Raw genomic sequence first — 70,911 nt, forward strand, 5'->3', positions numbered from 1 at the left:
AATGGGTGAAGGAGTGGGAGGTACAGGCTTCCAGTTATAGAATGAATAAGTCACGGGGATGAAAGTACGGCTTAGGGAATATAGTCGATGATACTGTAATAGTGTCCTTTGGTGACAGGTGGTGACTACCCTCGTGGTGAGCATAGCGCTTACTTATTAACTTGCTGAACCACTATGTTGTACACCTGAAACTAAGACAACATTGTGTGTCAACTATACGTGTGTGTATGCATATATGTGTATGTATATATGTAAATACAAAATATTGGTTCTTTGAACCAATAGCAGACAATGATTCCAAAATCATTAGCCCTGTAGCGAAGGCAGAGTCCAGTTATCTTGCCGGATTTCTCTTTCACTTTCTCCAAGCCCACCCTCCATTCACAAGTTTTATCTCAGGAAACATATGTAACTTATTTCTTCCTATTGGGAAGGATGATGAATAATTTGGTTTGGGAGTAGGCAGAAAAATTGAGGAAGGCCTTTTATTTTCTAGTGGCTTTGCCTTCTTTCCTTTCCCTAGTGCTGGTACAGTTTCCTGGCACTGATTTTTGAGAACTGTAATTACTGGACCACAGAAATTATCTTATTGAGGGCTTACCAAAAAACATCAGTCCTCATGCCTCACTGAGGCGTTCAGTAGAGTCTCTTCCAATTCTTGTAGCCTGTTTATCTAGTATTGACTTTATATTTCTAGGTGATATGTTTCTTCTTTCCATTCTTAATTTAGAAATAGTAGACATAGCGTTGACTTTTTTGTTATAGTAATTGAAATGTCAGCTTTCACATCATGTTGTATACCTGCCTTCTCTTTCCTTTCACCTCATCCTCCTAATATGTATATCACAGTTTTGGCTGTATCAACAGCCAGTGTTTACATTATTGCCTCTGCGTAAATAATATCCTCTGTGGACCCAGGTAGTATATTTTCATTGTTTCATGTCTTGAACAACCCTTTGTTGAAAACTTATAATCATTTATTTAAACAATTTATTGATTTAACTGTGTACCTATCTTCAGTTTATTCCTGAGATTCCTGAAATGCCTATTGTGTCAAATGTTTATTAGAATTTTTTCTCAAATGACCAACATACCTAATAATCTAAGAAATCCATTTTTCTTTCTCAGGGAGACTTGCCCCCGCCCCACCGAGTAATTCTTTCTAGTCACCACCGCCACCTGCTGACTGTTGTTGGAAGAGAAAGATGGAATTCTGAGGGGCAGGGCTGATGTTTTTAAGCCAGAAAATGGCCTTTTCTAAAGGTAGCTGACCTTTAGAATGACTTCATCTGAGGAAGGAATGAAATCATGAAATATTCTCTTTTCCTTGATCCATTATCCTCCTCTTTTCCTTTTCTAGAAGAAGAAAAGTCTGTTCTAATCTTCCTTAGGTTTTCTTTTTTGTTGTTTTGTTTTCTAATCTTTCTTTTGATACTGGGATCATTCTGAGCCTTTGTCTGATCCAACAAAGGAAAAGGGGAAGATGGGGTACCTGTTTTTAAAAAAAACTACAGCTTGGGGTGCCTGGGTGGCTCCGTGGGTTAAGTGTCTGACTCTTGATTCTTTGGTTCAGGTCATGATCTCACAGTTTGTGGGTTCAAGCCCCGCATTGGGCTCTGTGCTGATGGTGCAGAGCCTGCTTAGGATTCTCTCTCTCCCCTTCTCTCTGCCCCTCCCCTGCTCTCTCTCTCTTTCTTTCTCTCAAAAAATAAAATAAAATAATTTTTTTAATTACAGCTTTATTGGGTATACTTGATGTATAATAAACTACACATATTTAAAGTATATAACTTCATGGGTTTTGACATACATATACTCATGAGATTGCTGCCACAATCAGGTTAATGAACATGTGACTCTCAAAATTTCCTCTTGCCCCTTTGTAAACCATCCCTTCCCCCTTCCCCCTTTTCACCCATTTCCAAACTATGTATTAGTTTGCATTTTCTAAAATTTTATAAAAATGGAAGCACACAGTATACACTCTTCTTTTGTTTGGCTTCTTTGCTTGCATGATTATCTTGAGATTCATCATGTTGTTATATGTACTAGTTTATTTCATTTTATCGCTGACTGATATTCTGTTGTATGAGTTAATACAACTGGTGTATCCATTCATCTGTGAATGGACATTTGGGTTGTCTCCAGTTTCTAATTTTGTTGGTTATTACAGAGAAAACTGTAACGAACATTTGTATCCAAGTCTTTGTGCTGACATGTTATCCTCATTTCTCTTGGGTCAATACCTAGGAGCGGAATGTTTAGATCATATGGTAGCTGTATGCTTGGCTTTAAAGAAATTGCCAAACTGTTTTTACGAAGTGGTTGTACCATTTTACATTCGCACCAGCAGCTTGTGAGAGCTCCACTTCTTGCCAACACTTGATATGGTCAATCTTGTCAATTTTAGCCATTCTAGTGGTTGAGTAGTGTTTTCTCATTGTGACTAATTTGATTTGCATTCCCTTCGTGACTAATGATGTTGTTGTAAGCATCTTTTCATGTGCTTATTCCAAGCTACCCATTTTTAAATACTCCCTTGTAATAGGGCTAACCTTAAGTTTGGGCAAAGGAAACAGTGTTACATGACAGGTACCATGAAAGAATCTCATTTACCATTTGGCTATGAAATTCTTGACTGACTTGAAATTCCCACACCTGAGAGATAAAGTTACTCTTTTGAGTTAAGAGAACCAATATAAGGAGCACTTTAAAAAAAAAAAATGTTTATTCATTTTTGAGAGACAGAGACAGAGCGCAAGCAGGGAGGGACAGAGGGAAAGAGAGAGACACAGAACCTGAAGCACACGGGGCTCAAACCCACGAACCAGGAGATCATGGCCTGAACCGAAGTCGGACACTTAACCCACTGAGCCACCCAGGCACCCCAGGAGCACTTTCTAAAAAAAGAGTTTTTGAGGGAAAATGCCTGTGTGAAGGGACAGCCTTGGACACCACCATCTCCCCCATTCTCTTCCATTAGAACAGATGGTTTTCTAGATCCCCTACAGGTTTCAGAAAGTGTGAAGACTGTGATTTGAGGGAGTGGCAGAGTGGCTGTAGTGCTTAGAGGATACAGAGAGGAGGGAAGAGGGGATAAAGACATGCAAAAAGATTTGAACTGGCAAGCCAGATAACACACCCTGCCTGGTAAGCCCTGGGGGTATCCAGGGGGTTTATGGTCAGGTGGGTGATACTGAGAGAAGAGAAGTGTGAACAATGAAGTCAATAGAACAACTTCTATTCTCAGTTTTCTCTTCTACAAACTAGATCCCTTCAACTTTGGGCTTTTGTTCCTCCTCTCCCCAGCTCTCCCTTTGGGCTTCTGATGACAAAAGGAAAAAGTCGTCTGTGCCCTGTTGGCAGCCACAGCTCCACTTCCTTGCCCACCTCCACACCCAGAATCTTTAATGGCCCTCTGTTTCCTTGACAACACAGCATAGTGGTTAAGAGTTAAGGCTCTGGAGCCCAACGCCTGGGTTTGACAATTATTGTCAATTAATTAATTACTGCTATACCCTTTATTAGCTGTATGATTGTGGGCAAGTTGCTTAATCTTGTTATACCTCAGTTTCCCTATATAAAAGTAAAGGTGAGACTATTAACCTTCCTTAGAGAGTTGTGAGAATTAAATGAATTTATGTTTTTAAAATGTTTAGAACATTGCCTGGTAGGTTTTAAGCTCTAATAAATGTTAGCTATTAATTTAAACTCCTTGGACCCACTTTCAAGATGCCTGCTAATTTGGCCTCTGTCCATCTACTGTTCTATGCCTTTACTTCCTATCTATTTCATTTGAGTTTTGCTGGTTTCCTCACTGAATCATGAATCTATGCATAACTCCAGGTGGTTTCCATTGCCCCGGCAGGTCCTTAACAATTCAAATCCTACCCAGTCATCAAAGATCACTTCAAATCCCATCTCTTCTATTACCTCTTCTTTATTATTTCCTTAGTTCGAATCAACTACCTTCCCATCTGAATTCATTGTACCACAGAATGTAGGGGATAACTGCACACTCATCACTCCTTCATGTGAATCAGTTGTGTCTCCCTAATAGCCTGTGAGCATCCTGGGGGCAGAAATAATATCGGATACTGCTGAGCTGTCTTTCAATGGAGTGAATACATTGCTTGTACTCCATTTCAAGCATGTGTAAAGAGATTCAGCATAGGCCACCGAAGAGGGTGTGAAGAATTCATCGCTTTAGTAACAGATCATTTAGGGGCGGGATGCGGGCTTCTTTCCTATCTGTGCCATCCTCCAAAGGGTCCAGACGATCCTCCTAAGATCCCGACGACCCCCACTTCACTTCTGAACCGAGAAAGCAGGACACATCTTACCCACTTATATTTGTCAAATAAATTCCATCTTTAATCATTTCCTCCTCTTTCCATTTTCCAAGAGAAAATATCATTAGATCTTTGAATCTCTCATAGGTAGTGATCGCGTGTTCCTCTCTCAATTCTTTCCTCTGAAAAGTCTAAATCCTTAAGTTTTCTACTGATCATCAGGACCCCTATAACGTCGACAGTTGTTGGGGTGATTTCAGGAGTAGGTGGAGTACAACAGTTTGCGGATCATAACTGGGACTGGAAAAATGGACAAAGAGCCCCCACAGAGGTCTAGATTGCAGAAGCTTTGCCCAGAACCCTTATTCCGTGATCATTTCAGTCCAGGACTGCAGCCTTATCTGACTCTGTTTAAATGGCATTATTTCACATGTCTGCTGGTGACCACTGTTTCCTTCCATGATTCTTTATGTTCTTCTCTGCCAGCCTCTATGCCCACATCATTTCCAACCCAATCATGGGGTTGCTGGCCACGTTATTGAATGCAAAGCCACAGAACAAAGAGCCCACTCCAAATGAGTGGGGCTAGGAGGGTTCCCGAGGAAAGAGGAACCCCAGCATCCGAGGGGAAGAGGTGCAGCTTTTCTAAGTCCGGCAGGAAGGCTCGGGCATCCTCCAAAGCCGCCTGAGCTGCCACAGTGAAGTTCGGGTCACCAGAGATCAAAACATCAAAGACACAGGAGTGGAAATAAGCATCTTCAACTGGCAGCCCTTCCTTACACAGCCGTCTGGCGGTGTCAATGGTCAGAGCTCCCCGGCGGCTGCGCTCTGAGCGAGAGAGTCGCTGACTTGGGGGGCACCCCCCAACACAGAGCTGCAGGTCTTGCTCAGCTGAGAAGGCCCGGGCCACGTCCTCTGCTACCTTGATGGAGAAGGAGAGCTGCCCAGCTGTCTGCCGGATGATTATAGTTGTGCCAATATAGGCGGCTCGGATCTCCACGTGGTTCCCAGGGTTAGCAGTTCCAATGGACAGACTGGACCCCCCGGGTCGGTCACCTCCATTGATAGAGCCATCTTCAAAGGCTGCTGGAAGATTGTCCACCTCAGCCTGGTAGACCTTCTGATCAATGCATTCCTGCATGTTCTTAAATATAATGGTGAGCTGTGAGGGCAAGAGGGAAAACAGTTCATTTTGGGCTGAGTGCTCCCATCCCTCGGCAGTCAGGCCTCACCCACAGTCAGGGACTTGATCTCGGCAGAGACTCGAGGCTTGTCGTAGCCCTCGCTCACTCTGATCCCTTCTCTGGTACTCCAGTATTGCCCCATCCCTGCTCAACCCCTCCCCCTCCTTTTTGGCCTCAATCTCAGCAACTCAGAAGACAAGGTTTCCCTTCTGTAACTTCTCAACCTAGGGCTCCTCAGCTCTCCTCTCAACGTTCTCTTGTGTCTTCTGCATTTGAGTGAAACTCCCAGCGAAGGAAAGTGACTTAAGGAAAGAGTGCTTGGGGCGGGGGGGGGGGGGGGGGGGGGGGGGGGGGGGGCAGGAGATGCAGGGGAGGTGGAGGAGGAAAGGGAATAGCGAGCATTGCTGTGCCACAGTTGGGGGTGGGAGGGAGTGGTACCGTGGGCGACCATGAGAGGGTCTGGAGTTGCTGCTGAGTCCCTGACCTTCCGGGTGGCGGTGGCGTTGGCCCCCGATGCCACGGGGGAGCTGGTGGCCTGGACAAAAAGGAAGTCATTATCCAGCAGGGGCCAAGCTCCTTGGACACGGCACGTGTGAAAGTGGTGGTGAAAGCTGCGCACGTGGGGGTCCCCGAAGGAGGCGCAATGCAAGAAGCCCGGGGGACGCCCGTGCAGCCGGGAAAACTGGCCTTCATAGTCACAGGGGTCCGGGGCTGGGGGGCCGGAGGAGCGGGCGGGGCCTGCGCCTGGAAGGGCGGGGCCGCGGGCCGGGGGCGGGGCCGTGGGGCCCTGGCGGGAGCAGTTGTGCTGGATCATCAGGTCTTCGATCCCGTGCACCGCCGAATGGAAGGCCAGGTCCCCGCGGCAGGTGCGGGCGGTGCGCCGGGTGCAGAGAGCGTAGGAGCGGAGGGCTCGACAGAGGCCGCCGGAGCCCACCCCTCCACCTCGGCCCCCTCCTCCTGCTCCTCCTCGCAGGGCTCCCGGTGACCTCCCACCTCTAAGGCTCAGGGTGGACGATACATACTCAGCATTGCAGCGGAGGATCTTGCATTGAGAATGAGCTGAGGACAAAGGCAGAGGACTGTGAGACGGCCCCCGGATCCCCCCGTAACTCTCCCCAAACTGGTGAAGGGGATTCCAGCTGTTTCTAAAACCCAACTGATCTCCAGCCCCCAGCCCCCTAGTCCTGTGTTCACTCAGTCTTGCTAAAAACGTGTGAGCCCGTCAGATCTCTTCTCCCTGTGGATTAAGCGCTTTTCCAGGGCTCTTCCCCAAGGCGAATGGGAAATAAAAAAAATATCTGCTTGAGAGTCCGGCGAGTGACTGGAACCCCCCAGCGCCGGTCCTTTCTCCTCACACGGGGTCACCTGCCCACCCTTGCACAGCAGCGGACCCTCCAGGTTCCCCAGCCCTTCCCTAGCCCTTCCTTACCATGTCCACAGAGGAGCAGCAGGAGGGTGAGAGTGCTTAGAGTTGGGGGGCTGCCATGGGGGGACCGGCCTGGATCCCCCATACCTATCCGGCCAGGTCCCCCAGGCTCCGGCTCTTTCCAGCTGATGACCCTCCTACCTAGTGAATTTTGACCGGACTTCCTGTAAGGGACTGAAAAAAGAAATTTGGTCGGGCATGGGAAGAGAGAAGAGTTGAAGGTCATTCAGGATGATGTGCAGAGAATCTGGGAAGATCAGGTAAAGGACTAGCGGCTGGAGTTTGGGGAGAATGGGGCTCCCCAAACGGTATGTGTGGCTGTGAAGCCTCTGTGCCCTGCTCTTGTGGCCACTTTCAGGTCCCTTATGCAATACCCTGAGGTGGGGGTGGAAGGAAGGTTGACTAGACTGCTGGGGCGGGGGGGGGGGGGGGGGGGGGGGGCGGGTAGAGCAGAGTCCACTGTATTGCCCCACGCTAAGCTATCAAACAGCAGAAGTGTCAAAAATAGAGGGATCGTGAGGATGGAACAGACTCCAGTCGTCCCAGTGGGCTCCTCAATAAAATTAGGATCTGGAAATACTTCAGAAACATACCTCTTATTTGCCCCTCCCCATCTGGGGAGGGGGAGCAACCTCCAGGGGTCATTCATTTCTCTTCCTCCTTTGTGTCAGAAGTTTTTGCAAGGAGTGAGGGTGGTATACGCACATCTCTCTCTCTGGAACATCAGTATTCGGATGAAAAGGGACCGATCTCTTTCATCAACTGAGAGAGCTGAGACTATATAAAATCCTCTCTCATGGAATAGTGGGATGCAAACCAAGCATGCAAATCAATATTTGTTTGTGCTGAGTCCACAGTTCTTGTATATATATATATATTTTTTTTTACTTTTCCAAACCTGACTGAAGAACCACTCTTTTCATTAATCTTCTCCCTGCAGAAGTTCTCAGGCCTCTGATGAGGACAGGCCTTGGGGAGGGGCTGAGTTTCTCCTGCCAAACTCCCCTTTCTCGGGGTAAGGATGTGGACTGAGGTAGGAGTCATGCAGGAGGGAGAAGAGGATGGTGAGACTACAGTGTGGGCATAAATAATTTACAAGAATAGCCCCAGCCTCGGAAGGCCGATGTGAAGGGCACTGTGGAGTAGAAGCAGGGTAGAAGGGTATCAGTGACTAATCATCTGAGGCTAAATTTGGCTTTGGTGAGAAAACCACAGAATAGGGGATATGGGAAACTCCTAAAACTTCATCAGAAGTCTGAGGCAACAGGGTAAGGAAGGAGCTAAAACAGGCAGAGGAGAGGTGGAAGACTAAACTTCAAGAGGCCAGTGGGCAGCAGCCAGAAAGAAATAAGACAGGAGGAGAAATGGAGACAGGCACCTTGGTATGAAAGAGATCCTAGCTTCTGGCCCAGAGACATTCAAGTAGGTGTTGCAATTTTATGAAAGCCTAACTTCATTCCAAAAGCTTATTAAAGGAATTGCAATTTCATTTTGACTTACTGTTTCCAGGGGTCAAACATTACTCTGATATCCAATCCTCCAGCCATGACTGCCTACTCTGTCCGTCAGCTCCGGCCAGGGGTTCCCCCGTCTCTTTCTCCATGTCTCCCCCAGGTCCCCAGACCGGCTGCAATCTCACTGAGGTCAGGGAACCAGAGAAGGTTTGGTGTGGGGGGAAGGTGGAGTAAATGGCTGGCCAGAGTACTGGACAGCTGAGCGGGGGAGGGAGGTGGCTACTGAGTTGACTGTTTTAAAAATAGCTAAGTCCAAAATCCCAGGAACGTTAGTGGGGGTAGGGTATGGGGTGGGGGGGAGAGTAGGAGGATTAGAAAGAATATGGAGTATAGGGTGCCAAGTGGGGAAGGGGGGGAGAGAAATATCATAGGCAAGTCAGATATCCACTTGCAGGTTATGTGACTCTAGTCACTGCCTACTCCAGGCAGCCCTCCAGCATTCTCAGTAACGAGTTCCCGGCCTTTAAAAACTAGAGTGAGAAATTACATACCTTTCTTTCACCACCCTCATCTCTGCTATATTGAATATTGCATTTAGTTTCTACAGAACATATCTAGGAGGTAGCCTTTAAATGAGGTCGATAGCAGAGGCAGTTCACAGCCCCTCCCCCTCTGCGCAGAGTATTTCAGAAGGACGAAAAAAGCCAGCTGTCCAGAGAAGAAATCTGAGCTCTGAGTTGCTTAGGACGAGGGTTTGTTTCAGTCGACTGGTCCAGATCCTTGCAGCTGTCTATCCCCCCGACCTCCTCCATTTCATTCCCTTAGTTTATATAGCAATGCCGCTTAGGGAAGCGGCCTCTCACTGATACAAGCACAAAACGTAAGCTCCTAAGTTGTTAGGGGAGGAGGCTAACATAGGCAAAGAGGGCAAGAAGGAATAGGGATAGAATTTTTTGAGGATTACTGATCCACAGGGGAGGGGGACTTGGACAGAGAAACTGAGAGAAAAAGAGATTCAGAAAGATACTTTTGTGGAGTAACATAATCTTGTGACCTTTTAAGATATTGCAACCAAGGATTTAGCCATGTCATATTTTTGCAGCCCTAGGCATCTGGGGTCACCATCTCTTATACTTGCCAAGCGAAGTGAACACAAAGGCCGTCCAAATAGTGCTACTAAGGCATTTGATTAATTCATTTTGCATCTAATTCAGCATCTAGAGATCTACACAGTATTCTCTTTTTTATGCAGATATTTCTTTATTAATATTATTTTAAGTTTATTTTTGAGAGAGACAGACAGTGTGAGCAGGGGAGGGGCAAAGAGAGAGAAAGAGAGAGAGAGGGAGAGAATCCCAAGCAGGCTTCACGATGCCAGCACAGAGCCCAATGTGGGGCTTGAACTCATGAAACCATGAGCTCATGACCCAGGCTGAAAACAAGAGTCCGATGCTTAACCAACTGAACCACCCAGGTGCCCCTTTGCATATATTTCTGAAAAATTTAGATTTCTCTCAACTACATGAGTCCCTAGCACAAGGATTGCATTACAAAAATGTAAAATGTCCCAACCAAACTATTCAAGTGATTTTAAAACACAATCATTTGTGACATCCCAAGTGGGATCCACTCTAAGGACAAAAAGAAATGCAAAAAGATTTTCAAGTAGTGATATTGTTGGTGGCAGTGTTGATATTGTTATTCTGCAACTATCACGGGTGAACTGTGGAATAAAACAAACAAGTATTAATGACAGTGTCTTTGTGAACCAGGAGTTTTGGTGTAGGATAAAGAGATACAGATTTATCATTGATGAAGTTAAATAAGAATTCTGTAATTCTGAATTTAAATTGGAAATATAACTGTGAGCTCAAGGCATATTCTATCCTAAAACATTTCCTAGCTTTATGGTGAAAAGGCCTAGAAACAGTAACCCAGTAGCAATGACACCCCTACATTTGAACTGAGCTTTCTAAACACCATTTCGCACTGAAAGGAACTCCTTAGGGAAATGGATGATTTCAGGTATCGTCCAAGATAAGCAAGGAAGCCTTCAAAAACTATTAGGATTGGGGGCGCCTGGGTGGCTCAGTCGGCCAAGTGTCTGACTTCAGCTCAGGTCATGATCTCATGGTTCATGGGCCTGAGCCCCATGTCGGGCTCTGTGCAGACAGCCCAGAGCCTGAAGCCTGCTTCTGATTCTGTGTCTCCCTCTCTCTCTGGCCCTCCCCTGCTCATGCTCTGTCTCACTCTCTCTCAAAAATAAATAAACATTAAAAAATTTTTTTTCTTTAACTATTAGGATTGTATCAAAAGGACTCAGAAGCAACTAGAGTAGGTCCCACTGGCCAAAGATGGGACAATTTGAGAGTCAAAATGGATACTATTTGCATATTTGATATGTTCAACCATCATATTTGTAGCAAATATGTTTAAATCAATGAGTTCCCAATGATACTTAAAAACACAAACTCATTATCGGAGAATGCTAGGGCTCAACTCAGTATTTTGAAAACTGCTAGTAACTGGAAAGAACCAAGAATTCATCCTGTTTTTCCCGTGGGAATTCAAGATGAGGGGGAAATTTCTCTTTGTAGAAGTTTTCCAGCGAATAAATGAAGAAGGAATGGCATAATTACAAAATCACCATTTGGAATGAATGTATCTAGGCAATGATCAACAATTCAGCATGAAAGGAGAGACAAACATTATGTCCTCCAGAGCATGGGTGGAGTACAAAATGCCACCTATTGAAGCAGCCTTGCAAAAAAAAAAAAAGCCCTTTCAGTCTGAATCTGATCTAGTGTAAAGATAACTACTAATTCACAGGGAATACAGGAGATATAAATGATACCTCTGAGGCGCAAATCCAGATTGTGGGAATACTCTGAAGGAAAATTACTTCGGCTTTCTAACAAGTTGAAGAAGAACGAAAAAGAAAAGGAGAGAGAACTCATGTATTAAAAGAGACTTAAGAGGCATCAAACAGTTGCAGAGTGTAGATTTTATTGGATTCTAATTCAAGAAAGCAAATAAACAAAAATTATGAGACAATTGGGGAAATTTGAAGGCTAATGAACAGTTAATGGATACTTGATTTATAAAGTCGTCTGTGTGATAAGCAGTACTTTTAAAAAAGCAAGTGCTTATCTTTTATAGTTACATCTTGAAATATTTGCGGATGAAATGATAAGATAGCTGGAATGCTTATAGGTCGGGAGAAGTGATAAAATGAGATTGAAACATGAATTGATAATTGTTCAAAGTGGGTGGTGGATACTCAGGTATTCATTATACCAGACTCTTTCTTTTTGTAAATGTTTGAAAATTTCCATAATAAAGCTTTAAAAAATTTTTTTTTAATGTTTATTCATTTTTGAGAGACAGCCAGCAGAGGAGGGGCAGAGAGAGAGGGGGACACAGAATCTGAAGCAGAATCTGATCTGACAGCTCAGAGTCTTGACTCAGGGCTAGAACTCACCGACCAGACCACGAGATCATGACCTGAGCTGAAGTCAGATGTTTAACCGACTGAGCCACCCATGTGCCTCCATAATAGAACTTTAAAGTCAGAAATTATCTGTAAGCCCATTGAGTGTGTGTGTGTGTGTGTGTGTGTGTACTCAGTTGGTACTGGAGCAATTTGACCATCATCCTTGTCAAAGCCTATTGACCAAACACCACCCAGAACAAACCTGTAGTCAAAAAAGTTGGGCTTACATGGCTTGCTGCAGCAAGGTAAGAGTGCTGCTGTTATTATGGGATGGGCCTCTTCTAGAGTTCCAGCCTCTGTTGGATAACCTTTTTTTTTTTTTTTTTAAACGCTTATTTTTCGAGAGACGGAGAGAGACAGCGAATGGGGAAGGGGCAGAGAAAGAGAGGGAGACACAGAATCCCGAAGCAAGCTTCAGGCTCTGAGCATAGAGCCCGACGTGGGGCTAGAACTCACGGAGCAGACCGTGAGATCATGACTTGAGCCAAAGTCAGATGTTTAACCAACTGAGCCACGCAGGCACCCCGGGCTAATTCTTAACTACAGTTTAGCCTAGTGAGGGCCAATTTGGGATTGAATATTGTCAAGACACAGAGGCATTTCAGTAATTGGGTATCTAAATTTTTACACTTCAATTAATATCCAAGTCTGTATTGCACGATCCTTGTGTGTTAGGAAGTAACTGCAACCAGAAAGGAAGTAGAACCAGTTGGATAACAGCTACTAATTTGCATATTGTATGTACTGGGATGAAAAACCCACCTGTGGCCAAGAGGTGAGCACCCTTTTGAAAGCACAGACAAGGTTAAATGACAGGAGAAACACAGCAAGAAGCTGTGGGTTTTAAAATAAAGGAGAAGACTTGGAAATGGGTACAGAGTATTGTCACGAGACACATTAAAATGGACCTACCTGGACAAATGTACCCATCATAGTAGAAATGGTTTAAATATTTTTGAACATCTGCTGGTGCCACATGCTATGCTGAGTGATCTGATGATAGTATTTCGAATCCTTACAACAACGCTGAAAGGCAAATTTTATCCCTGTTTTATAGAAGACGAAGCTCAGAGAGACCATCTTGTCCAAAGTTGCCTAATTCAAGTCCAGATTTTTCTGACTCAGAAGTCAATATTCTTTGCATGATAGCGTCTTCTGTGGGTTCACAGGTGGCTGAACTTAGATGGAGAAAAGGAAAAAAAGAAAAGATACAGATTGAGACAAGATGCAAGAAATAGTTGACCAGAGAAAACAGTCCTAGATCTTCAAAGTTGAGTGGGGGCCAAGAGAATGAGCCCCTCACTGAGTGGTAAGAAGAGAGACAGGCTGGCCTCCAGCTTTTATATACCTAAGGAGTTAAACAAAATTCTAGTGTGTTTAAACACATTGAAACTTCTTAACTTCTAGCAGTGTGCTGAAAACATAGAAGTTAATCATTTGACAGCCTCTTTTATTTTGTGTCAAAATGAAAGAAACAACTAGGAAACAAGTTTTTTGTTGTTGTTGTTTTTTTTGCGTAACAAGATACTGTTTCAAAATTCATTTCAAATAATCTCAGGGATGGTCACTAGGTATTCAGTTATAGTATAAGGGCCTACTTGAGGAAAGGGCCTTCACCGTAGAGGAAAAGTTTGCCTTTTTTGTCAGCTTGATGCTTTTCTTTCTTTCTTTCTTTCTTTCTTTCTTTCTTTCTTTCTTTCTTCATAAGTTTTCTTTTAAGAGGCAGTGAGAATTATATAACTTGTTTTCTTTCTGTTTCTCTTTTTGTTTTAACTGTTTAGAGAAGTTCAGAGGAAAATATAATGCTCATAGTATTTATATAAATTTGGGGTTTTGTTATATAGTTTGTCTTTTTTTATAGCTTTTGAATTTTCTATTTTTATGTTACTTGTTGTTTGTTATGTTTGTTTTTGGTTACATGTGAGGCACTGTTTACCTTTTTGCAAGTCTCTTTAAATCTCTTTTGGATAAATTAAGTTAGAATAAAAGCAAATCAAATATTTTTGGAAGTGGGAATTTAAATTTAAGTTAAATAAAAAAGCATTCATTTTTCATAGCTTGGAATTCTGCCGTGTTACTCATTTGGAACTATTATGTAAAGACATACTCTTTACTTTGTAAAGAATACTTTATCTACACATTTGGTGTTTTCATCAATTCCTGGAAAGGTGAAGAAAGCAGAGCTTGTGTTTCCCTGCATTAAGAACAGAGCTCCAAAAATAAAATGCTTCTCAAATCAACGATTGCAGGCTGATGCAGCAAAAGATGGGTTTCTTTCGGATGAGTTTGTTAAGATGCTGGCAAGTGTGAGATTATTTTTGGATTGAGAGTTTATAAATTGGTGGCTCCTCCTTTGAAGGGATCACAAACTCCTTTTGAAATCTAATGAGACATATAAGCCCCATCCCCAGAAAAATGCTCCAATGTGTGCTTTGACATATTAACTACAATTTCTTAGGGGTACATAAGCCTCCTACTAGGGGGCTGGGACAGACCTGACTCCTCTTTACTGTGAAAGCACTGAAGCCGGGCCACCAGGCTTCACGGAGGAGCTACCCCTTTCCTGTGGACAGTGGTGAGAGCAAGGTGGGCACTTGAGTGAGGCTGTCAATAGCCAGCTCAAAACAGTAATAAAACCATCGGCAAACAGATCCTGCTCTTCTGACTCTAAGAGAGTGATTCACGGCGGCCTTGAAGCAGTTCTGTTCTGGCCATCAAGTAGTTCTGAAAAATACTTGAGACTATCTATTACAGTATAGGCCCTTCCAGACTTAGTTTGGTTTATTTGGTTTATATTAATTTGTATCTTGAGGTCTTGTAGAGGGGGAAATGCTCTATTAACTATTTGGATAAGAACTGAATTCTGTCACCATAAAGCGTTTTTATGCTTTGTGTTTCCTTATCTTCAGGTGAAGAATTAGACACATTATTAAGAAACATTTTTTTTTACAGTGGCCTCGATGTTTGTGGAGCCTGCCATCAGTGGCTCCTGGCCTCCTGGGAGCTGCAGATCTTCTAGCATCTGAAAAAAGGAATATTCTCCTGATTGTGAAGGTGCATGTGAGTAACTGGCAAGGGTAGAACAGAGGGTGAAAATAATGAGAGAGGGGCGCCTGGCTGGTTCAGTTGGTTAAGCATCCAGCTCTTGATTTCAGCTCAGGTCATGATGTCACCGTCCATGAGATCATGAGATCATGAGATCCAGCCCCATGTCTGCGCTGACAGCACTGAGCCGCTGTTTCCTCTCTCTCTGCCTCTCCCCCCACTTGCTACCTTTCTCTGTCTCAAAATAAATAAACATTAAAAAACGTTGTAAGAGGGGCACCTGGGTGGCTCAGTCAGTCGGCTCAGGTCATGATCTCACAGTCTGTGAGTTCCAGCCCCGCGGTCGGGCTCTGTGCTGACAGCTCAGAGCCTGGAGCCTGCTTCGGATTCTGTGTCTCCTCTCTCTCTGTCCCTCCTGTGCTCACCCTCTGTCTCTCAAAAAATGAATAAACATTAAAAAAAAAAAAATACTGATGCTGAAACTATACCCCAGACCAATTAAGACAGCATTTCTCGAGGTGGAACCCAACCACCAGGATTTTTGTTGTTAATACTCCCTATGTGATTTTATGTGTGACTAAAGTTGAGAACCACCAGTCTAAAGGGATGATGAAGACAGGAAAGTCCATTTAAACAGGAATTTCTGTGGACAGTAGGAAGAGTTGAGCTTGATGCCATCTGGCATTATGTGGGAAAATCTGAGTCATAAAAGGGTTAGGAGCTCATATGGATCTTAAAAGCTCTAAGTAAAAGAGAATCTCAAATAATTTGGTGAGGAGCTATGACTTCTAATGCTGGCCTTGCTCCTGATGTGGGGCAGTGTTTCCAGCGTTTCTTCACTCCCCTCTGGTGGAATTAATTATACTTTGTCCCATTCAATTCTAGTTTCTGTTTGTTTGTAAAATCTTTCTCCTTTTTTTAAAACTTAAATTAAACTTTTTTGTTTCTTTATAAAAATTTAATTGTGGTAAAATACACATAATATAAAATTTACTATGTTAACCATTTTTAAATATACAGTTCGGTAGTGTTAAGTACGTTCACATTGTGCAACTAAATCACCAGAACTTTGTATCTTGCAAAACTGAAACTCTGTACTCATTAAACATAAACTTAATTCTTTTGAGATAATTATAGCTTTATAGTGCAATTGTAAAAAATAATACAGAGAGATCCCACGTACCCTCTGCCCAGTTTTTCCCAATGGTAACACCTTGGGAAACTATAGTACAATATTACAATCAAGATGCTGACATTGATACAATCAAGATAAAGGACATCACAAGGATCCCTCATGTTGCCATACCTACTGCCCTCCCATTTCCATCCCTACCTTAACATTAGTAAAACCCAGTCCGTTCTCCATTCCTGTAATCTTGTCATTTTAAGAATATTATATAAACAGTCATAATAGGTATGGCTTTGAGGATTGTCTTTTTTCTTTTCTTTTTTTATAAGAGGGCTTTTTAAAAAAATGTTTATTTACTTTTGAGAGACAGAGCATGAGCAGGGGAGGGGGAGAGACAGGGACACAGAATCCAAAGGAGGTTCCAGGCTCTCAGCTGTCAGCACAGAGCCCAATGCTTGATGTGGGCCTCCAACTCACGAGCCATGAGATCATGACCTGAGCCAAAGTCAGATGCTTAACCAACCGAGCCACTCAGGTGCCCCAGGATTGGCTTTTTTCACTCAGCATAATTCTCTGGAAAGTCATCCAAGTCATGTGTGTATCAGTAGTTTATTCCTTTTTTATTGCTGAGTAGTATTCCATGCTGTAGATATACTGTGGTCTGTACCACTCATTTGTTGAATGACATTGGCTTTGTTTCAAGTTTTTGGATCTTATTAATAAATCTGTTCTAAACATTTGCGTACAGGTTTTTGTGTGAACATTAGTTTTAATTTCTCTGGAATAAATTCCCAGGAGAGCAAACGCTGGGTCATATAAAAGTTGCATATTGAGGGGTTTTTTTGTTTGCTCATTTAATAAACGGCCAAACTATTTTCCAGAGTGGCTGTACCATTTTCCATTCCCAGAAGCAATGGATGAATGATCCAGTTCCTCTGCCTTCTCATCAGCATTTGATGTTATCATTTTTTTGAATTTTAGCCATTCTGAGAGGTATGTAGTGATATCTAATTGTGGTCTTAACTTGTATTTCATAATGGCTAATAATGTGGGACATCTTTTCATGTACTTATCTGCTATCTGCATATTCCCTTTGGTGAAATGTCCTTTCATGTCTTTTGACCATATTCTCATTGGTTGGGTTTATTTTTATTGTTAGGTTTGAGAGTTCTTTATATATTCTAGGTAATAGTCCTCTGTCGTGTATGTGGTTTACAAATATTTTCTCCCAATCACTGACTTGTCTTTTCATCCTCATAACAGGGTCTTTTGCAAAGCAAATATGTTTAATTTTGATAAAGTCTAATTTATCAGTTTTTCCTTTTATGGATCATGCTTTTGGTGTCAAATCTTTGACTAGCCCTAGCTCAGGAAGAGCTTTTTTTTTTTTTTTTTTTTCCTTTTCCTAAAAGTTTTACACTTCACATTTAAGTTGGTAATCCACTTTGAGTTAGTTCTTATATAAGGTATAAAGCTAAAGTTGAGAGATTGGTCTGTTTTTTGCCTATGGATGTCCACTTTCTTCAGCAATGTATATTAAAAAAGCTCTTACTTCTTCTGCACCTTTGTAAAAAACAATCCGTTGGGCATATTTGTGTGAGTCTGTTGCTGAGTTCTCTGTTTCATTAATCTGTATCTTTCTGCCAATACCACACCACCTGGACTACTGTAGTCTTAGATGTCTTGAAAATGGGTAAGGTGACTCTTCCCACTGAATTCTTCTTCAAAATTTGTTTTAGCCACTCTAGTTCCTTTGCCTTCCCATTTAACTTTTAGAATAATTTAGTCTACATCTGCAAAAAATCTTGCTAGGATTTCTCTTTCACTGTCTTTTTTTTATTGTGGTAATATACACAAAACAAAGTTCACAATTTTAACCATTTTAAAGTGTACAATTCAGTGGCATTTAATACGTTTAAAGTGTTGTGCAGCAATCACCACTAGTCCAGAACATTTTCATCACCCCAAAAGGAAGCTCTGTACTCTTACCCAGTCATTCCCCAACCTCTGGCAACGACCAGTCTGCTTTCTGTTTCTATGAATCTGCCCATTCTGGACATTTCATATAAATGGAATCATACAATATACGACTTTTGTGTCTGGCTTCTTTCTTTTAGCATAATGTTTTCAAGGTTCCTCCAAACTGCAGCGTGTGTCAGTATCTCTTTCCTTCTTATATCCAAAGAATATGCCATTGTATTTATATACCATAGTTGTTTCTCAACATTTGGGTTGTTTCCACTTTTGGCGACTGTGAGCAGCATGCTGCTATGAATGTGCATGGATAGGTATTTCTTTTGAGTACGTGTTTTCAGTTCTTTGGGGTATAATTACTTTGGAGTGGAATTACTGGGTCATATACTATGTTTAACTTATTGAGGAACTGCCAAGCTATTTTCCACAGCAGCTGAAACATTTTACATTCCCACCAGCTCCAATTTCTCCTCATCCTCACCGACACTTGCTATTTTCCAGAGTTATAGCCACCCCCAAAGTGTGAAATGGTATCTTATTATGGTATTGACTTGCACTTCCCTAATGATCAATGACATTGAGCATCTTTTCATGTGCTTGCTGGTCGTTTTGAATATCTTCTTTGGGAGAAATCCCAGTCATTTGCTCATTTTTCAGTTAGGCTGTTTGTCTTTTTGTTGTTCCGTTGTATTCCCTTTACTCTCGAAGGATATTGTCACTGGATATAGGAATCTGGGTTGATCGTCTTTTCTCTCAGTGCTTGGAAAATTTTGTGCCACTTCTTCTGGCCTCCATGGTTTCTGATGAGAAATCTGTCACAGTTCTTCCCCTAGCAGTAAGATGTCATTTTTCGTTGCTTTCAAGATTTTTTCTTTGATTTTAGCTTTCAGCAGTTTGACTATAATGTGTCAAATTAATGACATGAATTTGTTTAGGTTTATCCTCTTTGAGGTGTGCTTGGCTCCTTGAATGTGTAGGTTTTATCCCTCTGCCATATTTAGGGAGTTTCAACCATTATTTCTTTCAGTGCTTTTCTCAGTCCTGTTCTTTTTTTTTTTTTCTCCTTCCGGAAATCTGATGACATAACAGACTTATTGCTATAATCCCACAAGTCCCCAAGACTCTGCCTTTTTTTTTTTTTTTTTTTCATTTTATTTCTCTGTTGTCTAAGTTGAGTAATTTTTATTGTCCTATCTTCTAGTTCACTGATTCTTTCCACTGCCCCCTCCATTCTGCTGTTCAACCCATCCATTGAGTTGTTTTGTTTTGGTTATTGTATCTTGTAAAAACGTTTACTTATTTATTCTGAGCCAAAGAGAGAGAGTGTGCAAGTGAGTGAGCGTGAGGGAGGACAGAGAGTGAAGGAGAGACAGAATCCCAAGCAGGCTCCATACTGTCAGTACAGAACCTGACTCGGGGCTAGAGCTCATGAGCTCATGAACATTTAACTGACTGAGCCACCCAGGTGCCCCAAGGTTATCGTATTTTTTAGTCTTAAAATTTCCATTTAGTTTTTCTTTAAATCTTCTATTTCTTTGCTGAAAGTTTTCCTTTCTCTACTAGGACTTTCTTTTTTTCTTTTTCTTTTTTTTCCATTTTTTTCACGCATGTTTGTAATTGCTTGTTGAAACATTTTTATGCTGGCTGCTTTAAAATCTTGTCAGATAATTCTAATATCCGTCATCTAGGTATGGTCTGTTTTCATTCAGTTGAAGATATTTCTCATTGGTATGATGAGTGCTATTTTATTAAAACCTGGACATTTAGAACTCTGGATCTTATTTACACCTTGTTTAAACCTTTCTCTGACACTACTCAGGCAGTGTAAGTAGGGGTGAGTGTCTTGTTACAGCCAGGTGAGTATATGTTTCCAGTTTCCCCACTCAGCCTACATTGACACCTGAGGGGAGGGGCTTCTCCTTACTGCTTAGGTGAGGGCAGGAATTTTTCAGCTGCCCGTTGGCTTCCACTGACACCAACCTGGCTGGGAGAGATAGGAAAGCCTTCTTAACCCTCCCCGCATGGCCTCCACTGACAGTGGGGGGTGGAGGTGGCCTTGTTGTCACTGGGTGTTGGTGAAAATACTGACTCTCTACCATGTCTCCTCTGGAACCAATCCAGCAAAGAAGGCAAGGAAAACCTCCTAAAAGGCCTGGGAAGGTAGAAGTCTAGGCATCCCATTCAGCCTTTACTAGTGTGGGCAGGAGTGAGCCACAGTTCTTTCTGCGGTGTTTGGCTGGAGTAGAGCAGTTATTATCTAGAAGTTTTCTATTTTGCTAGGCTGCCTTCCTGGCCCTTTGGCTAGAAAGAACAGGCTTTTGTTGGTTTTGTTTGGTTTTGTTTTCCTTTGTACCTCCTGGCATTGCCAGGTTGCTGGCTTCTTCAGCACCACATCTGGAATACATGAGACAAAAAGAAAACCCAGGGAAATCACCAGTGTGTAGTTCCTTCGGTTCTGAGGCTCCTAGCTGGTATGCCTCCTTTTCTTCACCTTTCAAGTCTTTTATGTTTTGTTTTACGTGTAATGTCCAAGGTTTTTAGATGTATTAGCAAGAGGAGGAATTGGGAAAAGCACATCTAACTCAGTCTTCTTTGATCCTTTTATTCACTTGTTTATTTCATTTTCCATTTGATTGTGAACTTTTTTTTTCAAGTTTATTTATTTAAGTAATCTCTACACCCAACGTGGAGCTCAAACTCACGACCCCAAGATCAAGAGTTGCATGCTCTTCTGACTGAGCCAGCCAGGTGCCCTTTGATTATGAGCTCTTTATTTATTTTTTAAATGTTTATTTAATTCTGAGAGAGACAGAGCAGGAGTGGGGAGGGGCAGAGAGAGAGGGAGACACAGCATCTGAAGCAGGCTCCACGTACCCATGAACTGGGAGCTCATGACCTAAGTCGAAGTCCCCTGCTTAACCGACTGAGCCACCCAGGCGCCCCTGATTATGAGCTCTTTCGGTATAGTTTTGTAACTTCAGTAACAAGTGTGGCACACGATCTGTAAATGTTTGAAAAAAGGAAAAAAAGAAATAGAACATGAAGTGAAGTGAATAAATTACACTCCTCCCCCATCTGCCCTTAGGCGTGTGGTGCCAGGAAGAGGAGGTGGCCTAATCCTGTTCTGAATGATGAGGCCTCTTGGGGTGTTTTGATATTGAGAAAGGTGACCAGCTTCCAGAGTTGATACTCTTTCGTAGGTTCTCATGTGTTACCAAAAATAACCAGCAGGCGGCAGAATAATCAATGAAAACGGACTGTTGCCCAAAACAAAACGAGGTTGATTTCCTCCGACGTAGAGAAATTCTACAAGCTTACCCTCCCACCCCCGCCCCCAGGTACGCTTGCAAAATGTTGCTCTGAAAGTGAGATACTTTTTTTTCACCCTTGGAGCACAGGTTGCTGTACAGTGGGAACAGAGCTGGAGTAAAAAGAAGTGGGTTCTGTTAGGCTTCACGGTGGCATGTGACAACAGGATTACTGGTTTTTGTGAAAATAAATATCTACCATTTAGTAAATCTTCTCGCTATTTCTGGCATTTAAACCCACAGGAAGTTAGGGATTGGATGACCAGAGAATGATTGCTTTTCTTAAACAATATTTTAATGTTGATACTTTAAAAGCAAAGCCAAACAACATAAAACCCCCACAAACACCCCATGTCCTACCACCCTTTTTTTCTGTCGGGCCCTGCTGATATGGACACATCATTGGTGACTCAATATTTGAATTTACTTGTTTATTCACATTATCAAATGTATTTTCTGAGTTAGCGTGGAGGGGGACTGATTTTAAAAATTTCTGTTTGAACTCACGTGCAGAGTTAATTACATTGTAGTCATCTGACCAAAAAAGGCCTGAGGGAGGCTTTCATTTGTCTCATTCTTGTTTTTCTCAACTTTTTATTTTTAAAAATTTCAAACCCGCAGAAACCTTGAAAGAATAAAATAAAGAGCCTTCACTTACCCCTCACCTAGAGTCATTGTCAACATTTTGTTGCATTTGCTTTCTTTTTTCACTCTCATATAAAGTTAATTTGCATACATTGATGGGTATCGTTTTAAAAGTTCCCTCAAGTGGAGGCTGCACCCCAGTTTTCTTTTTTTCCTCCTTACTCCCGCTCTCCTTTCTTCATATTAAAATTTTTTTTAACTCCAAACCCATGCCCTTCTTTTAGTCTCCCACCAGAGTTAAGTTCACGTCCTGCTGACCACCAAGGACCAGTAGGTCCAGTGGCTCTCAATTGTCTGTAATATTTGTTTTGGCCAACAGAGTTTGGCCTAAGTTCACAGAAGAAAAAAAGGTGCAGTAGGACCAGAATCTTCTGGAGTTAATCACACGACAACCTTTACATTTCTTAAGGAAAAGTTCCTGGTCAATTGGGGCAAAATTCCAACTGGAGCTCTTTACTTTTCTCCTCATCACAATTCAGGAAATCTCTGCAACTACGTGAAGCTGAGAGGTTCTTTTGTGTCTCTGTGTCTCTTCCCTGATATTTGTCTCTGGTCTTAAGAGAGGATTGTGATCCCGTGTATAAGATCATCCATCCCTCAGCTCTGGGAGACAGTCTTCGGAGTTCTCTCACAGGTTTTCTACTTCAAAAAATAAGTGGGAAGAAGAAGAAATTTAGACCTGAGGAAGGTCCAATTTTGGGGAATATTAAAACCAAAAGCGGCTAGAATAATATGCCAAAGAACAAGGAGAAACATATACACAGAACCATATACTTTCTATCAAAAATAGGTGCCAGGGTCCCTGGTGGTCTAGTGGTTAGGATTCGGCGCTCTCACCGCCGCGGCCCGGGTTCGATTCCCGGTCAGGGAAGAATGTTTTTATTGCCTTTTAAAAAGTAACATTGTTTCTCCTAGTCAGTTCCCCCAACCCTCCAAAGCTGAAATACAGGAAATGCAGAAATATACATAGTAAAAATTGCTCACAAGTCTACCACCTAGTAAGTGTTGACATCAAACTTTCAAAACAGAAGTGGAATTATGCTAGTCATAAAGTTCTTTTTAAAATTATATTTCCAACACTTGCCAGTGGAAATATTCTTTACTAATGTGATATTTTCTTTCAATTTAACTTAGTTTTTGAAAAGGTAATATATTTACATGGTTTAGGATTCAAATATGTAAAGGATATAACTGATAAACCTGATTTTTACTTCTGCCATCTAATAAGGTAACCAATGTTGTGTTTCATAATTATAATGACAAATATTTTATGGAAATGCAAGTACATACATAGCTGCCTATATATTTAAATATGCTCCCCACCTTGCACAAATGATAGCACTCTACACATGCTTTTCTGCACTTTGTCTTTTTCACTTAATAATATATTTTAGAAATAGTTCCAGATTAGACATGAAGAGTTTCCTCATTCTTTCTTATGGCACATAGTATTCCATTATATTGATGATATTCCACAATTAACTGAACCAACCTCCTTTTGATGGACACTTAGGTTATTTCCAATCCTTTGCTATTACAAACAATGCTACCATAAATAATCTTGTAAATTTGTCATTTTGCATGTATGTGGAATGAATGCCTAGGAATTGAAATGCTGGCTCAAAGGTATATGCACTTATAGATAGATATTGCCAGTATACCTTCCAGAGAGTTCGTGCAAATTTACACTGCCACCAGCAGTGTACAATGCATATAGAATTAAAAAAAAACAAAACAAAACATGTGAGTTTTCATCAAAGGATTTAATCTATCCTATTTCTGGAATTTTAGGATTCCCCCTCCCCCGCCCCTAAAATTTTGACTTTACAGATAACACTTTGATGAACAGGTGTGTAGACACACCTTTGTGTTTATGCCTAGATATTTCCTTAGGATAAATCCTTGGAAGTAGAATTACTACCTCGTACCATATACTAAATGAATTAAAGAATTAAATTCGAGAAGTGAAGCAATAAAAAGCTAAGAAAAATACGTTAGTGGATAATTATGTTGCTATTGGGCAGAAGTCTTTTCCAAGATAAAAGCAAAGACAGAAATCATAAAGAATAAAACTGATAGATTAGACTAGATAACAACAGGAAACTTCTGCTCACCTAAAGATCCTATAAATAATATTAAAAGACAAATGACAAACTGGTATAAATCAGTAACATCAATATAATATAAATAATAGAAAAATATGGCACAAAAACAGACACATAGACCAATGGAATAGAATAGAAACCCCAGAACTAGACCCACAAACGTATGGCCAACTAATCTTTGACAAAGCAGGAAAGAACATCCAATGGAAAAAAGACAGTCTCTTTAACAAATGGTGCTGGGAGAACTGGACAGCAACATGCAGAAGGTTGAAACTAGACCACTTTCTCACACCATTCACAAAAATAAACTCAAAATGGATAAAGGACCTGAATGTGAGACAGGAAACCATCAAAACCCTAGAGGAGAAAGCAGGAAACGACCTCTCTGACCTCAGCCGTAGCAATTTCTTACTCGACACATCCCCAAAGGCAAGGGAATTAAAAGCAAAAATGAACTACTGGGACCTTATGAAGATAAAAAGCTTCTGCACAGCAAAGGAAACAACCAACAAAACTAAAAGGCAACCAATGGAATGGGAAAAGATATTTGCAAATGACATATCGGACAAAGGGCTAGTATCCAAAATCTATAAAGAGCTCACCAAACTCCACACCCAAAAAACAAATAACCCAGTGAAGAAATGGGCAGAAAACATGAATAGACACTTCTCTAAAGAAGACATCCAGATGGCCAACAGGCACATGAAAAGATGCTCAACGTCGCTCCTCATCAGGGAAATACAAATCAAAACCACATTCAGATATCACCTCACGCCAGTCAGAGTGGCCAAAATGAACAAATCAGGAGACTATAGATGCTGGAGAGGATGTGGAGAAACGGGAACCCTCTTGCACTGTTGGTGGGAATGCAAATTGGTGCAGCCACTCTGGAAAGCAGTGTGGAGGTTCCTCAGAAAATTAAAAATAGACCTACCCTATGACCCAGCAATAGCACTGCTAGGAATTTACCCAAGGGATACAGGAGTACTGATGCATAGGGGCACTTGTACCCCAATGTTTATAGCAGCACTCTCAACAATAGCCAAATTATGGAAAGAGCCTAAATGTCCATCAACTGATGAATGGATAAAGAAATTGTGGTTTATATACACAATGGAGTACTACATGGCAATGAGAAAGAACGAAATATGGCCCTTTGTAGCAACGTGGATGGAACTGGAGAGTGTGATGCTAAGTGAAATAAGCCATACAGAGAAAGACAGATACCATATGTTTTCACTCTTATGTGGATCCTGAGAAACTTAACAGAAACCCATGGAGGAGGGGAAGAAAAAAAAAAAAAAAAAGAGGTTAGAGTGGGAGAGAGCCAAGGTATAAGAGACTCTTAAAAACTGAGAACAAACTGAGGGTTGATGGGGGGTGGGAGGGAGGGGAGGGTGGGTGATGCGTATTGAGGAGGGCACCTTTTGGGATGAGCACTGGGTGTTGTACGGAAACCAATTTGACAATAAATTTCATATATTGAAAAAAAATAATAGAAAAATAAACTAATAAAAATAATTGTTAAGTATGAAAAATTTTCAACCTCAATAGTAATAGAATAAATGCAAATTAAGACAAGACTTTTTATCTGGCGATTTCGTTAAGATGAAAAGAATGCCATCCTGTTGACAGGTGTAATATGATAGTATTCATTGAATAGCGAAATTGGTGTTCTCGCTCCACACAGCAATTTGGCAATATGTATTCAAAGCTTTAAAATGCGTATTTTCCTTTGGAGTTTTATCTTAATGCATTTGCCCTATGAAAATACTCTGAAATTCATAACGACCTGTATATGGAGATAACTCCATCAGGGGAGCCTTAACTCCTTCACTGGATTTCAGACGCCCCCTTCAAACCACAACAGAAAAAAACAAGAATTGACTTTTTAAAAACCTGTGAATCAGTAAGAAACCACCACAGAATTTTTAATGTAACCAGAGGAGAAATCCTAGAGAACTTCTCTTCCAAGTCCTTCTCTGGCTTTGTATTGGGAATATCTTTTACTATGAATCTCAAGATACTGAACTATGTAACAAAAACTGGACGAGATACTCCTCATAAGGAAGTCGACCAGCCCTCCCTCCCGTGTGCGTTGGTGGTATAGTGGTGAGCATAGCTGCCTTCCAAGCAGTTGACCCGGGTTCGATTCCCGGCCAACGCATTTTTCAACACCTCCCCCCGCCCCCCCCCCCCCAACTTTTAAGTAGTTCAAATCAGTAAAGCACGCATTTTTCAACACCTCCCCCCCCCTCTAACTTTTAAGTAGTTCAAATCAGTAAAGCACGAAAGAAGGAAAGACTTTTGACCACCCTTGAGTTCTGAGACTGTTAGTTCTGGGGGATTCTCTTGCAAAACAGAGCCTCCGGGGGTTTTGTAGCTGCAACCAAGAGCCAAGCCCGTCTGCTGGGTTCGGCAGCTGGCGTCGCACCAGTTCACAGTAATTATCTTTTGGGGGCCTTTAAGGGAAGTGTCTGAAATAGAGGCTTCTCAGATTTGTTTTTCTAAATCCTCGGATGCGCTCTGGTTTACTGAAGAGTACGAATAAGGAAGTCAGTCCAAGAGCCCGCAGCTCCCGAGACAGCACCAGTTTACTTGGAACCGGGAAGGAAGCCAAGAACAAGCGAAGAGGAGGGCCTCCGAATAGCAGCGCGTCTCTTCAGGTTCCACCATTCCGGAGACAGAAACCTCAATTCCAGGGTACAATCTGGAGGCGTAAACAGGAAAATCCTCCAGGGCGGCCTCTTGCTCGCCTGGGAGGGGCGGCTTGATTCTTTGGAAGGCAAGGAAATGGCTCGCGGGGGGCGACTGGGGATGGTCCGTGGCAGCAACCGCGGAGAAGCAGAGGGGCGATGCTGGCGCTCGCAGCGCGGGATTTGGGAATTCAGAACAGGACTCAAGGGTCACGGCTTCCAGGTTATGGAATAGAAACGTTTGTTTGGTATTTTGACTGGTGTAGATCACTTGAACTGGAACAGTAAGATGGCAGCACAGGGTAGGTATGGCTGTTCCAAAGGGCATAAAATAAGTCCGCACTGCGCCGCCTGGCAGGTGGCGCGCCGTGATCGTATAGTGGTTAGTACTCTGCGTTGTGGCCGCAGCAACCTCGGTTCGAATCCGAGTCACGGCATACCAGATACTGGTGGCGGCCTTACTTTTTCAACTCTTTTTCAAGAGTTGCAAAGAGTTTGTAACCTTTTCGTTTCCAGCAGCATCGCAGAAATGCTCTCGACAAATTGGGTGAATTGTTTCTGTTCAACTCGTTCCGTGGCTCGCCCACTCAAGGCAAACTTAGTCCTGGCGGGGCCGCCTTTCAGGGAGGTTTGGGGATCCTTGGAGCTGCCACCAGGAGTGCGGAGGTGAGACCCCTTTGCTTCTGACTCGGGAACTCAGCGCCCACCAGGTGTTGGAAAATGAAAAGTTGGGCGAGTGGAGTGAAATCGCTTCAGGCTGACTTCCATCTGACCTGAAATCTCGCTAGGACGTTTACACGTAATGGATATGGTCTTTTACTCAAGCCACACAAAATTTTAGTATTTAAAAATAAATTCGTGCACCCAGTGACGCGCCCCTTAGCCCCACTTCCACCCACCGCCCTGGTCGTCCAGGTTTAGGGAAAAGAGGGGATTCGGAGAAGGAAGCAGGGGCTGCAGCCCCAAGGTCCCGGGAGGGCAAGTCCCCACGTCCCTCCGGGTGTTTGAACCTCTCATCCCCGTTACCTCAAGCTCTTGCGCCTCAGGGGGGAGAAACCCGGCTGTCAAAGTGACCGGGTCCACGCAGAATTTGCGGAAACATGTAGGTTTCAAGACTCGTGATTCCCCGTCTTCTGCGAGGCTGCTTGGCTCCGCGCAGTCCGCAACATCTTCTCAAAGCTTTGAGTTCCCGGTGGTAAAAGGCTACTACTGTGTTCACAAAATCCTACACCTTGAGGTCTCATTCACACGGACTAGTTTGTGCCTGGGCCATGCAGCCTGGCTCTGGAAAGAAATGACTTTCCTAAAAGAGCACCTCATTCGCCAGCGCCCGGCTAGCTCAGTCGGTAGAGCATGAGACTCTTAATCTCAGGGTCGTGGGTTCGAGCCCCACGTTGGGCGTTGACTTTTTTGCTTCTATTGAAATCTTTTGTTGTTTCTATTAAAATCTTCTGTCAGCAACCAATAATTACGAATTTCTAAACAGCCATTGCGGCCACTGTTGTTTCAAACTTTGGCAACAATTTTCAGAAATCTCCTCTATTCGCCCCAAATTGAGAAATCTGAATCAGGGATTGCGGTCGTTGAGACCCAGGTTCCCTGACCCACTGCTGCCCGGGGCCGAAGCTTCTGCGGGGTCAAAGCTGACGGGAGCCGGAGCAGCTCCTAGTCCTGACCCGCGGGGCTCCCCCTCTGTCCTGCCGCGACTCTGCTCCACAGAGAAGATTCCTCAGGACCGGACTGGATGGAAACACGCTCGTTCTCTTCTGCTTGGTGGGAATTTTGGTTGAGGTTTTGAAAGGTCTTCTTAGCTGGTTAAAAAGGTCTTCCGCTACGTGCTGAGGAGCATCTGTTTTTCCTTTCCAGGTTTTGAAGCGTTCATCAGCCTCAAAGGGCTGTAAAATACAATTCGTTTAAGAAGATCCCGAAGCGGGGAAAAAAGGAGCGCGTCCTGGAAAAGGACCTGGGGAGGCGGAGGAGGGACGCGGAAGTGCCCCGAGAAGGGGAGGCGTGGACGGGGCGGGGCTGCAGGCCAAGGGCGCGCGCGCAGGGAGCCTCTGGTGCCGCCCTGCGGCGGGTGGGGCCCGCGGGTTGTGTAGTAGTTATTGATCCACCCGAGAACTTTGCTCTGCCCGGAAAGCTTGAATGTGTTTGCGCTACATTTGTTCCTGCCAAATCGCCTTTCAGTGTTGGAATAGGTAGGTGTGGCTTAAATTGTTCAAGGCGAATGGGAGCCAAGTTTGGCCCAAATCGAGAGGCTTCTCCAACCCCACAAGGACATTTAAATCCTCATACAAGTCGTCCGCCTCCCCTCCCTAAGGATCGTTCAACGGTTCTGGGTTTTCTTTGTTTTTTTGTGGGTTTTTTTGTTTTGTTTTGTTTTTGTAGTTTGTAAATACGCTTCAGTCTCCCTTATGTATCCAACCAACCATCTCCGGGATGATCGATACATGAGGCCAGTTATTCTCAGAAGTGTGGTGCCAGGACACACATCAGCATCACCTGGAAACCTGTGAGATATGCAAATTATCAAGTCCCACCTCAGACCCGCAGCATCAGAAACCAGAGGCTGGCCCAACAATCTGTGACCTAGCTCTCTAGGTGATCTACGTAAATAAATGTTCAAGTTTAGGAATCACTGGGTCAGTGCAGCCTGCTTCCCTGTCAACCAAGATACAGCACGTTCACGGGTAGGGGACTCAACATCACAAAGATAACACCGATCCTTAATTTTATGGTTTACATAAGAATATCAAAAAGTGTTTCTTAGAATTCAAACTGGACAATATAATTCTAAAGGTTAAATGGAAATGGAAAAGTAACAAGCAGAAATACTCAGGGAAATTCTTTTTTTTTTTTTTTTAGAACAATAAGGAAGAAATCCTATGAAATATTAATTACAGTAACTAAAATAGTTAAGATATCGTGTATGAATCGACAGTCATAAACGGGACAAGAATCCAGAAGTAGACCAAAATACATAAAGAAATGTAATATATTAGAAAGAAGATCTTGAACCAGTAACTCTAATGAGGAGTTTTTTAATAACTAGGTACATGTCTAGAAAAAAAATAATGGTCAATGAATATCATGTCCTTTACATAAGGTAAATTCCAAATTGATCAAAGATTCAAATAATAATAAAGAGAAACATAAAAGTTCTTGTAGAAACATGAAACAATTATTTTATTATCTTGGTGTGTGTGGTAAAAAGTTGTTCTATGACATAAATTCAGAAGTCCTGAGAGAAAATATCCATGAATTTGACTACATAAATCAAATGAAATCTTTATAAGTCCAAACACAAACAACAATTTGGAGAAATATTTGCAACTCACATTGCGCTAAAAATCCTCCACTTTAAGTTCATACTTTGGTGGTTATACCATCCTTCTCACTGCCCTAATTGTGAATTCACACCCCAAAACAGCTGAAACCCCTTGATAACAAACCCAACCACTGGACTCTAACTTCCTTCGCCTCTTCCCTTCTCCCCCACCCCCCACCCTACCCTTCTCACTCCCTCCACACCTCTCTCCCTTTGCTTTCCCTCCACCCCACCCGAGACCCAGTAAAGACTATGGCCCACAGCTCCTCACTGTCTCTACTCCCCCCTGTTAAATGGAGCACCCTGCCCATTAGGCCCCTGCTCTACACAAGGTGACCCCCCTCTTTGGGACTGTGAATATAATAAACTTCTTCCTTTCAAACCTGCTTCTTTTCTGTGGCTGCACCAACTTCATCAAACCGTACCCAACATCTACATTCTTAGAACATGCATCATACACAAACAGCTAATTTCCCTAATATTTACAGAACTACAAAACCACTACGAAATAGGCCAACAACCCAATAAAAATAGCAAACATATAAAGAATAAAAAAAAGAAATTTCTGGGGCACTCAGTTGGTTAAGCGGCCAACTCTTGCTTTCAGCTGGGGTCAAGGTCTCCCGATTGGTGAGTTCCTCTGGCATCAGCCTCTGTGATGGCAGTGGAGCCTGCTTGGGATTCTCTCCCTCCTCTTTCTCTCTCTAGCCTATCCCCTATTTGCACTCTCCCTCTCCCAAAATAAATACATAAATATTTTAAAAATTAAAAATAATGAAAATAAAAAGGAAAATGCAATGATAAGGAAAGATATTCAACGTTCAATGCTGTTATTAATGAAAGTAATGCAATTTAAAACTACACTGAAATAACATTTTTTTACCTATAGGGAATGATAAAATTTTTAAAAGTTTAATTTGTTGGAGAGGTTAAAAAATATTAACAAAAAGGTAAATTGGTGCAAGTTCTACAGGGTGCTTTTAAAACAACATCTTTCAAATATCTAAATAAACTTTTTCTTTTTTTTTACTTTTAAACTCCACATTTAGAAATTTATTCCACAGACATGCCTACACACGTGTGAAATTAAATATATACAAGGCTGCCCAGTGGGCCTGCACTTGGGGGCCTCCCGCCCTCCCCAGCTGCCCCCACCATCTCCTGGGGTCCATCCCCAGGCACCTGGAGTTCACTCATCAAATCCCCGGGTGTATGGGTGTATTCCCGAACTCCCGAGCCCCGCCCCATGCTAAGCCCCCCCCCCCCCCCCCCCCCCCCCCCCCCCCCGCTGCCTTCCAAAGGCCCTGGGAGCATTTTTCATTAAGCACAACACTGGAAACCTCTCTAAATGCCCATCAGTTTGGGGGGTAACTAAAAATAGGACAGTACAGCCTGACAATTAAATATGGTTAGGCAAGCTGTCAAAAAGAATGAGGAAGTTCCTGATATTCCAATCTGGTGTGATTGGAAAGAAATGGTCCTAACATTTTGCAACTCCTCCCATCAGGGGGTGGAGCTTATGAGCTTATTTGTCCACCATCTGCATAGCCTCTTTTTGCTGCACTGGGAATCCTGAGACCACAGTCTGAAGACCCCCAAGTCAGTCAATTCAGCTCTACCTCAGACATTGCTTGAGCCATCCTACACCGCCCAGCCCCAAATGAGTTGGCTTAGGCCAGAAAAACTTCTAACTCACAAAAGCACTAAAAAAATAATAAATTATCATTATTCTGAGTCAGTAAGTTTGGGATAGTTTGTTCAGTAAAAGCTAACTTAAATTCACTGAGACATAAATCAAGTGAAGATTCCACAGTGAGGAACCATCTTATCATCTGCAATCATTTATATCAAAAGGATAATGGTGGTTGCAAGAGATACACACTTTTACTTGTATATACATCAACATCTCTGGAGTGATACAGAAGAAATATAAATTTATATAAATATTAATATAAACGAAAGGGCCCATTAAGTACTCAGTATAATGGATAAAAATAGATCATCAAGTTTCAAAACAGTAGGGACAAGGGAGGGAGGCAAACCATTAAGAGACTCTTAAATACTGAGAACAAACTGAGGGTTGATGGGGGGTGGGGGAGAGGGGAAAGTGGGTGATGGCATTGAGGAGGGCACTTGTTGGGATGAGCACTGGGTGTTGTATAGAAAGGAATTTGACAATAAATTATATTTAAAAAAAAAAACAGTAGAGACAAAGAGGAGATCCTGTAAGCTTTTGGGAAGGGAGGTGGGAGAACAGTTTAATGTAAATCGTCAAGAATCGGAATGGCATCTGCCTTCTCTACAGTGTTGATACCCTCCAGTCTATAACCACCATGAACAAACCTGTAATCAAAGTTGGGTTTCTTGGCTCATTGCAACGAAGGAGACAGCAGACACGGTGGGGAACTATGGGACAATTCTACCTTTGGAAATCTTAATAATTTATATTCAAAAAGTAGGAGGAGAGGAACAGGGCTAAATATGAAATTGGTAAAGAAGCAACAATTACTTGGTTGGGAAAGGGAGGGGAAGTTTGGTCATTTTTTGTGGTTTGGACTGTGTTCTGCTCATGCTCAGAGATGATCATTGTAGGAATGCTGGCCATACTGACTCCATTTTTGGCTGCCACTTTGACTGTGTTGCTTGGTGATCTTTCTAGTTTTATGTTCTCCAGACGCCCCCAAACATTACTGTCCACGTCTTGTGATCACAGGGGAGACAAGGGGACCAAGTGTTCCATTATGGCCTCTAGCAGGTCCATTAAGTTTCAAACTCGGAGGGGTACCTGGTTGGCTGGTTAGTTAAGCGGCTCAGGTCATGATCTCCCAGTTTGTGAGAACCCCACAGTGGGCTCTGTGCTGGCAGTGTGGCGCCTGCTTGGGATTCTCTCTGCACACCCCCTCACCGCCCCCCCCCCCACCACACACACACCGTCTCTCTCTCTCCAAATAAATCAATAAATAAACTTAGAAAGGTCCAAACTCGGATAACAGTTTTCACTTCCTGATGCATACATGGCACCAGGAGGTGTTAATGTTACCCAAAACTGTTGTCTGATTTGTTTTTCCTTCTCAAAGTGCCTTCTCAGTTTGGGGGATACTTTACACTTCTTCTGCCTTCGAACAATCATGAAGTAGTTCTTTTTTTTCCCCCTTTGCCTCATCATGATTATAGAGTGATTTTGTCTGATGTTGGTGCTCTGTGAAATTTTTTAGTTTTAACAGGTGAACATCACAGCCTAGGTGTTTTCAGTCAGGCCAGCTCTAAGTGGACAGCAGTGAAGAGACGTTTTTTCTTTCTCAACAGCAACTCTAGCAAATATAAAACAACAATGAAGCAATGCTTTCAAAACTCTGAGGGCAAATAAGTTCGACCTCAAATTCTCTATTTAGTAAAATATCAATTAGCAGATATAATATAGGATATGGATATAATAGACCTTTTCAGACATACAATGTCTCAAAGAGTTTGGTTCTCAAGCAACTTCTCTACAGCATGTGAAGATAGCCTGGTTCATCTGAGGGTTTTAATGTATACTTATAAAGCAGGTGGTTCCTTTGTTATAAAAGTAATAAAGCCATGCTTGTTATGGAAAAATAAAATTGTGTATTAAAAACAATCAAGTTAGTACATGTTTAGCCTTTGGGAACTGGGCGGGGGGGGGAGCTAGTAGAGGTGATGAGAATTTTTTAATGTATCTTTCTATAATCCCTTGATTTTCTGTTGTCACACACACACACACACACACACACACACACACACGCACACACACACAATTCTTCTAGGAGGAAAAGATAAAAGACAAGTTCTGCTCCCAACTGCACGTGACTGTTCTCAAGTCTGCAATCTGATCACTCACTATAAAGGGCATATTAGACACTCAGGAGATGCCTCTTTATGTTCCCACCTGTTACGGATTTAATGTTTCTGTCCTTCCCAAATCCCTATGTTCAAGCCCTAACCCCCAATGTGATGGTATTAGGAGGTGAAACCCTCAGGAGGTAATTAGGTTTAGATGAGGTCGTGAGGGTGGTGCCCCATGATGGGATTAGTAGCCTTATACAAACAGGAAGTCTCCAGACCCTCCTCTCTCTGCCCTCTGAAATACACTGAGACGGTGGCCATCCATAAGCCTCAAAGAAGGACCTCACCAAGAACTGAATCTGCCACCACTTTAATTTTTGACTTTTCAGCCCCCAGAACTATGAGAAACACGTCTGTGGTTTAAGTCACCATATCTATTGGTATTTTGTTATAGCAGCCTGAGCTAGGACACCACGCAAAACCTTGGAAAGGATCACAATAAAACTTTATAAATCTATTTGAGAATGTATTCCCTGTTTCTGTTTCCTCTGAGAAGTTCCCTTTAGCTATTCACCTCAGCTCACCAAACGAGGTTTTAAAACAAGTGTCACATACCAGCAAAGACAGAACAATTCCACAAGATCAATAGAATGGCCACCATTATTAAATTCCCCCAAATAAAGTCCTGAGAATGCAGTGTCTCCTCTTGCTGCCACAAGAGAAATTTTTAAAGATCCATTATCTAGGGGTGCCTGGGTGGCTCAGTCGGTTAAGTGTCTGCTCTTGGTTTTGGTTCAGGTCATAATCTCAGTGTTTGTGAGTTCAAGCCCGGCATCGGGCTCTGCACTGACAGTGTAGTGACAGTCAGTGCAGAGCCTCTTGGGAGTCTCTCTCTGCCTCTCCCCTGCTCTGTCTCTCTCTCAAAAATAAATAAATAAATAAATAAATAAATCCATTATCTAAAGTCTTAGTCTGATGAAAATTTCAAACATGTCCCCTTTCCAATTTGTATTTGGCTCAGGACCAACCATGAAGGTCCCTCTCTGAAGCATGAGTTCTTGGTTCCTCTTCAGCAGCATAAGCCTGGGCTTCCTGTCACAGGAACACTGGGAACTGCTCCTTTACAGTCCTATGAATCCAACCTTGTGAACCACTTCCCCAGGATCCCCAGGTGGCAAGAAAACAAAAGAGACTGTCACAGCACTAGCCCCTCACCTACCAGACTTAGGGATGTGTGAGACCAACAAGCAGTTACATTCCCCAAGCCAAAGTGATGGATTTGTGCTGCTATCAAATGTCAGATGGGGTTGCCAAGAAAAGAGTGTTCTCTTAGAAGGTGGGGATATAACTAGGTACAACTTCTGTGGAAGGCAATCTGTCAAGAAGTAGCAACATGAGAAATGGCAAATACTTTGATCCGGAAAGTCCACCTCCAGGAATCTCTTTTAGGGAAATCCATGCATAAGTGATGTTCTCTGAACAGTGATATTTGCATAACGATGTTCTCTGAAGAAGTTTTTATAAGAATAAGCATTAGAACCAATGTCCTGTCCAGCAATTAGGGAATGTTTACATCTACACTAGCCCATCCACACCATGAAAAGATATGCAGTTGTTTCAAAGAACGAGGCCAATAAGGAAAATGGTGAGGAAGTGCTACTGAAAAGAGTTACAGCAGCTAATGTTTAATAAACATTTATTCAGTGGTCAAATGGTTCATGTGTATATCTCTATAACATTTAAATTAACCCATAAGGAAAGTCCTCCTATTTGTCCCCTCTTATAGACAAAGAAATTGAGGCACAGAAAATTCCATAATTTGTTCAAAGTCATGGTGAAGGAATCAAAATTTCCACTCAGAACTTGAGGCTTCATGGCATGCAGTTTTGTTGTTCGCAGTTCTGGTAATTTTCAAGTTTCCAGGATGTGCAGTTGTAAAAACCCAGTTTGGGAAAGGATTCGGCAGTGGCTCAGGGGTAAGTAAGGCCTAGACGTGAGCTATTGAAAAAAATACCTTTGCTGAAAAATTTCTTCTTTTAGGCAATTTCATGGAACTAGAGTCTTCGGCAGCATGCTCTGGAGCCTGATTTAAAGTGGACAGAAGTCCAGACGACTCTCAGGGTAAATAAGGTCACTAACAGGTAACCTAAAGTTGCAAGTAGCTAGTAAAAGAGACCGTCCCTGGGTGGGCTCGAACCACCAACCTTTCGGTTAACAGCCGAACGCGCTAACCGATTGCGCCACAGAGACACGGAAACTCCACTTCCTAAACTCATTTCCTAATCCCAGAAATTGCTTCTCAACCTCTGGCTGGATATGTCTTCCCATTCCCCTACTCGGGAAACTGGAGGCGTGGGAAATACTGGGGCCAACAGTCGTGTCGCTGGGCACGTCTGAACACCGATACCGGCCCAGATTCACGGGGGAACTCGGAGAGCCCAACGCCAGATCCACGGCGTCCCCGCCGGCTCCTCGCCTCCTCAACAGCCGCCTGCCTCCAGGTGTCGCCCGCAGCCTCTCAGGCCGAAGTCATCCAGCTTCCAATTGTTAGCTCAGAACTACTCGGGGCGCTCACAGTGAGTCCCCGCGACACCAGGCGGACGCGCGCGGGGACACTACATTACCCCTTTGCCCCCACCTCGCTGCCCGCCCGCGACGCCGCTAAGATGGGGACTCAACGCGGCAGGACCTGGCCTGGGCTCACGATGCACCCCGTGCCCCAGGGCAGAGCCGGGCACCTAGGAGCCACTCACTCCGCACTAGGGTCCGACTGAGCTGGCCGCCCGGGACCGCCACGCGGCCTCAGTCCGCGGCTGGGGCGGAGGGGGTTGAACTGGAAAAGCCGAAGAAGAGACGGAGCGGGCGTGGGGCAGCCGGGTGACCGGCCCGGGAGAGAGCGCGAACACTCTGGCCGCTAAAGAAAAAGGCCAACAGAAAACTGAAAATGCCGATGTTCCTCCATTTCGATCACCTGCCTGCCCCTGGCCTTCTCTCCCCTGGCCACCGCTCGGACCGCAACTGTGTGCGGTTGGTGCTCTCGACTCCGAAAGACACATAGTCCGCTTGTAAGTGCTTGGTTTAAAGACGGCAGCGCCGTGAGATGTCACCCTTTGGCCCTAGCGACCCCCGAGTGCAGGCCTCGGTGCAGGTGGGAGGCCCACAATCCCTGCTCACAGCAGGAAAGGAGGAAACGCTACAAACCGTCCCCCCCGGGGGGACCCGGTCCTGCCCCAGCCCGGAGCCGGCCGCGCACCCCTCCTCCTCGCCCCCGTGCCCTGCCGAGGAATGTAGACGAAAGTGACCATTTGTATTCCTTGTAGGTGCACTGCCTGAGGCAACCGTAGGAGAGGCTGATAAAGAATTCTGAAGAACAGGGCGTCCGTGTGGGCTTAATATTAAGACTGGAGTAAACTGAGTGATGCTCACTGTGTTCTAAGAGTAGGACGAAGACAGCTGTAGCTTTAATTCCACGTCAGTAGAGCTGAAATTCGCTATAGCTTGGTAGCCATTTTCAGGCTATCCGCAAGCGTGTACTCAGATATTTTTTCTTTATAAAGTAGCTAATAATATTCTCTTTATCAATATGCGTGTTCCTTTCTGTCGTATTTCCCCAACCACGAACAAAGAAGAGGCGAACAAGCAGGGCGGCGGCACAGAAAGTGCACTTGGCGTCACGGAAACTTACACTTGTGCCTTCTAAAGAACTTGGAGAAAAGTGCCCACGACGGTTGTGGAAAGTTGGAAAATTCCAGTAACAGGAATAAGGAGGTGAGGGTGCGTGGCGAGTCCCGTGGAGACCCCTTGGGGTGAATCATCCCGGACGTCCTTTCCACCGAAGTCTGGGGTTCAGTCTGGGCGCAAACTAGCACCGAGAGTGGCGGTTCTAAACCGCCCAGCGGAGGGCGGAGTTGCTCCCTCAGCCCTACCGCATACCCGCGCAGCACTTTCTATCCATTACCCAGGTCCCTCCTCGAGCTCAGAAGTGGGAAGTTCAAAGGCCTGGGTTGTGACTTAGTGCGAATCAGCTGCCGGCCTGAGGAAATCTATTAAACTCTCTACAGACCTATTTCCTAATAAACATACACGCCGAGGTTGTCTTCGGTCTTGGCTCAGATATTTTACATTTGGGCAACGATTCCAAGCTGCTAGAGGGAAAAGAAGCGCATCTACTTCGCGTCATCTTGCTAGCTCAGTTTGTAGCGCTCACGACTTCTAATTTCAAGGTCTTGAGCCTCGCCCAGCTTCCAGTGCATTTTATTTGGCGGTCTTCGCATTGGGTACCCTCCGTGGCCGGTGCTGTGCGGTTCCCGTGGTGGCCACGAGAGGGCGCGTGGTCCCTTCCCCTGGGAACTCGGCTCCCAGGAACCACTACTTTTTTTTTTCAGTTTGGATGGTAAAGAGTAACGATGCTCTGTCGATTCACTTTCTCTGAGACTGGCAGAAACCCAGTATTTCTTTCCTTTTTTTTTTTTTAACCACCCCAACTCTAGTATCGTCTTGAGTCGGGGCATGGGGGGTTGGTTGCCGTATATTCAGCTGCCCAGCTCAGGTGCTACCTCATTCTCTCTGCTGCTACCAAACTATGGGAAAAGGCACAAAGGCAACAGGATTTGAAAGTAACTGACTTCCTTTGTAATTTTAAATGTTTTATTCTACGCATTAAAAGACTTATTCCAAGAATGGTGCATAGGTTTCCACAGATCACCAAAGGAGTCCTCAGTAGAAAAGCGGTTTAAAATCTGCATGCTTGGGAGAAAAGACTCCGTGACCCCAGAAACGTGGGGGGGGGGGGGGGGGAAGGGAGGGGGGGGAATGGGAAGGAAGATTCAGAAGGAAGAGCTACAAAATTGGGTGGAGGGGAGGAAAGAGATGGATTCTGGGGGCTGGTCCCCACTAAGGACAGTTTGTCTGGACCTCTCCTCCCAACATTTTGTCTTTCAAAGCAGCCTCTCTTCCAACTGGCTGATTCTGGGAATTCTAGCATTTTCTACTAGGTGTACTAGGCCTACACTATGTTCCCTCTACCAGGACCAGATCCAGCACCTTACAGTTGGCCTTTTGCTAATCCTCTCTTTTATGGTCCTAGGAGAGTCTGTAGGCAAGGCAAAACTTTATTTCTACCTTCTTGGGGACTCCAAATGGGTCTAAGAATTACGTTGACATAAGCAGATTAATAGGAGAAAAGCACACTGATATTTACATATACAATGGGAAGGTCCAACAGGAAAATGAAAATTCAAAGAAGTGAGTAGGCCTACGTGTTTCTGTACTAGGTTGAACAAAGGAGAGCAAAATATATGGCAAGATTAAAGGGAGACACGAGTTATTTTAACAAGGTCTTTCCATGTTTCTCTGGGTCCTGACTTCCTTTCTCAGATGACAAGAATGTTTCTTTCCTTCTGGTCTGGGGAGGGCACCTTTCACATGAGTTTTCTCTCCTGCTTTCAGGAAGGAATGGGGAGGTCAGAGTGCTTATCTTGCACCTGCTGTTTCCCAAGTGCCTTTGGCTCAAAATAATCCTTATGTTGAAGTGGCAGATTTGGGAATGGCGTATCCTGCCACTCTTCAAGTTAAAGCATGGGAATATGCTCAGAGAACAGGATACTTAGCCCAGATCTCCTTCCAGTGCTGTGGGGTCACCATGCTGACAGTGAGTCCAGCAGTCTCAGATCATTCTTATTATTTGTTAATAAAGTAAAAAGAAAACCCTTGGGCTAGGTCATTTGTAAACATGGAAAATAGTATTAAAATTATTTAGAAACCAGTAATCTATGTAAAATCCTTCATTCTATCTTTTGTAATTTTTTAAAGCACTTTTTTAAATTTTATTTTTTTTTAAGTAATCTCTACAACCAACATGGGGCTCAAACTGATGACCTCAAGATCAAGAGTCACATGCTCTACTGACTGCGCCAGCCAGGCACCCCTAAAATCCTTCATTTTATTTTTAAGATTTTATTTTTAAGTAATTTCTACATCCAACATGGGGCTCGAACTTACCACCTGGAGATCAATAGTCTCCTACTCCACCAACTGAGCCAGCCAGGCGCCGCTAAAATCCTTCATTTTACAGTCACTGGCAAGAATTCAGTACTTGCACCTACAACTATAATACAGTAATATCACCAGATTAGTCTTCTTGCTTTAAACAACCATAATAATGGACAAAATATGTGAAACACCTGTTTATAGACACTGGACAGAAGTAGGGCAAGACTATGATTCCCTGAGAAAGGTTTCAGGAAATGATCTGATTCCAGCAAGGTGGAATCTCAGCAGAACACAGTCTTCACACTGAGCTGAGAAGGTAGAGATCAAAATTAGGGCAGCTGAATCATCAGAGCAGAGCACCAGAAGATGCCAGTTTTTAGAAGTCCATGTTGGGTCCCCAGTGGGTCATTTGGTGAGCATAGGGCAGCTCAAGTACAGAGAGCTATTATCCAAGGCTTACCAGATTACAGATGCTACAAGATGGAAAACAGAGTAGATCCTAGAGATCAGTGCTGTCAACACTGGAATTCAGGCCTTGTTAACAACTTAACAACTCTACCACTTTGAGCATTCAGCTGATACTCCAGAAATGCTCTGTTTTAGGTGTGAAAACCACACCCTAGTGTAAGGCTTACTCTTGACTCTCCCTAGCAAATATTAAAGCCAAGCCCTGATAAGATTAACAGAGGAGACAGGGTTTCGAGGTTGAGTCATATCAAGTTAGAGAACTTTGGAAACACCCTGGACTCTCCAAAGATCCACCTAAATAAAACATAAAGCCAGTCTTACACAAGTTCAATGTCATAGGCTAGTAATCAAATTGCTTGGTAGAACAAATTGATACTCTCTGGAAGAAGATACCAGAATCTGGAGTCTCTAAAATATATCTTTCAAAGTGTGCTGAAGCAATAAAAAAAATACTAGACATACAAAGAAACAAAGGATGAAGCCCATTTAACTCATACTTTAAAAAAATATAACAGTCAAGAGAAACCAACTCCCAGATGTCCCAATAGTAGATTTAGCAGACTTGAAAATACATACACAATGTATACATTATATATTTTACATATATTTTTATATATAAATAATATATATGAAAAGCAAAAGGAATATACAATGTCAATGAGTGCTCTGTGTTCTAACAGAGAATCTCACGAAAAGTGAAAATCATAAAAAAGAATCAAATAGAAGTTCTAGGATTGCCCAATGGACCCACAAACAAGGAAAGATACAGATTATGCATGGTTTCAGCGACACGGGTTCCACTCACCATGGCTAATGGTAACCAGCACTACCGAGGGCCCAACAGCCAATACCAAAGAACAACTCAGCTCCTGATATAATACCAGTCCCCAGTAGGAAAGAAGGGAAGGTATCAGCCAGGCTGGTGGGTCACAGGTTGATCACACAGGACCTTTACATCATGGGAGAGGCACTGGAATAGATACATTTATTATGGTTTTGCCTTCTCTGCCTGCAGTGGTTCTGCTTAAAACAATCATCTGTGTGTACTTTCAATGCCTCTTCCATATCCTGGAATTCCACACAGCATTGCTTCTGACCAAGAACTCATGTGACAGTTGCTGCCCCCGCCCCCCGCTCACTCGTCAAATTTGCTCTGAAGTAAGTAGCCTGGTGGAACGGAATGTGCTTTTGAAGATTGTTTCACTGCCACCTGGATGACAAGACAATGCCTTGAGAATCTGGATAGTTCACACATATACACTATATCAGCAACCAGTATATGGTGCTGTTTCTCCCAGGTCTGGGAATCAAGTGGTCAAAATGGGAGTGGCGGATACACTACTAAACGTTTTGCTTCCCTCCCTCCTCTGTAACTATGGGCCCTAGAAGTCTCAGCTCCTGAGAGAAATGCTCTCAGCAACAAATGCCATAATGGCTGTGTTAAAGTGTACGTTGAGACTGCCCCCGGGGCCATTTGGGGCTCCTCACGACAGAGAAGGAACAAACAGAAAGTTCCTGAGTGGGATGACTGATCCTGACCACAAGAGAAAACTGGAGTGCCACTACACAAAGAAGCAAGTAGAGTACTTGAGAATGAGGAAAGCCCTCAGAAAAACCGAAAGCCTTTAGAAGACCTCTTGGAACTCAGTACACTCTGAATAAAAGTCAAGGATGGAGAGTATTATGCTAAGTGAAATAAGTCATAAAAACCTGAGAAAACTTAGAAGACCATGGGGAAGGAAAAGAAAAAAAAAAAAAAAAAAAGGTTAGAGAGGGAGGGAGCCAAAACATAAAAGCCTTTTAAAAACTAAGAACAAACTGAGGGTTGATGGGGGGGTGGGTGGGAGGAAAAGGTGGGTGATGGGTATTGAGCAGGGGATCTGTTGGGATGAGCCCTGGGTGTTGTATGGAAATCAACTTGACAACAAATTTCATGCTTAAAAAATTAATAAAAGCAAAAACTCCAGACCAAAAAAGTGTTAAAATTACAACAAACCAGTACATCATAAGTCAAAACAAGTGACCTGATCATATTCCCAAGAAAACTGTAATAAAGTAAAACCGGCGTGAACACTCACACCAACAGTATGCCCACCCAAGCCGCCAAAAAAAAAAAAAAAAAAAAAAAACAAAACAAAACAAAAACACCTCAAAGTAAGTCTTACTGAAACATCCATCACATACCTAGAAAGCACCGTACTTCACCACATAAACCCGTACTCAAACCAAAAACCCACAAGGACATAGTAAACCTGCTTTTTCCACCATAAAATTCAGGGGAAAGCGCGAACGCAGTCCCCCACTACCACAAATTGTGCAGTCGAGTTTCCCACATTTGGGGAAATCGCAGGGGTCAGCACATCCCGAGTGCAATGGATAAGCCTCGCCCTGGGAAAACCACCTTCCTGATCATGGTATCTCCCCTGCCAGGTAAGTATGACTTCCGACCCTCCGCCCCACTACACCCTCTCACGCATGACACTCTCTACACACGGTCACTTCCGTCCACACACCTCTGAGCCTCCCTAAGACTTTGCCACACGCAGCACACGCAATTGCAACCAAAAGCCCTGGAATGGCTCCCACAGCACGCGAGATCATACGCTATTTAAGCGGCAGTTGCCGAAACAGCAGCCCCTGCGCTCCCGTATTTACACAGCACACGCCCTATCCGTGACGTCAAGGGAACGCTCCTTTCCCTCCCGCCCACGTCCCGCCCTTGCCCTCTCCTCCCTTCTCCCCTGACACACAGCCCGCCAATGGGGGGGGGCGGGGGGGGGCGCGAGCAGAGACGAGGGCCTGTCCCTCTTTTCCCGCAGGGGCAGAGGTCGTGGGTTGTGAAACCTTGGGCTTGTGGGGAATCTGTCTGGCGGGCTGCTGACGCCAGTATACCTTTCTTCAAACAATGCCTTTCTGGGTGGAGAGTGCAACGGTTAGGATTACAAAAGAGCTGTGTATATACACTGAGTATATCTACTAAAACTCATTAAGCTTCACAACGGGTGGCGAAATCTATTTCATTCTTGAAGGTTCAGTTTCATTCATGGAACATTTCATTCCTTTCACTGTCAACCTTTAGGTGTGGGAGAGTGTTTTGAATTTTCTTTTTCTAGTCTTTTTCTGGAACACTTGTTATTCTGTAAGCAGAAGGGGCTAAGGGTCCCCAGAAGAAGAAAGCCTAGACGTAGCTTTCGTGACACAACAGAAGTCATTTTAGGCCCTCGGTTGTTTTCCATGATCTATGATGCCCTACAGGCTCTACTTGCGTAAGCACACTTCTTAAAAATCTTCCTAGAAGGCGTCAGAATTAAAAAGAAATGCCAGATTTTCAGTAGTTAAGGATTTTAAAGGAATGAATAAAAAAGAGTGCAAAAACTAACCGTCTCTACCAGGCTATGAAGTAGCCTAACCATATCAGAGACAAATAAAACTCCCACTACTATTTCAAAAGTAAGACCCTGCATCCTCCCCCCCCTTTTTTTTTGAAGGGTGGGTGCGCATGAGCAGGGGAGGAGCAAAGAGAGAGGCTGAGAGAATCTGAAGCAGGCTCAGCGCTGTCGGCACAGAGCCGGATTCAGAGCTTGATCCCATAAACTGTGAGATCATGACCTGAGCTGAAATCAAGATGCTTAACTGACTGAGTCACCCAGGTGTCCCAAGACACTGCATTCCTTACCAGAGATAGGGAACCCAAGGCCCCATCCAGCATGCCCATAACCCCCTTGCCCTTGCCAGACAATTACATCTCCTTCATTAAAATGTTAAAGTCTTCACTAATGTAACATTAGATGCACTTAGGAGGCTTGGTTTTTAAGTACGACTGCATAACCTTATGCCCACCTTTACAGGCAATGACAAAACTCTGAATATTCATCCTAACCCTAAATAAAAAGAACCTGCTTACCCCTGCTCAGGTAGTCAAGGCTTTGGAAGTTCTCTCCGGTGATCTCTTTATTGGCTGTAAATAAAGTTTGGGTGACAATTCCACCGGGTGTAGTCTCTACCTGGAACTCACCAAGGAGGGAAGTTACACTACGGTTCATGTTTGGACCTCCTGAATTCATCCACTTTCCTGAACTAAATGTCTGTTTTTACTTCCTTGTTCTTACTTTGGTTTCTGGGAAATGTTCTTGACATCATCCTCCAACTCTAATGGAAGTAATCTGTGGTATCAAAGATGTTAAACAAAAACATCATGACCTGTAAGTGCCAAAGAAAGGATCAACAGAAGCTACAGAGAACCACGAAGAGGTAACTGAGGGTGGTACCAATGCCTTAAATTTTTATCACATCTCTCAGTGTAATTGAGTTTGATCAAAAGAACAGGAATTTGACGTGGCACCTTGATTGACTCTTGATTTCTGTTCAGGTCATGATCTCACGGTTCATGAGTTCGAGCCCTCATTGGGCCCTCTGCTGACAACACAGCCTGCTTGGGATTTTCGCTCTCTCCTTCTTTCTGCCCCTCCCCCAACTCATGTTCTCTGTTTCTGTCTTCTCTCTCTCTCAAAATAAAAAATAAATAACTTTAAAAAATACTTAAAAAAAAAAAAAAAAAAGATGGTAATTGTTAAAAAGAAAACCACAGGCCCAGAATGGCATCACTTAGGGTAAGGCCCCCAGGTCAGTAAATGAGGTCTTAATACCTAACCTAGCTGCACTTTCACCCCACCCCAGAATGTAATCTTTAACCAGTCAACTCAGAGTTTCCTGGTCAATACCAGGAAATTTACTGATAGACCCCTTCTCCCTGTAGGAGGGCAACCTTGCCTAAACAATACATTCCTTGGGGCGCCTGGGTGGCTCAGTCCGACTTCAGCTCAGGTCATGATCTCACAGTTCGTGAGTTTCTCTGTGCTCACAGCTCAGAGCCTGGGGCCTGCTTCAGATTCTGTGTCTCCCTCTCTCTCTGCCCCTCCCCTGCTCATGCTCTGTCCCTCTCTCTGTCTTAGAAGTACATAAAACATTAAAAAAAATTTTAAGAAAAAAACCCCAATACATTCCTTGTTCACCAATTCCCTCCTCCTCCTCTCCTCTTCCCAATTTCTTCTATAATGCCCTCTCTCCCCCTTTAAAAACTTTTGTTTAAACTCAATGGAGCTCCCCTTGACTTGTGAGATGGAAAGCCGCCCCTATTCGTGAATTGTTTAATAATAAAGTTAATTGGATCTTCAAATGTACTTGATTGAATTTAGTTTTTAAACAGGTATTAAAGTTTGCCTTATAAAATGAGTCAGCAAATGTTTCTTTGTCTATTTTCTGAAAGGTACTGTAGAGAATTGGTATCATTTCCTTAAATGTTTGGTACAATTCACCAGTGAAACTATTGAAGTCTGGTTTTGTTTTCAGAAGTTTATTAATTATGGATTCAATTTAGGCCTATTCAGATGGCCAATTTCTCCTTGTGTGAGTTTTGATAAATTGTGTCTTTCAAGGATTTGGTTCATTTCATCTAAGTTATCAGATTTGTGAGCAGTTGTTCGTTATAGTCCTTTATTATAAAATTTTAAAAATTTTTTAATGTTTATTTGTGAGAGAGAGAGAGACAGAGAGAGAGAGACAGAGACAGAGTGTGAGTGGGGGAGGGGCAGAGAGAGAGGGAGACACAGAATCTGAAGCAGGCTTAGGCTCGAGCTGTCAGCACAGAGCCCAATGTGGGGCTCAAACCGCATCTGTTATAAGGACCTGCACTAGCTGTGGAACATTTTAGTGTTATTTGCAAGTTGACTTAGATTAGTTGTAAATGTATATTGCAAACTAGAGAGCAGTCACCAAAAATTTTAAAAAAGAAACAACGGAAACATCGTCCATGGCATGATGTGGCAATAGAGATAGGCAAACTATCATTGGAAACTCCTAGTCAAGCACTTACAAAAGGCAGGGACTTGGGGCATCATGTATACTATACCTTTGAACCTTTTTGTCACATTAACGAGTGTAATGAGCGGCTCACTCCGTCATCGAACTGAAGCGGTATATAAGAAATAGGGTCCAAGTAGGCCCTGAATGTGCAAGGAAGCCACATGAAGAAGTGTCACACACGCCTGCAGTCCCCATTCCTGCTACACTCCCTTCTCTCTCACAGCCTGCGCCTGGGGTGTCATGGGGACTTCCCTACAGTTACCATAGAAAGGGAAACCTGGGGCCTGTTTCACAGATGGTTCTGCATGATATACAGGCTCCACCTAAAAGTGGACAGCTGGAGCCCTGCACCTGCTTTCCAGGACAGCCCTGAAGGACAGCGGTGAAGGGCAACCGCTCCGGTGTGCAGAGCTTTGAGTAGTATACGTGGCTGTTCATTTTACTAGACATGTTTGGAAAGTTGGTGACAAGGAAGCCTTGGAAAGAAGTATGTGGACAGACCTCTCAGATGGAGTGAAAACACCGAGATATTTGCTTACCCAAAGGTGACCTCCGCAGAGGATGATTTTAATAACCATGTGGATAAGGTGACCTGTTTTGCAGATACCAGTCGGCCTCTCCCCAGCCAGCCTGTCATCACCCAATGGACGCATGAATGAAGTGGCCATGGTGACCTGGATGGAGTTTATGCACAGGTTCAGCAACATGGACCTCTACTCACCAAGGCTGACCTTGACAGTTGCCGCTGAGCGTCCCAATCTGCCAGGAGCACAGACCAACACTGAGTCACCAGTACAGCACCATCGCCCAGGGTGATCAGCCAATTACCAAAAGACAGATTGATTACATTGGGCCACTTCCATCATGGATGGCACACTCCTTTGTTCTTACTGGAATAGACACTTACTCTGAACACAGATTTGCCTTCCCTGCACACAATGTTGGCCAAACCCACCATCCAAGCACTTATAGAATGCCTTACCCAGCCTTGTACGATTCCACACAGCACTGTTTCTGGTTATGACCTGAACTGTGCCCCCTGCCCCCCGCCCCCAACCACCAAATTCATGTGTTGACGCCTGACTCCCAACATGACTGTTTGGAGATAGGGTCTTTAAGGAGGTAACTAAGGTTATATGAGGTCGGGTCGGGTCCTAACCCAATAGGACTGGTGTCCTTATAAGAAGAGGAAGAGACAGAACTGGCTTTGTGTGAGTTGTGTGTGTGTGTCTGTGCACACGCGCACGTGCACACACACACACACACACACACACACACACACACAGGTGCAGCTCAGGAAGAGTCTTCACCAAAAACCAGCCCTGCTTGCACCATGATCTTGGACTTCTAGCTTCCAGAACTGTACTAAAATAAATGTTTGTTTATTTATACCATCTGTCTATGATATTTTGTTATGGCAACCCAAGAAAACTAATACACTTCTTTTTTTTTAATTGTTTATTTTTGAGAGAGAGAGAGAGAGAGTGCTGTCAGCACAAAGCCCAGCACAGGGCTTGAACCCACAAACCGTGAGATCATGATCTGAGCCAAAGTCAGATGCTTAACTGACTGAGCCACTCAGGTGCCCGAAACTAATGCACTTTTCATCACGGAACTCACTTCACAGAATTTATAGAGTGCAGCACTGGCTGTGGGATTCACTAGTCTTACCATGATCCCCACCATTCTGAAGCAGCCGGCTTGAGACACCAGTGGAACGGCCTTCTGAAGACTCAGTTATAGTGTCAACTGGGTTGCAAAACCTTGAAGGGCTGAGCAAGATTCTCCAGGAGGCTGTACATGTTCTGAATTGGCATCCAGTATGCGGTGCTGTTTCTCCCATAGCCAGGATCCATGGGTCCAACATCAAAGGGTAGAAATAGGAGTGTTACCACTCACTATTACCCTTCATCACCCCAGCAAAACTGCTTCTTGTCCCTGCAACCGTGTGCTCTATTGTTTGACCTACAGTCTTTTCTGTGTGGCCATGCTTTCCAGCTCAGGTCTGCTTTTCTAATAGCACAAGCGATATCAGCAGCCTTGCTAACACTTAGCCCCATCACCAGGCAAGCATCACAGGATTTGACAGATAAAGAATCATAGGATTGTCCCTGTTTGGTGTTACGGACTGAACTGTGCTCCCTACTCTCACCCTGAATCCTTATGTTGAAGCCCTACCCCTCAAAGTGACTGTATTTGGGGGTAAGGCCTTTGAGGGGGAGATTATGGTTAAATGAGGTAATAAGAACTGGGCTCTAATCCAATAGGACTGGTGTCTATTTAAGAAGAGGAAAAGATACCAGAGATCTCTCAATGCACAAAGAAAAGGCCATTGGAGGACACGGCGAAAATGCAGCCTTCTCCAAATGCCAGAAAGAGGTCTCATTAGAAGCCAATTCAGGGGCACCTGGGTGGCTCAGTTGGTTGAGCGTCTGACTCTTAATATCAGCTCAGGTCATGATCTCAGGGTCGTGGGATTCAGCCCTGCCTTGGGCTCTGCACTGAGTGTGGAGCCTGCTTGACGCCTACTTGGGATTCTCTTTCTGCCCTTCCCCCATTCACGCTGTCTCAAAATAAATAAACACTAAAAAATAAATAAATAAAAGAAGCCACCTGGGTACCTGGGTGGCTCAGTTGGTTAAGCGTCTGGTTTCAGCTCAGGTCATGATCTCATGGTTCATGAGATGAAGCCGTGCATTGGGCTCTGTGCGGACAGTGCAGAGCCTGCTTGGGATTCTCTCTCTCTTTTTCTCCCTCTCCCTCTCTCTCTCGGCCCCTCCCCCACTCGCTCGCTCTCTCAGAATAAATCAATAAACTTTTTAAAAAAGAAGCCAACTCTGGTCTTCTGGCTTCCAAAACTGAGGAAAATGAATGTCTGTTGTTTAAGCCCCCCAACCTGTGGTATTTTGTTACTGCAGCCTGAACTGACTAATGTACCTAGGAATCAGGTTGCGTTCACTAATCTGACTAGATAATGGCAAGTGAAAGTATGTTTAGGAACAGGCACTATCAAATTTAATGGAATGAGTATCATGTCTTTTACGTTGACATTGCCTTCCTTAGTGACGTGGGCCTGGGCCCACAAAATCAGGCAAAATGAAAAATAATTGGAAAGTAGAGCATACCACGCTTCAGTATTGCTTCCTCTCGTCACCTTCAGATCCTAGAACTGTTTCAGTGAAGTCTGCACTTCACGCACCCTCAGATTCCGTCTGAGTACACAGTCATTTAAACAACTAAGCCAGTTTTTCCAACTTTCACCTCACTCGCTTAGAAAAACAAGGATTTCAATTCCCTATTCCCATTTTCATTGAGACCACCGTTCTGAGGGTGATAAAGATGTGGTGTGTCCATGTAACGTTATGTCTCTTTGTCTTTTTCCCATGCCCAGAATGTCATTTTCATTCTGCTAGTCCTGATGTGGACCATAAACTTGGAATCCCAGCAACGCTTAACTGCCTCTGGAAAATCTGACCTAATATCACCCCAATCTCCAACTTGTACGAAGGCAAGTATGGTAATTAAGGAGAAAGAGCCCTATTACAAAACCTCAACTATGGCTGTGGATGATAATTATAAGTTTCAACTGGCCTGTAGGAAGGTTTCTGTTCAGCACTAAATATACAGGCCTATGTTATACAGGGATCTCCAAGGTGCTCATTATCCCCACCTAATGAGCCTCATTAGAAGCTCATGAGGCCTCATGAGAAGCTGTCATCAGTTAAAGAAATTTATGTGGTTGTACTGAGGGCAAATTAGTCCAGATGCAGATGAAAAGGTAAAGGTTTCACAAAACAAGTGTAATCCACATGGACTTAAGATATAGAGAGTTGTAAGAGAAAGTTGTTGCCACTCAGACAAGAAGATAAAGCTGGATGATCTACAAAATCATGCCTGTTTTGAGCCTGCCAGAGACCTAAGTTGCAAGATCACCGGGTAAACTGAAGTCCAAAGCGTGGTAACCTCTCAGAGGAGGGACATACACACAGACCCTGTCATCTCTGGCAGATACTGAAAAGGAAAGATGGCAGCCATAAAAGTTGTGAAGGGGAAAGTCACTGAAATTTTAACCACGTCTTAAAGGCCAAGTGTGGGCTATCATGACGTTTTACAATCTCAGAGGCTCCTATGTTAAGCAGGTTTTTGCTACTTTTCAGGTGTTTTCCTCAGGCCTCCACCAAGGGTTCATCCCTCCCCCCCCTCCAAAAAAAAAAGTGGGGGCAGAGCAAGAGACTCTAGGCTGCCTCAGTGGCACAGGCATGCATATCGTTATCAGCTACTATTGGCACAAAACCTCATCACTTCATCATTTGAAACAAAAGTCACTTACCATTGATGCTGGAGCAAGAAACCCCACCAACCCTTGGTTCCAGGTATAGACCAGCTCCAATAAAGAGGCGGCAGGGGCTGGGGCAAGGGGATAAGGAGAAAGAGAGGAAGAGGGAAGAGAGGTGAGGTGCAGCAGTAGAATGGGAGGAGGATAGAAGAGGCCGGAGGAGCTGGTGGAGGAGGAGGAGGGGGACTTCCATTCTCCAGCAGTTCTGATCACTGGCCCCCAACACCACAGCCTCCCCGCAACCTTGCCACACATCCTGCCTCTGACCTTGGGCTCTCACACCCCACAAAGGACAGTCTCTCTGCCCTCTCAATTTCCAACCTCATTTGTTTCTCTCCTTGCTCCTAGTCAGAGCCTGGGGCTCCAGGTTTCCTGGCCCTTCTGTGATCTCCCAACATCCTTTCAACCAATTTCTTTCCTTTTGAAATCAGCCAGAGTCTATTTCTGCTTCTTGCAGTCATAAACTTTGACTCCTTTTAAAGTTCTCCTGTAGGAATGCTTTGTGCTGTTACTGCTCAACCTTTTCGTTTTCCAGAAGGAAGTTCCGTCTTCTCAAACTTTGAGGGGAAAATCTTCCTCTTCATAACAAGAGTAGCCCCCTTTGCCTCCTTCCTCAATTCAACCCTCATCCAGTCTCTAGGAACAAAATACATCTTCCAGAGCACTGGGCATCTTTCTGACTCTGTGGTTTAGCCAGCCACTTTTTCCTTTCGATGTCAATTTTTTTCTGTTTTGTGTTTTGGGGTGAGGGAAGAAATGGTTTCGGGATAAAATAAAAGAGGTAAAGGGGAAATGAAATACACAGATTGTTATTTTGAGATGTAATGTGGATTTATATCCATTACACATGTAAATATTTAGTGTGGTGGTATTTTGTGTACATAAGTACTGTGCGTAAGTACTGTGGGTACACATTCCCTGTGGCCTAGTCAGGAGTGCTCTTTGGGCACCTTGATACATCTTCGATTTTTTTTAAAAGCGTGCAGTTTCCAGGTCATGATATATTGAGAAACTGGAATGGAACGGACTTGGTCAAACTCTCCAAGAACCATCTGTGACTGTACAGGAGTCAGAGCCCTGCCTTGTGGCCTCGATGGTATGTGGTCGATTTTGAGTCACGGCAGATGAGTTTGGTTTGATGTGCCTGAGTGTTTTAGGTCAATGTTAAAGCATGGTTGATTACTTCACGTTGTAGCTCTAACAGATACAGAAATAGAAGAAAAGCTTACAACAACAACAAAACCCAGAAGTGTATGAAAATTTAAAGGAAAATTCCCCTGCCTCCCAATACCACTCCACTGTTGACACATCTTTATAGATTACATATAGGAGTCAGCAGTGGCTTTGGTGCGTGATGGATGCTATGTGGTCAAGGACCCAGGAAGACCCAAGTCTTGCTCTGACAATCCCCTGCCCTCTCTGGGCAATGGGAAAAGGGTGGAGGCAAGGAAAACGAAAATTACTGTACTATATGCAAAACTTTCACCTCTGGACAGGAAACTCTGGGTAAACGGTGGTAGAATATGTGGTTTATGAGCTCTTCCCTCACCCAAGGCCCAGGGCATGTTTACCTTATTTTCTGAGGTGCATGTGACAGGACAGAAATCAGTCAAAGGCCGTGGGGGGGGGGGGGGGGGTTGCAGAGAGACAGCAAGAGAGCTGACCACCCTCGAAGGTCAACTATACTCTAGTCTTGGGTCAGTAGAAGAAATACCTTGGGATTATCGGTGGGAATATGGACGCTAAACCATAATTTACACACCTCTAGTGAGGGATAGCACCTTACTCTCTGTAGCGGTTCCATGGTGTAATGGTGAGCACTCTGGACTCTGAATCCAGCGATCCGAGTTCAAATCTCGGTGGGACCTTTCCCTTTAACTGGGACAGGGTGGTTTTTTTTACTCTTCGAGTGGGACGCAGTTTCCGACCGGGGGATCCTGCTCTGTGTCCAGGAAAGAAGTCCCGCGGGCCCCGCGCCACCCTGGGCGCCTCGCAGCCGCGTCCCCTGCGCTCCGCCGCCACCGCCTCCTCGGGATTCGGGGACCCACGCGCCGGGTTCCCAGGGCAGAGCGCTCCGCACGGACACTGCAACCAAGGCGGCGGGGGGCGGGGGGAGGCGGGCCAGCACCGCCCCTCGTCGGGCTCACCCTCAGGCCTCAGGGTGAAAGCCACGGGCTGCGGCCACTGAACCCTGCACCGCAAAGCACGTCACGCGGCGCGTCCCGTAATTGCACACTTTGTCTCTGAGTCAGTTTGTGATATGAGAGAGTGTTCTGGTTTTGAGGTCGATGGTTCACAGTCCTAAACTGGAAGTATTACCGGGGTGTTTTTGAAGCAAGGAATTGAATTCCTATTCTCCATTGATTGAGCTGATCAGATGAGCTGATAAACTCCCAGATCGGCCCAGCCCAGGAGATTACGGTTGGTCAGAGAGCAGTACTTCCCTGTCCCTAGGAGGGCCCACAGCCACTGAAAAGTATCACTGCTGTAACTTAAATAAAATCAGTTCTCATCACATCCAGTCTTTACGCAGTGTTGAGCCCCAATACCAGTCAATGATTGTACGCACAGTGCCCTGTCCCAGGCATAGTCAACCATTGAATCCTTTCAACAGACCCACCTCATATCACTGTCCTCATTTTCCATGTAAGAAAACTGAGATCCGGAAAGATTAAGCAACCTGTCCAGTCACTCAGCCAGTGAGTGGGATTGGAAAGCAGGAATTTGGACTGAAGACATCCTGGCTCCAGAAGATAGGCTGAGAACCACAATGTTTATACTCCTCCTACTTTTAAAAACCGCTAAAAATGCTGGACAAGAAATTTAAGTCTATATAAATTCTTTTGAAAAAACACCTAGGAGGAACCATGCAACAGGCATAAAACTATCCGAACATCCTTATGACCCCACTGCCTCCCGCAAACCCTTCTTATGCCCACAAGTGCTCCCTCAAACTCTCCAACTTAAACACACTTCCTGCCAGAACCAGGTTTTCCCTCCCCTTTATGTTTTCCTCTCACCTACCCCACACCTCTTTCATATCTATTCTGTTCTTTCACTTCCAGGACATTCATTTTTTAGGTTTAAAACTATGAAAAATAGGGGCACCTGGCTGGCTTAGTCCATAGAGCATGCGACTCTTGGTCTCAGGGTCTTGAGATCAAGCCCCACCTCGGGCATGAAACAAACAAACAAACAGAAGAAGATAAGCATTCATCCTTATCCCACCAGCTGGAATTAACTACTTCTAACATCTTTACATATTTTTCTTCAAATCTATTTTTAAGTTGTTCTAAATTTTTTGCAAAAGCTATACATGGTAAAATTACACAAATGGTAAAATGCAAATGACGTACAAAATATGTGTATGTAAAATTTTGAAACAGCTTAAAATAAAAAATAATTTTGTATGCATTAGGTAATTACTAATGGAGTCATATTTGATAAACCTATAGGGAGGATATATTTACAAATATTCTTTTATAAAAAACTGAGCTCTTATAGAGCCTATTTTTATTTGAAAGTATTGAGTTTAATAGGGCATGAATTTCACGGAAGAAAAAGATACAAAACAAATATGGAGGGATTGTTCACTACATGAGTGACAGTTTTCTAAAAGAACTTTCCAAGGCTAATACTAATTAATTGCACTTCAGACACTAAAATTGGAATGATTTGTTTTTAAAACCAAATGTCTTAAGGTGTAATTTGTAAATAATACAATGGATCCATTTCAAGTTTGATGAGTTTTGACAAGTTGGATGCACCCAGGCAACCACTACCCTGTTCAAGAGCAAAGAACATTTCTATTGCTCCAAAATGTCTTCTTGTGCCCGTTTGCAGCCAATCCCCCACACAACCTCCTGTCCCAGGCAATCAGTGATCTAGTTTTGTCACTATCACTTAGTTTTGCCTGTTCTAGACACTGACATGGATGGAACCACAGAGTATGTATTCTTTTTATCACTCAACATGCTGTTTTTGAGGTTCATCTTTATTGTTGCCACATATCAGGAATCTGTTCCATTCCATTGAAGAGTAGTATTTTTTTGAATGAATATACCACAATTATAGCCACTCATCTTTTTTTCCAAAAATTATTTTAACATTTATTTCTTTTGAGAGAGAGAGAGAGACTGAGTGCAAGCAGGGGAGGGGCCGAGACAGAGGGAGACACCGAATCTTCCGATCCGGAAGAACATCCATTCTGCTCATCTGCTCTGCTCAGAGCCGGATGTGGGGGCCTTGAACTTAGGAACTGCGAGATCATGACCTGAGCCAAAGTCAGACACTTAACTGACTGAGCCACCCAGGCACCCCCCCATCCATTCAGCTCTTGATGGGCATTTGATATGTTTCCAGTTTGGGGGACTGCTATAAACAAAGTTGCTATAAACAAGTCCCTTGGTGGGCACGTGTTGTATAAATTCCATTTAAAATTTTTAATTTTTTAATACTAATTTATTTCGTGAATGGATGTTACACTCACAAATACAAGATTCACTCAAATGTTACAAAAAGTGTGAAGCAGAAGTCTATACACTTTACACTTCGTAATTAAGGGTTAAAAAGCTGCTCTTGGGTAGTTTCCTATTAGGACGTATTTACTATAAACCGTACACTATGCTAGGTGTGCTATTAGGTTATCTCACGTATTCTATGCAATAATTTCTCTATGAGTTGCTTAATATTATTATTTTCATATTTTTCTTGCAAAATTGGCCTAGCAATAGAAGGGGTTGGTTGAATGTCAAACAAAAGGCAAGTGGTGGAGCCAGGACTGGAAGGGAGGCCTCCCAGAGGTGGTGCTCCTCACCACAGACTGAACCTAACGTCTTCGTAATAACCTCGGTGTTTGATAGGCTTGGCAACCAATATCCAAGCACTGGTATCGGTCATTGCTGTCTGCTCAGAAACTCCTCCGTCAGGGAGCATAACAGTGCTGACAACGGAGACGGGGGAAATCTGTTAAGCACTCTAGAAACCCAAGTTTTCTCATCAGTAAGGCACTGCAAGTTGACTTCAGTCTTGGTTCAGATATTTTGTATTTGTTTATCCCACTGTTGGAGAGAAATTCAGGGCTCTTCATCAAACTAGGTCAGTCTGTAGGACCTACGACTTCTACTTTCAGTGTCCTCAATACTCGAGACGCATTCCAGTGTACTTTTTTAGTCTTCTTTGGACCTGCCCTTGTTTGCATACAACCCCTTCCCCAACTCTACTCCCTACCTCCAACTCAACTCCTGCTCCTAGTCTCTCCAGTGGTCTCAGCAGCTTCTGAATGCTGTTCCTGAGGTAGCCACCAGGGAGGCTTGATGGTTCTTCCCGCCATGGCCCTGCCGTTTGTTTTTGGCCAAGTAGTTTCTATTTGCCAGGACAACTGTGGATCAGAAGTGAGCAAGTTAAGAAGACATCCTGGGAATTGGCAAAATGTGCACGACTGTCAACACTGGACCTGGTTGGTTTTCTTATAAACCGGAGTTGGATATACCACCGCAACTGCATTTTCAGACAGGGAAAATCTAAAATTACTTACTTGAGAGCTAAAAAAGAAAAAAAAAAAAAAAAAAAAGTTACTTACAATTCTTGCTGCCCTCTTATTAAGGAAGTTTCCTAATTTGCCACACGACTGAAGAGTGTCAGGTGCAAACTGGAGGCTGAGAGAGAGCTAGTGTTTTCGTGTCTATAAAAGGTATCAAGAAAGAGCCTGAGAGAAGAGATGGAAGGAAGGGAAAACCAAAGCCAGAAATAGAAAAAGCTGCTTTGGGGTGGGAAGGATGAGTGGGTGGTGTCTCTGGAATTGGCTAGTAACGGCTTTAAGGCGTAAAAGCAAGACAGACACCAAACAAGGAAACTAACGCTTAAAAAATGAAGTCTTAGGCAAGGTTAGGTATTTAAAGAGTAGGACGCAGCAAGGCAGCCTCGTTGCAGCCTCTCACAAGAGGAGAAACTGGTCACCTTTCACTCCCAAGACTGTCTATTGTAGGTTTCTGGTTGGATCACAAGGCTTCCGGCCAAGATTCAGGTCTGACTGCGGTTCTGATTTGCAGGGAATAGAACATGTGTAAAATTCAAAGCTGTTTCCTCGCGTAGCCTAAACATGTTACATACGGAAACGAAGCCGGACCACGGTACAGGCAGTTTCTCCCTAGCTTTTGGAAGTGTGTGCACCACGGCCTTGGCCTACGCAGCACGAACCACCCACAAAGAGTTCCTTTCAGCCTGTAAACTAAAAAAAAAAGCACCTACGAAAAATCACACCCGTTCATGCGAACTGCGTGCGCTACGGTGCCTTCACACATGTTATATTCATAACAAACACACCTTTGACCTGAATGTACACGCAGGAGTACAGAACTTCCGTACCCCAAAACACCAATACGTAAAGCCACAAAATAAAACAAAGGCAAAACTCAAAAAGGTAAAAAGCTCACGAGGAACCGTAGCAACGCGTAGAAGCGGAAAAACCACACCCAACCAGCTTGATAAAGCCAAAACACCACGCCTTAGAACAGCACCCTCTTCTCTGTCTTTGCCACCATGAAGAATCAGGGGAAAGCGCGAACGCAGTCCCCCACTACCACAAATTATGCAGTCGAGTTTCCCACATTTGGGGAAATCGCAGGGGTCAGCACATCCCGAGTGCAATGGATAAGCCTCGCCCTGGGAAAACCACCTTCCTGATCATGGTATCTCCCCTGCCAGGTAAGTATGACTTCCGCCTCCTCCGCCCCACTACACCCTCTCACGCATGACACTCTCTACACACGGTCACTTCCGTCCACACACCCCCGAGCCTCCCTAGGACTTCCACACACGCAACACACGCACTTGCAACCAACAGTCCTGAAACGGCTCCCACAGCACGCGAGATCATACGCTATTTAAGCCGTAGTTACCGAAACAGCAGCCCCTGCGCTCCCGTATTTACATAGCACACGCCCTATCCGTGACGTCACGGGAACGCGCCTTCCCTCCAGCCCATGCCTCGCCCTTGCCCCCTCCTCAATATAGCCAGCCAACCCTCAGGAGGGTGAAATTGGCTTGTCCCTCTTTTCCTCCAAGTGCCCACCTGCTGGGGCAGAGGGTGTGAGTTCTGAACCTCCGGCCGGCGGGGAACCTGTCTGGCAGGCTGCTGGCGCCTGTGTACCTTTCTTTAAATAAATAAGGCCTTTTGCAGCGCCTGAGTGGCTCAGTCCCCTTAGGGTCTGATTCTTGGTTTGGGTTCTCTCGCTTCGTCTCTCTCTGCCCCTCCCCTACTCACAAGCGCACATGTGTGCGCGCTCGCGCTCGCGCTCGCGCTCTCTCTCTCTCTCTCTCTCTCTCAAAGTAAATAAACATTTAAAAAAATTACCTTTCAATGTGTAGGGCGCAACATTTAGGACTACAAAGGAAAGGGTTCCTTTCAAGTTCGGTGAGTTACCTCTGCGATGCATTTCAAAAAATTTTTGAAGCTATCCGGTATCGAAAGAAACTGAATTTATGAAACTAGACACAACAGCCAGGTGACTGCAAACCAACCCTTCTGTTTTTACCCCTATTGGTGTTCCAGGCTGGAAACCCAGCTTCAAGGCTATGTGAACATTAAAAGTAGATTCTATTCTGTTGCTCAAATCACAAAACATTTACTGAAAAGTTCTCCTCTGGAAACGGTAAGGCAAGGGCTCTGTGGCCACTGAGGCCACTGAAGGACATGGCAACAGGGATTAGGTGACAGTGTCGCAACTGAATGTGAATCAAGTTTGATCCAGACCCCATTCCCTGAATCCTGGCAGCCAGACGCACTGTCCAGGTGCGAGTGAAGAAATACTTTCCAGAGAATCTGACCAGCCTTGTAACAGAAACACCATGTCCGACTCCATATTGCTTCTATTTCCCTTGCTGCTGCATCTTACAGCTTAGAATTATCTGCTTGCTTAGCTCTACACTGGGCATGTGACAGCTAAGATTTGCAAAAGCTGCTTTGCACCTGAAATCTACCTCACCTGAGGAGACAAGGAAGTAGGTACAGAAAGGACTATGCTCTGTTTAAGATGTACAGGATCGACATGACCAGATTCCTGTACACAGAGATCACCTGACCAAGGACAAAAAACCTACACGGCCTCCCTCAGATGTCTGCAGATGTCAGCCACCTTTTGACTCCAGCCCCCTCCCACTTCCCCCTTTTGCCAACATAAAAGAAACTTGGATTTCATGCCAAGAGGAGATGGTTCTTTGGGAGAATAGTCCACCATTTCCTCGGTTTGCTGGATTTCTGAATAAAGTCACTTTCTTTGTCCCCACATCTTGCCTCTCCATTTGCCTGTCACACAGGGAGCAGGAAGAGCTTGGACTCGCTAACAGCCTGAGAGGAAAGACGTGGCATCAGCCTGTAAGGGATTGCCTGGAGAGATTTGGCCTTAGGTACTGCAGTCGGGGAAACAAACTTCAATATAAAACTGAGGGCAACTCCCAAAGACGGCAAGGAGAACTGTGGATTTACAGCCAAAGGAAAGAGTGAGGGAGTCAGTGACTGGCAAATTGCTACAAGGAACTTGTTTAGATATCAAGGATGGGGGGATTCTTGCTGGAACTGGGCTTGGAAGGCTGAGGACTAGGACTAACTGAGGGCCCCAGGAGCCTGACTTAAGTTAGTCAAGGAGGGAGTCCTTGCCAACCCTACAGTGACGCTCCTGTTAAAAAGCAAAAGCCAAGCAAGAAGAGCAAAGGCTTATTTATGCAGGGCTTGCGTTTTTGCAGAGACTGAAATGAAAGGAAGGCAGAGGAGTGGGAGAACTTTACAGTAGAAAAATGGGAAGGCTTCAGGTGTGCCCTGATTGGAGGCCGTTGGCATGGGTAAGCTGTAGGCAGGTATTAACCTTAAAAATAAAAGTTATCTTCCCAGCAAAAATGGGCTTATTTGGGAACAGCAGAGAAATGCAATCCAGGACATTCATGCTATGGCAGAGCCACAGGCAAGCTGAATAAACAAAGGAGGGGAATATCACTAGATGGAGGAGAAGGAGGCAGTTGAGAGAGGCTGTTTTGAAGTAAAGTCCATTGGAGAAAAGCAAGAGTTCAGGGTGATGACTGTTTCTCATTGGCTCCCTCCGCGGGGGGGTGGGGAGGGGGTGGGGGGTGGTCCTCAATTTCTTGTAGGAGATGCAATATACATTCTTCTTCCTATTGGGGCCTGTCATTGATGACTCTTTCCCGTTGAGAATTCTTCTGTTGGGGTCTACAATTGGCAATTCTTCCTTTAATTCGTGTTGAGTGCTATAGCTCCCCCTTCTGGCCTCCCAACTCCATTCTAGTGAGGTTTCCCGTTATTAATTTTCACACTGACTGACTAGAATTTAGAGGTATCCTGTGAGGTCGGTGGGGGTGCATACCTGGCTTTCTCTGGTTGGTCCTAAGTTGGAAGCAGGAACAAACACGAGGGAAATTATCAATTACCAAGTCCTGGCATTGTGGATGGGTGTACTGGCATGCTCAGACTGTTCTAACAGAACACCACAGACTGCCTTAAACAACAGCCATTTATTTCTCACAGTTCTGGAGGGTGGGAAGTCCAAGATCCAGGTGCCATCAGGGTAGGTTTCGAATCTGGCCAAATATGCTACCCCCAAATAGGCCACTTTGGCTTAAGGATTATTTTCAGCGAAGGGCATGCTCGAAAAACAGATGCAAGAGTGCTCTGACCTCCTTTCCTCTTCCTAAGAGCAGAAGATAAAACTGCCATGGGAAAGATGCCCTCCCTATACCAGGAGGAGAGAAAGGTTCTTGTCACCAGATTTAGGAAGTCGAAGCTGAGAGAAATCTATACAAACAGACCTTGTTAAAATAACCCTGATCTGTCTTTTGCCTCCTCGTATATTTTGGTTCCTTTTCATAATTACTACTCTTTGCCGCACCTAGTACATGACCACTTAGGTCTAAGTACTTTTTGGATCTTTCTTCTTCCTTGAAAGCTCCCATGTGCATGGGAAGGATGTCTATGTTCTTCTCCTGCTAATCTGTTTTATGCCAACTTAATGCTGAGGCCCAGCCTGAGACCTTAAGAGGGTAGGGGAAAGAGTTTAGCCTTCCCTACAGCTTCCTTCTGAGGCCTCTTGTCATGGCTTATAGGCAGCCCCCTCTTGCCATGTGCTCACAGGACCTCTGCTAAGAAGAGGGGGAGGGGAGGGTGTTGCGGAAAACATATCTTGAGTTTTCACTGGCCCAGAGGTGTTAATCCAGGTGTAGCAGGTGGTGCTGGCCACAGCACAGACACCTCTTTGCTCCGCTAAAAAATAATCAAGAGCTATTTTATTATCAAGAACCATTTTGGGGGTGGCTGGGTGGCCCAGTGGCTCAGTCGGTTGAGCGTCCCACTTCGACTCAGGTCATGACCTTGCGGTCCGTGGGTTCGAGCCCCGCGTCGAGCCCCGTGTCCAGCCCCGCGTCTGGCTCTGTGCTGACAGCTCGGAGCCCGGAGCCTGCTTCAGATTCTGGCTCTCCCCCTCTCTCTGTCCCTCCCCCACTCACGCTCTGTCTCTCTCAAAAATAAATAAACATTAATTTTTTTTTTTTTTTTTTAAAGAACAACTTTGGCCAGAGAGTCTAAGGATCTTTGCTGGGCCATTACTGCTTTAGCAGATTCTGCAATATCTTTAAGAATTAAGAAGTTCCTGATCATAGATAGCCTCATTTATTTTTATCCCTTGTCAGGGAGCAGGGATCTGCCAGTAAGAGTGAATCCCGACTCATGAAAGCCTCCTGGTAGGTCCTCTCTAACTCACAATGTAAACAGGGATTCGGCCAATGAGATGTCTCATTTTGCTTGTGACAAGCTAGGGGCAGAATGAGATTTTGTCCTAGGCTTAAATAAAAGGTTGTTCTAAGTTCCAGAGGTTCCCCCCCGTTAGCAATGGTCTGGGGGATAAAGATGAAGGTGTTATCTTTCCAGGCCAATGCCAGAGTAAAGGAAAGGAAAGGAGAAAGGGTTTCATGTTTAGTTCAAGTATGAAATCTTGATCTGTTGTCTTGGGTGGGAGCAGTCTACCTCAAAGTCAACTGCTTCTTTTCATCACTTTGATTTGAAAGTCTCCAGCATCTACACAGGCCCAGGTATCAGGTGGAACGTTTTTTAGCTGTGTGATGTGTACCCAAGGGTCCATGCTTCCCAGTTTTGTGGCAGTATTTGTGGTCAGGGGCACTTGGTTAGATCCCTCCGAATGAGGCTCACGGGCTGTCTTCCTCTGATGACATTTCCAGAATACCCAGTCACCGGGCTACACAGACTGTGACCAACAGAATCTTTTAAATTGGGATCTGGGAAGTCTTCTTTAACCTACTGATGATAGATGTGCCTGAGCAGAAGACACTACAGACTTACAGCAGCTGGTAATCCTAGCACGAGGTGACAAGGGAACAACATAAGGTTACACACTGACAGAATTCTGAGAAGTCTGCAAGGTTTTCGTTAAGGTTTGTATTTTTCCAGTGATACGGAGATTGTGGGGGGTACACGGCAAGTGGAAAACACACTTTCTTTCTTCCTTTCTTTTTTAAATTTTTTAAGTTTATTTATTTATTTGGAGAGAGAGCGTGAGCAAGCATGAGCGGGGAGGGGCAGAGGGCGAGGGGGAGAGAGAATCCCAAGCAGGCTCCACACTGTCAGTGCAGAGCCCCATGCAGGGCTCGAACTCACCAACCGTGAGATCATGACCTAAGCCTAAATCAAGAGTCTAGACGCTTAATCCACTGAGCCGCCCAGGCCCCCCGGAAACACACTCTGTAACAGCTTTTTTTCTTACTGTGGGGGCATCAGCCCATCTGGAAAACGTAACATACCAGGGCGAGAATATATTGATGACCTGTACTAGGTGGCAACTGGATGAAGTCCAGCTGCAGGTGTTCAAAGGGTCCAGAGGGAGGTTTGAGGCCTTTAGAACAAAAATAGCTTTTCCAGGATTACAGACCTGACTGGTCAGACATTGCTGGTAGACTAATTTTGCAATTTTATACAAGTCTCCCCACACTATGGTAGGTGAAGGAATACAAAAACCAAAATACAGGATTTGTCAGAGAGCCCGGAAGAACAAACTGGCCGTCTTGGTTTTCCACTGGCCCCAAATGTTCTCGTACTTCACAGCCGTTGTTCACTCAACCTTACTTTTTCTGATTCAGGAGCAGACTGCCTGGCATGTGATGGGGCGTTAGGATGACAAAATCCTGGCAACGTGGGGCCATTCTTTGCGGAAGCAGAATGGGATTTCACCACCTGTGTCATCATCTTTATAGAGTCTGTGGCTTTTGTCTTGCATTTTAGAAAGGCTCCATTTCCCTTGAGCGGCTCAGGTCATGTTCTCACAGATCGTGAGTTCGAGCCCCGTGTCAGCTCTGTGCTGACAGCTCAGAGCCCGGAGCCTGCTTCACATTCTGTGTCTCCCTCTCTCTCTGCCCCTCTCCCACTCACGCTCTGTCTCTTTCTCTCAAAAAGAAGTAAACGTTACAACAACTGCTTTAAAAAAAAATTTTTTTTTTAAACGTTTTTATTTTATTTTTGAGACAGAGAGAGACAGCATGAACAGGGGAGGGTCAGCGAGAGGGAGACACAGAATCTGAAACAGGCTCCAGCCTCTGAGCTGTCAGCACAGAGCCCGACGCGGGGCTCGAACTCACAGACCGCGAGATCGTGACCTGAGCCAAAGTCGGCCGCTTAACCGACTGAGCCACCCAGGCACCCCCAAACAACTGCTTTAAATAAAATAAGAACATAAAAAAAAATTTAGAAAGGCTTCCATCTCTGCTGTTTTTCTGCTTGGGCCCCACTTCCTCATGTTCCATATTTTGCCTCTGAATAAGCCAAAGAAGCCATGTTTCCACTTCAAGGGGGAAGCAAGAAAGTTAATCATCCTCTGAGTTTTGTCCTAGGCCCCAAATACCTGTTAACACCCGAGAAGAGCCAGAGCCCAAACATGTTCCAGGACATTAGCTTCCAACAAACCTTAGCTGATGCTGGCGTCAATAGCCCTGCCTTCGGGAATTTATGGAATAACTCCTATTGTTCGCCTGGCAGTCACCTTTGTTTGGACCCTACCTTGGATTCCTGAAGAAACATGTACTCTCCACTCTTCTCCAACATAAACCCCTAGCCCCAAGCAACAACGAGACTTTTTCTCCTTTACTGAAGTCTCAGAAGTCTTTCTGAGTCTCCCAGACACTTGGTCTGCTAGTCTCCATCTGTCACTCACCCTGTTCAATAAACTTTATTTTCACTTTCTCTGGCTCCTGTTTGATCTCGATCCTTCGTGAAACCAAGGACTCTCTTGGCTAGTCCTGTGGGACCCTCCCCAAGGTCTCCGGACCCAGCCTGCCTGCATCACCAGCATTCTTTAGATTTGCAAATTTATAAATATATTTTACACTTTCCAGAAGCACTTGCCTTTTTAAATTTTCCTAATGTGGCACTAACACAATTAAGTATCTTTTAGTTTCTCTGTAATAAGAAGCCAAAAGTAGATAAACCTATTATTTAGTCATTAATGTTTTGGTATTTTGTCTTATTTGGAAATGGTCTAGATATTTAATGAGTTTAACTTATCGTTTAACCCAACTTAGCAAAACTGTAAGGTTTTAGGTTACCAAAAAGAAAACTACTTAAGTAGACACAACATGAATTTATTTGGCTAAAGTTGATTTTACTCCAGTAGAGCAAAAGTTTTATATTTAATGCTGATAACTCTAAAGATGTGTCCGTTTTAATTAAACCATCAACCTTGGGGTGCCTGGGTGGCTCGGTCGGTTAAGCGTCTGACTTCAGCTCAGGTCATGAACTTGGGGTTTGTGTGTTCGAGCCTTTCCAAAATCCAGAGTCACTCTCAAAGATAGCCAAAACAAAGAGCCAACGACTTGCATGTTCCAGGCAGACAGAAAGCCTAGCCCAGTAATGCAAAATCAGACAAACAGGAAGACGATAGCTATCCGTGGGACAGAAAGGATCAATATAATGGGTTTGGATTTGAAAAGAAAGGGACAATGTGAAACTTTATTTTTCTTAGTTGGGCACTACAGATAGAGATCCAGAACTGATTCTGGTAAGAATTTTCACTCTGGGGGCACCTGGGTGGCTCAGTCGGTTAAGCGTCCGACTCTTGGTTTCAGCTCCGGTCATGATCTCATGGTTTTGTGAGTTTGAGCCCCCCACCCCCCATCAGGCTCTGCGCTGGGATTCTCTCTCTCTCTCTCTCTCTCTCTCTCTCTCTCTCTCTGTCTCCATCTCTGCCCCTCTCCTGCTCACACTGTCTCTGTCTCTCTCAAAATAAATAAATTAAAAAAAAAAAAAGAATTTTTGCTCTTCACTGGCTTCTGCCAGTTTTTTCAGGACCCCCTCCCTCTGCAGTATCCTCAGAATCTACCAGTTTCCCCTTGCCTATTTAAAGAATTATACAGCAGTTTACCAGAAAATCCCTCACAGTTTCATCAACTCTGGGAGGGGCCCACAGGGGCCCTCCTTTGAAGGTAGGTATAGGGAGTATCTGTAAGGCCATTAACTCGGAAGGCTTTGGCTTACAGTTGTGTGGTCTTTTCTGAGTGGAAAAGCAATTGGGACAGAGGATCAGTAGAATGAGTCCTCAAAGGAGGACAGAGGGGAGCAAAAGGAGTCACATCAGTGTTACAGTCTTTTGTTTTAGGTACCTCTTACATCCTTTTTCTCCATTAGCCTTCTGCAATGAATCTTTCAATGAATTGGAAGGCTTCTGGAGGTTTTTCTTGCCAATTAACACAGTTATCCCATTCTGTTTAATTTGAGAACCTTTACTTTTAAGTGCACTTCTTAAATTGTCTTATCTACTTGGAATGTTCCCCGTCGTGGCCATTGTAATTCCAAGTTGTTTTTAGTAAAATTTCGCCATTTCGACAGATATGCACAGCTCCTGGCACCATAGTTTTTAGACATAAAGTAAGCAGGTGTGCCAGAAGGTGGCGTGCTTGACTCTTTAGAATTTAAGGATCCTATTAGCTAAGCCCTGTTCACACAAAACAAGACAAACGTAGGCACTTCAACACACCAGCAGTAACCAAAAGATATTACTGGCAAAGAGAAGGCCCTGCACACCACCAGCGATTCCCAACATGGACTAAACCAGTAGACTCCAGTAAATGGAGACTGTGGACTGGAAAAGGAGACAGGACTCCAACGTGTACTTGTGGACTGAACGAAGGGCTAAGGACTGCCACTCTGTCGGAACCTCCCGTCAGTCTACACTACCCCACGACCCCTAGACTGGGAAACCAGTTAGATCAATAGCTCGAACACACACACAAAAGCGGAGCTCAAGCCAAGACAGACTTACCAGTAGTCCTCAGAAGTGGCGAGAAAGGCAGTGAGCTCACAAGGCACCATGCCTGTTTCTCATTGTCCCCGAATGCCATCAGAAGTACACTTTGGATCCCTATGCTGCACCAAATCTCTTAAAAATACCCAATTCAACCTAGTAAATTTGAAGATCTAGTTGGCTTCATTAAATGATTCATGAATCAGGCAGCAGCCCATCTAGCAAGTACAGGGGAACTCCGCGGGAAGTTAAACAGGCAGAAAGGTTTTTAAAGGCGGAAAGGGCATAAAAATCAAAGAAGAAAGGAACTTATTAGGGAGAAATGCATGATTTAGGCAAGGCTGCCCTCCTAAGGGGAAGAGGGAGGAGTGTACCAGTAAAGTTCCTAGTATTGACCAGGAAATTCCATGTTGACGGTTACAATGTTAAAGGTTACATTTCTGGGAGGTTGAAACTGCAGTTAGGTTAGGTGGGAAGTCCTGTCTTACTGACTTGGGGCCTTAACCCAAGTGATGCCATTTTGGGCCCGTTTTGTTTTTGTTTTTGTTTTTTTTTTTTAATATACTATTGCCGGGTGAACTGGGGAGACCCGGGGTCCTGGGGCCTCCTCAATCCAGCCAGAACCTGAAGGAGTTGCCAAAGGTTCTTGGTCTTGTCAGGAGAAGGAATTCAAGAACAGACATGTAGCACAACAGATGAGTAACAGAAGCAAAATTACACTCCTGGAGATATGAGAGCAGCCGAACTTGAGCTCAAGACAAAGAGCGCCAGTGAGAGTGCTAGTGACAGAGGGAGAGTGACAGCGGAGGGGAGTGAGAGCCAGAGCCAGGTGAACTGCCACACCCTGGGGGTTGGGTTTCTCTCTTTCATTGACAGTTATTGACTAGGGGGGCGGAATATTTACTGTTTGGTCCAGAAGCAGGGTTTCCTTTTTTTTTTTTTTTTTTTCCCCCCTCAATTTTCCCATCCTGGCTCCCACCATCTTGGGCCTATCTGGTTTGATCCGGCTTCTTGTGGACTGCCGCTGCCAGGACAGGCCTCTGACCTCCCTGACAGCTGGCCAGCACTTCCTCTTTGCTGACCTCCAGGTGTCCTGTTAGAACTTAACTACCTGCCTACTCTAACGATACCGAAACCAGACAAATGATCCAGGATGTTGAACTGGTCCGGGCTTGCTGACCAGCTCCTCAAAAATCAACCCTGGTGGAATTATAGAAGGAAGGAAGAAACATGCCTTACAGGAATTATAAAAGACTTCTAACCCTCCATAGAGACTGAAGGCCTTTTTGAACTGGTGTGTGTGGAAGGCTGATGTTCAGAGGTAGCAGTGAGACATGATGGAGAAAAGCATGTAAGTTCTGTTCTTGCATCTCACTCCCACAGCACCGGCTCTACCATTTCTTATCCCTTCAAGAAAGAAATGATCAGTGGCACATATTCAATTTGCCAATGTGGCAGGGGCAGTTTGAGATCTGGGACCCTACGTAAGGTTTGTTGAGGAAAATAGTAGATGAAAACAGGGGTAGGCAAACCTGATGATCCCTGGGTTTTCTTTTTCCAGAGTCTCCTCCTCCAAAACTCCAGAGCTGATGATTATCATGGCTTCCCGCCCGCCCCCCTCCCCCACCGTGCTGCTTACCAATAAGCATAAAAACGATGCACTAAATAGATTTTTCCCGGACAGACTATAAAACAATAGTAGTGAAAATGACTTTATTGTACATGCTGCTCTACACTCGGGGACTCATCCTTGATTCTACCAAGACCATCAAAGACTGAAGCCCACCTCTACCCAGTTCCCCTCATCACCCTGTGGATTCTTCCCCACAAGTCTCCTCCTTCCTGGGGCCCCTCATTTCTTCCTCTCCACTGGGGTGTCTGCCTAGCCCTCCCTGCGGCTTGTCTCAATTTGGGAATTTCATTTCTTGATCCCCACTCCATAGTGAGACGTGGCCCAATGGTCTGCCCAAGTCCAGCATGTGTATCAGTGACCAGATGACTCTATGCATTCCAGGGACCACCAGAAGAAAGAATAAAAGGAACACTGGCTTTAGACCCAAAGATGCAAAAACGTCAGAGACAGACCCGTCAGACACACCCGCACGTGAAGGACATACCTTCTCCAAAGTCCCTGTTCACACAAATTCCTCAACGTCTTCTGCCCCGGAAATAACCCACTTTCCTCCCCTAATGGGGCAGCTGTTCCCTGAAGGTCAGAAGCCCAGAGGGACCTAACTTGCCTGAGCAACAGACAGACAGTTCAAAGTAAAACTGCTGAACACACTGCACTGGCTGGGAATTGAACCCAGGCCTCCACCACTGAACCACCAATGCTCCCCCAAGATGTGCTGTACTAGGTCAAATCAGAAAGAGTCACCGGAAGGACTTGGAAAAAGCAATGGTAAACTAGATTTTCACAGTACTCACTGTGGACAACATGGTCAAAAAACAAAAAAGACACCCAGAGCAAAGGCTTGCATAGGAGATTTAATGTCCGGCAATGCTGTGAAGTTTTGGCTTCATAGCCAAATCCAAATATAGGATTTGGAAAAGTCTAATTCTGAAGTCGGCTCTTTACAAGTTGATAACAGAACTCTGTAGAAAAACATCAGAGATTCATGTTGTTTCTGGTCTCTGGTCCATATCTGCCGTGGACCCATGGAAAGTTGATTTTCACTTGCTGACACATTCTCTTTGCCCACCCATTGCTTGGTGGCTCCCAGACCCTTTCTTCCAAACTTTGAGACGAATACCAGTTCTCTCCCCCAAATAGGTGGTCAGGACCCAGTGACGGTTCAGGAGGCTGGACTGGTGTGTCTAACTTACTCCAGAAGATCTGGGCGATAACTGAGTTTCTCTCCCTCTATGTCTCTTTTGAGTCCCTGGAAAAGGGCAAGGATTGAATCTTGCTTTTACATTTTTCTGCCTGACACAGACCTCTATAGAAGCAAAAAAAAAAAAAAAAAAAAAAAAAAAAGAAAAATTCTCCTAGATTTCCTCCCTTCATCACATGTTCTGATCTGGCCACCCGGAAAGGTTGGTTCAAGGGGAAAAAAAAAAAAAAAAAAAAAAAGAGAGTAAATTACGGGTACTTATAGATGCCAGGATATTACCCCTCTATCTAATTTAAAACTTTCTTTGCTTTTTACCCTTGTCTGATATTCATGTTTCACTCTGTTATCCTTTTGTTTACAATTGGCCGGGCATAGATTTTTCATACTCTTAATACTTAACCCTTTTCTAATATACTGCTATATCTGGAAGTTATTTTTTTGATCCAATCTGAGAAAATTGGATCCATTATAATCTGCAGTAATTGGTGTTGTATTGGGGATTCCTGTCATAGTATTACTTCCACCACTTCAGTGTGTGGTTTCTGTTTTGCTTTTTAATTTAATTTTTTAATTTAAAATATTTATTTATTTATCCATCTATCTATCTATCTTTTTTCTTTTCTTTTTCTTTTTTTTTTTTTTTTGAGAGACAGCGTGAACAAGGAAGGGTCAGACAGAGAGAGAGAGAGTGTATCCCAAGCAGGCTTCACACTTAGTGTGGAGGGTGTAGGTGGGATTTAAAATAATTTTAAATGTAGATTGCTTCACTTAAAATCTATTCCATCCTCTTAGCTGAAGAGGTTGAAAAACTGAAAAAACTGTATTTCTCAGACTCCCTTGCAGGTTGGGTTCAGGATAGAAATGAGATGCACTCAAGAGAGTTGGCAGAAGTGAGGAGAGGCAACCTTCTCACCGCTGTTGCTGATGGTAAGTAAGTCAATAGGGTTATGGAACCATGAGTGTTTACAGACACTTTTGGTTGACAGTCACATTCTGGATTCTAGTCACTAGTTGAGTAGGTGTGAAAGGTGGTGGTATTGGCAGAGTTGAAGCTTCCTGATTCCAGTCAAGAAGGAAAGCCTCAGTTTTCTATATACCAATGCTTCTACTACTTCTTGCGCCCAGGGGTTGCAGGGAGGAGATGAGGACAAGGGAGGAAAGCACCTGAGCAGAGCAGAAAAATATTCTCAATGTTTATAAATAAAAAATGTGGAGGGGCGCCTGGGTGGCTCAGTAGGTTAAGCGTCTGACTTCAGCTCACGTCATGATCTCATGGTTTGTGGGTTCGAGCCCATGGTTTGTGGGCTCTGTGCTGACAGCTCAGAGCCTGGAGCCTGCTTCAGATTCCGTGTCACTCTCTCTCTGCTCTTCCCCCGCTTGCGCTGTGTGTCTCTCTCTCAAAAATAAAAAACAGGTCTCTGGGAGCAGGTTTCTGGGAGGTCATATTGTTGATTGGGTACACCATGATTCCCTAGTGTTTAGTATTCCCTAGCCTACTATGTTCAGGAGATGAATCTGAGAAGACTCCAAAGTTTAAAAGTCAAACTTCAATAACTAAAGCTCCTAGGATTATAGTATAGTACAGTATCTTAAATATAGTATAGTAGAGTAAGTATAATATAGTTGATATGATATGATATGATATGCTATGATATGCTATGATATGAATGATATGATATGATATAATACAATATAACATAATATAACATAATATAATATATTAACAATCCTGGGATAGGAGAGATTTCTCAGAGAACAAAATTGGCTTAACCATAAAAGAAAAACTATAGACAAGTTAGATTTCATTAAAAAAACTTATGCTCATAAAAAAACTATAAAAAGTGAAAAGGAAAGCCATACTGGGAGAAGCTTTTTGAAATACATTTATCTAACAAGTGACTCAAATTCTGAATATAAAAAATGCTTAGAAGCCAATAGTAAAAAGTCAAGTCATCAATCAAAGGAATCAAGGCTCAGGGTGCCAGGTTGGCTTAGTCGGAAGACCATATGACTCTTGATCTGAGGGTCATGGGTTTGAGCCCCACAGGGAGCACAGAGATCACTTTAAAAAAATAAAAATTTAAATTTTTTTAAAAAAAGGAATCAGGGCTCTTTGGAGAAATGGCTGATTTTGGCACTGGGGCAGGAAATACACAGGGAGACCCTAGAGCGTTTTGCAATACCATAAAATAAGAAAGTACTAGAGAAAAAAACAAAGTCCACAATGATGGG

General features: G+C 44.0%; 1 protein-coding gene, 1 long non-coding RNA gene and 8 other non-coding genes across 11 annotated transcripts; 6 read left to right on the forward strand and 4 right to left on the reverse strand.

Moving 5' to 3' along the window:
- Window positions 1–4,392: 4,392 nt before the first annotated feature.
- HJV (hemojuvelin BMP co-receptor) lies at window positions 4,393–6,987 on the reverse strand. 2 transcript variants are annotated; one of them, XM_042952172.1, is made up of 3 exons: window positions 6,906–6,987; window positions 5,961–6,535; window positions 4,393–5,454 (listed from the first exon to the last, which is right to left on the reverse strand). In XM_042952172.1, exons 1-3 carry the CDS (start codon window positions 6,985–6,987, stop codon window positions 4,828–4,830), a joined length of 1,284 nt encoding a protein of 427 aa, XP_042808106.1. In that variant the 3' UTR covers window positions 4,393–4,827. The 2 variants fall into 2 exon arrangements, with proteins under 2 accessions (XP_042808106.1, XP_042808107.1); XM_042952173.1 differs by lacking the exon at window positions 6,906–6,987 and having other exon boundaries at window positions 5,915–6,072.
- Window positions 6,988–22,749: 15,762 nt separating this feature from the next.
- On the forward strand, window positions 22,750–22,821 carry TRNAE-CUC. The gene has a single exon. It is a non-coding gene; the product is annotated as a tRNA-Glu (tRNA).
- Window positions 22,822–26,150: 3,329 nt separating this feature from the next.
- Window positions 26,151–26,222, forward strand: TRNAG-UCC. The gene has a single exon. It is a non-coding gene; the product is annotated as a tRNA-Gly (tRNA).
- Window positions 26,223–27,116: 894 nt separating this feature from the next.
- TRNAH-GUG lies at window positions 27,117–27,188 on the forward strand. The gene has a single exon. It is a non-coding gene; the product is annotated as a tRNA-His (tRNA).
- An 891-nt stretch (window positions 27,189–28,079) lies between these two features.
- TRNAK-CUU lies at window positions 28,080–28,152 on the forward strand. Its single transcript has one exon. It is a non-coding gene; the product is annotated as a tRNA-Lys (tRNA).
- Window positions 28,153–36,059: 7,907 nt separating this feature from the next.
- On the reverse strand, window positions 36,060–36,133 carry TRNAN-GUU. The gene has a single exon. It is a non-coding gene; the product is annotated as a tRNA-Asn (tRNA).
- Window positions 36,134–36,345: 212 nt separating this feature from the next.
- On the forward strand, window positions 36,346–37,980 carry LOC122228605. The gene is made up of 3 exons (XR_006206673.1): window positions 36,346–36,948; window positions 37,510–37,651; window positions 37,846–37,980. It is a non-coding gene; the product is annotated as an uncharacterized LOC122228605 (long non-coding RNA).
- Window positions 37,981–42,616: 4,636 nt separating this feature from the next.
- Window positions 42,617–42,780, reverse strand: LOC122229095. The gene has a single exon (XR_006206952.1). It is a non-coding gene; the product is annotated as a U1 spliceosomal RNA (small nuclear RNA).
- A 9,556-nt stretch (window positions 42,781–52,336) lies between these two features.
- TRNAQ-CUG lies at window positions 52,337–52,408 on the forward strand. The gene has a single exon. It is a non-coding gene; the product is annotated as a tRNA-Gln (tRNA).
- A 4,681-nt stretch (window positions 52,409–57,089) lies between these two features.
- Window positions 57,090–57,253, reverse strand: LOC122229093. The gene has a single exon (XR_006206950.1). It is a non-coding gene; the product is annotated as a U1 spliceosomal RNA (small nuclear RNA).
- Window positions 57,254–70,911: the final 13,658 nt, after the last annotated feature.

The sequence above is a fragment of the Panthera leo genome, chromosome C1 (genome assembly GCF_018350215.1).
Source record: "Panthera leo isolate Ple1 chromosome C1, P.leo_Ple1_pat1.1, whole genome shotgun sequence".
Classification (NCBI taxonomy): Eukaryota; Metazoa; Chordata; class Mammalia; order Carnivora; family Felidae; genus Panthera; species Panthera leo.

Coding starts and splice junctions, on each gene's coding strand:
- HJV (XM_042952172.1), bottom strand. CDS start 6,987: ATGGGGGATCCAGGCCGGTCCCCCCATGGCAGCCCCCCAACTCTAAGC. Junction 6,536..6,905: donor GCTGCTCCTCTGTGGACATG/GTAAGGAAGGGC, acceptor CTTTGTCCTCAG/CTCATTCTCAATGCAAGATC. Junction 5,455..5,960: donor ACGCCACCGCCACCCGGAAG/GTCAGGGACTCA, acceptor TTGCCCTCACAG/CTCACCATTATATTTAAGAA.